General features: G+C 37.4%; 5 protein-coding genes and 1 long non-coding RNA gene across 13 annotated transcripts in view; 2 read left to right on the top strand and 4 right to left on the bottom strand.

The window, feature by feature from the left end:
• Positions 1–5061: 5061 nt before the first annotated feature.
• On the bottom strand, positions 5062–6093 carry LOC125139213. The gene is made up of 2 exons (XR_007138298.1): positions 5860–6093; positions 5062–5621 (listed from the first exon to the last, which is right to left on the bottom strand). It is a non-coding gene; the product is annotated as an uncharacterized LOC125139213 (long non-coding RNA).
• Positions 6094–9447: 3354 nt separating this feature from the next.
• smtnl1 (smoothelin-like 1) lies at positions 9448–13511 on the bottom strand. Its single transcript, XM_027154720.2, has 5 exons — positions 13321–13511; positions 12144–12751; positions 11595–11709; positions 10274–10425; positions 9448–9999 (listed from the first exon to the last, which is right to left on the bottom strand). The coding sequence occupies exons 1-5, from the start codon at positions 13366–13368 to the stop codon at positions 9615–9617; spliced, it is 1308 nt and encodes a 435-aa protein (XP_027010521.1). The 5' UTR covers positions 13369–13511; the 3' UTR covers positions 9448–9614.
• An 8948-nt stretch (positions 13512–22459) lies between these two features.
• On the top strand, positions 22460–34783 carry slc43a3b (solute carrier family 43 member 3b). 3 transcript variants are annotated; one of them, XM_027154669.2, is made up of 14 exons: positions 22460–22487; positions 25018–25288; positions 25615–25850; positions 25969–26098; positions 27876–27922; positions 28849–28925; positions 29791–29883; positions 30006–30145; positions 30563–30699; positions 30829–30972; positions 31127–31234; positions 32353–32539; positions 33578–33701; positions 33940–34783. In XM_027154669.2, exons 3-14 carry the CDS (start codon positions 25673–25675, stop codon positions 34051–34053), a joined length of 1479 nt encoding a protein of 492 aa, XP_027010470.1. In that variant the 5' UTR covers positions 22460–22487; positions 25018–25288; positions 25615–25672; the 3' UTR covers positions 34054–34783. The 3 variants fall into 3 exon arrangements, with proteins under 3 accessions (XP_027010470.1, XP_027010469.1, XP_027010471.1); XM_027154668.2 differs by lacking the exon at positions 22460–22487 and adding an exon at positions 23347–23433; XM_027154670.2 differs by lacking the exon at positions 22460–22487 and adding an exon at positions 23362–23433 and having other exon boundaries at positions 25098–25288.
• Positions 34533–38607, bottom strand: LOC113647755 (zinc finger protein 37 homolog). 2 transcript variants are annotated; one of them, XM_047802409.1, is made up of 4 exons: positions 38475–38607; positions 37623–37715; positions 37342–37511; positions 34533–36836 (listed from the first exon to the last, which is right to left on the bottom strand). In XM_047802409.1, exon 4 carries the CDS (start codon positions 36826–36828, stop codon positions 35134–35136), a length of 1695 nt encoding a protein of 564 aa, XP_047658365.1. In that variant the 5' UTR covers positions 36829–36836; positions 37342–37511; positions 37623–37715; positions 38475–38607; the 3' UTR covers positions 34533–35133. The 2 variants fall into 2 exon arrangements, with proteins under 2 accessions (XP_047658365.1, XP_047658366.1); XM_047802410.1 differs by having other exon boundaries at positions 37637–37715.
• An 8445-nt stretch (positions 38608–47052) lies between these two features.
• rtn4rl2b (reticulon 4 receptor-like 2b) lies at positions 47053–50399 on the top strand. Its single transcript, XM_027154540.2, has 3 exons — positions 47053–47305; positions 48178–48404; positions 48535–50399. The coding sequence occupies exons 1-3, from the start codon at positions 47248–47250 to the stop codon at positions 49630–49632; spliced, it is 1383 nt and encodes a 460-aa protein (XP_027010341.1). The 5' UTR covers positions 47053–47247; the 3' UTR covers positions 49633–50399.
• A 4721-nt stretch (positions 50400–55120) lies between these two features.
• jakmip1 (janus kinase and microtubule interacting protein 1) overlaps positions 55121–71518 on the bottom strand; it is a 23438-nt gene continuing 7040 nt past the window's right edge. For 3 of the 5 annotated variants that reach the window (XM_027154759.2, XM_047802405.1, XM_047802404.1), the window contains exons 3-21: positions 69826–70311; positions 69226–69405; positions 68946–69059; positions 67243–67389; positions 67004–67153; positions 65694–65753; positions 64142–64270; positions 62969–63094; positions 61453–61536; positions 60758–60820; positions 60569–60667; positions 58952–59083; positions 58691–58744; positions 58543–58608; positions 56938–57006; positions 56730–56807; positions 56438–56641; positions 55697–55762; positions 55126–55487 (exon numbers count right to left, since the gene is read on the bottom strand). In XM_027154759.2, the coding sequence (XP_027010560.1) occupies positions 55437–55487; positions 55697–55762; positions 56438–56641; positions 56730–56807; positions 56938–57006; positions 58543–58608; positions 58691–58744; positions 58952–59083; positions 60569–60667; positions 60758–60820; positions 61453–61536; positions 62969–63094; positions 64142–64270; positions 65694–65753; positions 67004–67153; positions 67243–67389; positions 68946–69059; positions 69226–69405; positions 69826–70311 (2358 nt within the window). In that variant the 3' untranslated portion in view covers positions 55126–55436. Of the gene's footprint in view, positions 55488–55696; positions 55763–56437; positions 56642–56729; positions 56808–56937; positions 57007–58542; positions 58609–58690; positions 58745–58951; positions 59084–60280; positions 60317–60485; positions 60668–60757; positions 60821–61452; positions 61537–62968; positions 63095–64141; positions 64271–65693; positions 65754–67003; positions 67154–67242; positions 67390–68945; positions 69060–69225; positions 69406–69825; positions 70312–71518 lie in introns of those variants that run through there. The other 2 variants (XM_047802406.1, XM_047802407.1) reach the window with 2 other exon arrangements.

Here is a 71518-nt window from a genome sequence, read left to right as displayed (position 1 = left end):
TGACGAGCAATTTAAAAGTAATTCGTGTTCCTGCAGCTCAGTTTGCTGAAATTTTAGATTCCTGGATTTAGATATTGATGAGGGTTTGATGATGAGCTGATGAACAGTATCGAGGTTTTGGGAATTAAGCTGTAACTAGACCACATCCAAGCACCTGTTTTGCTTAATTATCAAATTGAATTTCGTTTCCACTTTGTTTGTAGAATCGCCGAATGCACCTTTAATCTAATTAACCACAAAGTGCTCATGAAGGGTTTTTGATATAAATTAAAAAGATACCTTAGTTGTTAAAAAATATCGTTGCCATATTTTCTACCCAAGTTTTGTTTGTGTCAGTGTCGTGAATATTCAGTATTTAAGCTTCTGCCATTTCTCTTGGTCGTTGTTTAAATATTATCAATTTTTTTATGTTGATTGTGTTAACCTCATTGTACAAAAGGTTATTCTTTTTCTTGATTGTCATCTCTTCCATCAAAGCACTCTAATTGATATGATACAACATGGATGGTCAGGTTTTATACAAAACTGTGGAGTCCATAATGTCATAAATGCTAAAGTGGACATACCAATTAATAAAAAAAATATATATTTCTAATATTACTTTGACGTAAAGTATTGCTGATAATACCATTTGCAATTTAAATGAAAAACTAATGCATAGAAATATTTTCACTATAGTGATTCAGACTCACCATAGGTATTTTATTTTATAGGTATTACTTTGTTTAAAGGCGACTAAGACGGTACAGATGACACTTTCCTGTTTTATTTTGGCCAGTTCATTCAATTTAGGCTATGTTCCTTTATATGTAAGTGAATGAACGGGGCAGTAACAATAGTTGGTGTCAAACTAGAAATCTGTGCAACGCCTCTGCGATTTGTGTTGACAATCATGAGCTCATCAATTAAATGTAGTCAAGTCAACTAAGCAAAGCTACAAGAATAATGTGAATAATTTAGAGGAATAGTTTCTTCTATTCAACCAAAAAGCGGGTTAAAATTGTAAGTTAAAACAAAGAAAATAAGCAATAAGAAATACATCAAATAGAACAAATACATTAAAGGTTTAATACCAAATAGGTTGTTTTTTTATGCGCGTCACTCTGATTCTTTAAGTACTAACTAACTAAGCTCGTGGAAAAATAGGGAAATGTAGAGAAATGTTCCTTTTTATATTTGATTTTAAATGTATAGGCATTCAGTCAGTTTAAACATGATTTATGTGTACGTATATGGCCCTTTAACCCGCTTTAACTGATTGTTTGAGCTTAAATCTGAGAAGAAGAAAAAAACTGGTGCTTTTGAGGCTTTGCCCACTGTTTGTTTCTTTCTCTAAAGCCTTCTGTCGGAAATCGATTTCCCGCATGCCCATTCTTTTATTTCTGCGCGCTCTTGTCCCGATTTTCGTCCGTTTCGGCTCTTTCCATTCCCTGTTTGTTTAAAGCTCTTTATTTTCTGGGGTGCGATACAGCTGCACAGAGAATACTACAGTCCTCTTTTCCGACACCAAGCGCATTCCGCCTCTTTCTAAAGGTACAGCCTTTGATTTCTCTTGCCTTTGCGCTCTTGTCAGGCCGTAGCCGCTTTTGTTGGGTTCTGTGCCGAATAGACGGAAAGACCGGAGTGATGGATCCGTTTTTGAAAAAGGAAAAAAAAAGGTTAAGGGTGGAAAAAGTTAACTGGTTGCCATAGCATTTATTTCAGTTAAACGAAACGGCTTTAGACATTTAGTCTCTGATTAGTTGTTCGCCTGCCAAATAGCAACAGATAAAATGAATACGCAGCCTACCTAGGCCTATACGGCATTTTCTGTATATCGTATATTTGCACGTAATTTCTCTTTCCAATGATAGTCTTAAATTATGTCTAAAAATAAATTCGTTGTTTTAATTAATAAAAGTAACAATCGGGAAAAAAAGTTCAAAGTTAAGATTAGAACAGGTTAGGAATATTACAATATCTCCAAAATGACTTGACAAAAAATTTGCTGTGTTAATATGGTTAAAATATACAATTATATTTTTAAGCAGAAAATCATTGTTGATAATTTAATAAATTGATGTGAAGTCTAAAAGCCCGAGAGAAAAAACATCTCCAAGATCTGTCATTGCGTATGCACGTTACGCATGGCGTGCGTAATGGGAAATCATTCTTTACAGCAATTCAAACAATGCGTAAAACTGTAAATATGTAAAACTTGTTGGTTAATTTACGTTTTAAAATACTTTTTATATTTGTAGTAAAGTTTTGTTTACATATAAAGTATTGTTTCGCATTATTGTACATCCTTAAAAGCAAAAACAAAAACAAAAACAAACAAACAAAAAAAAACAACAACAACAAAAAAGCACCCGATGTTTCTTATTTACCTATAAAAGCGTTTAGAATTAAAAAGTGTTTTGGATGTAAAATTGGAGCATGCAATGTACTTTGATGTGTCGATCCCTCTGAGAATAGTGCCTTATTTAGAGCTGCTTCGCCACGTAGCCTTAATGATCACAGCAATGCAGCGAAAACGTGTTGGCAGAAGAAAAAACGCATCGCCCCACCAACACCAACCCTCAGATCAAAAACACTCAAGATTTTCAACCCACGAAAATAAACAATATGCAGGTTGCGCTAAAGGAAAAAAAAAGAAAGAAAAGAAATAGATGGACAAGAAACATTAGGATGGAGATGTTACTTACATAGTCTTCATCTTATTCCGTCTCCTAAGCTGTCATACGTCCTACAGTAGAGCTTACAGTACTGTTTGTCTCGCCTTTTTTCTGGCAGATTCACTTTAACAAGTGGAAACTTTGTGTCCTTCTGCGCCATTTTATACATGATGAGCCGTCAGTAATGGGATTATTAAACAAGGACGGTTTCAGGCGCTGGCGTTAACCTTTTTTTAATGCCTAATTAGGTTTTGCAAAGAAATAATTAGATTTTGCGTCGCGTACACATTGCCCGTATTTTTAACTGGCGCGGAAACACTTGCATCACGACAAGAGCTGCTTGTCGATCACCTAAAACAATATACATTCGGTGTCAGTGTACACAAGATGATTTTAAAATATGCTGTGATCAAATATTGTACATAAATTAATTAGGTTTCGCAGATGGCCGCAGCATCCGCGCTGCTGCAGTGAAGAGCGCGCCCCCTGGTGGCCAAGGTTAATCACAATTTACGCTACTAGGCCCAAAACATGGCGTAATGCAGTATTTTCCAGTCCAAGTCAAAAATCTTATAATTTAATATTTAATTGCTCCCATCACTACTGACTCGTCATCTAATTAACCAGACCATAATAAGTTAAGTCTTAATGAATCTGTTAGGACTGAGAATACCAAACTATGCAGCACATGAAACCTAGCTGCATTATTAGTTGTTGCTGGGGTGGTACTATCAGTGGGACATTTGGTACCTTTAAGTCTGTATTTGAACTGGAAATTTTTTAAAATGGGAATTTAAGAAACTTGGGCTTGAAGGAGCTCTACTGTAATTAAAGAAACACTTAATAGTTAAAAGACACAATTTAATGTACAAAAATGTAGTTAGAGGGTAACACTGCAAGGAAAAACATGGAAAAGTAGTCTTTATTTCTGGGAGTGCACAAGTGACTACAATGAGAACCAGAGATATTATGAATATGTCTTGTGAGTTTCAACTGTTAGTGTAGGCTGCAACCTGAAAAAACCATGTCTACAATTTTCATACAATGTGAACAAAGCAAGGTCTTGCAACTCAGATTATATACAGAGTAGATTTTTGTATTTAGTTCTGGCACGTTACTATTATATGCAGGACATTGGGAATTCAGGACAAGAATTGGGATCACTGGTGTAAAGTACATAAGCCCAATTAAATTATATTTACTCTATAAAACTGGTCAGGTATATTAGGTTATTGATAATCAGATGGATCAAGTGTTTTAGACCAAATAATCATTAAACTGTGCAGGTCGTTGGATGTCCATGACTGGAGAACGTGTTTTGGAGAGTCTACAACCGAATGGACCTTACAATTTATTTTAATGGATTGTTTGGAGTGGATATAAAATAGAAGTAAAATGAAACAGGATAAATTAGGCAATAAGCACTTTAGAATTTATCTTAACTCAAAATTTATTTACTAATCCTTCCCTTTGTCCGACTTTACAGAGTGGTAGTTTCTTACCTCTAGCTCCATCTAGTGGCATTTTACAATGAACGCTTGGTATAGCCTATCCAAATTGGAAAAAGGAGTCAGGGTGGTATAGATTTCTTTTTTGGATAGGTCTCTAGTCTCTGAAAAGTGAGAGCCAGATTCCCAAGAGGTGGTGGTTGCTACACTCTAGTCTTTACTCAACAGACTGTTATAATAAAATATAATTCCCTTTTCTTTCTTTCTTTCTTTCTTTCTTTCTTTCTTTCTTTCTTTCTTTCTTTCTTTCTTTCTTTCTTTCTTTCTTTCTTTCTTTCTTTCTTTCTTTCTTATTAATTAATTAAATTGTTTGTTTGTTTGTTTGTAGAAATATCTGGAACCAGCACACACACAAAAAAATGTAAGTATGCAATGCTCTAGTTTCAGAGACATCAGGCTCAACACCGTCCCCTCCATAAAACTAACCCAAAAATGTAGTGATATATACTACAATTAAATATAAGCATAAAATTCAAAGACACAACTGCTTTCATACTAATTTCTCACACTCATAACTCAACGTTTCCTATTAGTTTATACTATAGTTAGTAAATAATTCACATCAGTTATGCGGAATTATAATTCTTTAATATAATAACATAATAGGCTATTAGAGGCATATTATGTTATTATATTAAAGAATAACATAATAGGCTATTAGATGCATAACTGAATAATCAACTGTGACTTGAAAGGTATTAAACAAATGCTTATGGTGTACAGATGCATTCCATTTACAAGCAGGGATGAAAGTATACACCTTCTATACAAGCAACCAATTTAAAAAAATCTATTTTCAATGATATTTAACTTCAGGCATGTGCACACAACTGTTATGTTATATTCCTGTGTGGGTTTTTTATGTATTTCAAATTTGGATGACTAAGACCTACATCAACATGTCCTCCTTTATATTGTGAATTGTGACTCATAAAATCATGGCTTACATCAGTTTTTTGCTGTGATCTTCGTGTCTGGAGATGAAAATATGATATAGCCTTATAATCTGGTTTTCTTATGTAAATTCAAAACTGGTTCAGGTAGTGATAGTCTGATTGCTTTCCCTGGAATTCCCAAAAAGCTTATGTGTTTGGTGGGTCTGGTGGTGGCCATCGTTGATCAAACTTGCTGAAAAATTGTGGATCAGTGAAGGGCCCTCCATATACAATTGTCTGCAGCAAATAGACCAGTACCACCACCAGGCAGGAAATCAGGAAGAATGGCAGGAACGGACGGAAATGATTCCAGGCTTCTCCAAAGATGTAGCCCAGACCACCATTATTGTTGTAATGGGAGGTGCGGCGGGACGACGACAGAGCCAAACCAGATAGAGAACTATCTTGAGGTGTGGATGAAGAGACGGAGGATGAAACCACAGTATCCATGCAAGATATGTTTTAGAGAATAAAAAAAAATCAAACACAGTCTTTCCCAAGGTGATGCTCCAAAATACAATCTGTAAAAACGTAATAAAAAAAGTCCAAAAGTTGGTTTCAGCCTGAAGGAATTACATAGTTATGATATTTAATCTTTCAGCCATGTAACATCCATCACAAGTATGACATTTGTATTACAATTTGTAGATCTTATGTCCTTGAAAAAAAGCTTCTCTCTATAACTGTAGTTCATTCCAATTAATCATTGTTGTCTTGTAGTTCAATGTAAGAATCTTTCAAGTATAATTCATGGCCTACTTCAGCTCCACAGGTATGCTGTGTCCTTCTATGCTCACTTAGCAAAACTAATGACTATAATATTCTCTTTTTTCTATTATTCTTTACAGCTGCTTCCGTAGCTTCCAAAGTCTCTTCTTGAGTCCACAGCAGTGTTTAACAGCACTGATAGAGGTATAGTTTAGCCACACTCCTGCTATCCATGACTCATTGAAATTTGATACAGGACAGACGAAGAGAAAATAAGAGATACGGTCCCTAAATATATTTAGCTACAAATGACAGGAACATGTGGAGGAAAGCATGTGGCTAGAGACAAGGAGGAATGTGACACAGTAAATGTTCTTGCATTCACAGGGGTTAAATATCTTGTCGTCATTTACCCAGATATCAGATCTCTTACTTAAACCTCTCTCTCTGTATATACCCTATATACAGACAGAAAGGAGATCAATAGCAATCATGCGGTCAGCTGCGTAATTTTAGAGATTAGTGTGTGTTACATTAGGGCATGGTTGTGTATGTGCAAGACAGAGTGTCTGAGTGAGAGCGTGAGTCACACCCTGTCCTAGTATCCAATGTACTGTACATAGTATGACCGCAGCTCTTTTACACATCTTTACTTATGAAGTATCCACACACTTGTTATTACACAGGCTTCATGTTGCACCATGTCTTTTAAGACTCCATGAGGACCAAGCTGATGCCATTTACCTTTGGCTTGAGACATTTAACACTGCCTGTTAATGTATCTTCCAAACATGGTGTGCTTACATACAGATTAACTCCTGCATCTATGTACTGTAGCCTGCTCATAGAATTAAAAGAAGCTCATGCAGTGGAGAGTCAGTACATTAATGTGTGTGTGTGTGTGTGTGTGTGTGTGTGTGTGTGTGTGTGTGTGTAGGCTGCCTGCTGAATGCAAATGTATGATGTAATTGTTTATTTATTTTTTACGGCACCTTTTTGTGTGTGCATGCATGTGGGATATCAGCAGGCACATCATTCCAAATCAAGTTGCATAGCCATGGGACACAGAGATATTATTTCCTGTTAGAGAATGACTCAAAGCAATGCCGTGTAGCCAAGCACGTTTCACTTGGTTGTAATGATGTAGTGATACACACAGGAACAGAAACATATAATCAAATTAAACTTTAACTTTGCAGCAGCAGTATTAGCTACAAAGCCATTAACATTAGCCTACTTGCTGTTGCGGGTGCTGAATAAACTGAATAATGTACTCCATGGAGCTAGCAGTAGTTTCTGCTGAAGTGGCTCATTTGGTTTCAGCATTGTTGTTTGTTTCATCCATCTTTAATAACCTTTGTGTGGTTAGTGATTTTTTTTTTAAATATTGCTTGCTATTTTGTGCTTGCCAAATATGTGGGTGGCATTTCTGCTTCAAATCGTAAACTCCAGCAAACCGATTAGAGACCTAGCAGTTTAGAGATTTTATTACTGACACATGATCCAACTGATCAGTCCTAAGTCCTTAATAAAGTACTGTAGGTCAGGTGTCGAAAGAAATTCGAACTGTGAATAAAATAGATATTAATATAAAGTTTCAGTTTTGGGAAACAACATATTTTTGCTGTTAACACTTTTCAAATAATTCCAGATTATTTGCTTCAGCTGAGGAACTGGGTGAGGAACTTGGGCTAGAACTGATTTCTTTCAAGCCCAGACAGTAGCCCAGATTAATACGGTCAGAATCAGTGACATTTGTCCCTTCGATTTTTCAGCGTGCTTCCCTCATGCATTCCCTCATCTTTATATAGCTTATATTCTCTTTTACGATTATAAGATGTGTCTTTTTTCCCCAAACAAACAATTTGAAAGCACAGGGCAACCCAGAATCTCCATATACAAGAATATATATAGATATAGATATATATATATATAGATATAGATAGAGATAGAGATAGAGAGATATAGATATATATATATATATATAAAATTATAGAGTTAATAATTTACTACAATAAATTATACAAGAATATATATATATATATATATATATATATATATATATATATATATATATATATATACGTATATATATATATATATATATATATATATATATATATATATATATATATATATATATATATATATATATATATATAGTTAATAATGTATTCCTTATTATACACAGCAAGTGTACATACATGACACTCTTCATGAACATCCACTGATGAAGGCAAAACCAATATGGTGTGTGGCAATATGGCAATGTTTTGGTGAGAAATTTTTTTTTGACCATGTTTGTTATTCAGAAAAATATTGAAATGAATTTATTTGCAGACTTAAAATAAAAAAGCAATCATGCCTATTTGTCTTTAAGTGTGCATGTGTAATAGGTTGCCCCACATTATTCTTATTATGTTATTGATCACACCATGTGAACCAATGAATTGCTCAGTCTTAATAATTCCATTGTCGATTTTTGCTATTGATTTTATTTCTCATCCAATTTCAACCGACTGCCACTGTTGCTCATGGTTCTTCTTTTTATATTGACAAATTTTATTAAAAAAACAAAAATATAATAAAAGGTCATCCTGCAATTTTATTCAGATTTGTTTCTTTTTTGTCTTGATTCAAGTCTATCTGCTTAATCTACTGTCTGCTTTTTATCAGACCACTACATCAGACTGTGGTAATCATTTGACATTATGATAACATTTGTTTAGCTTTTTCTCTTCTGTGTACAAGATACAAGATTGATGCAGTCTTCCACCTTTCCATATAAAATCTAATGAAGAGTAAATTATATATATACACACACACATTACACTGCATTTTTCTTATGTGAAATGATACTTAGAAGCAATGATTTATAAATGATCTATAAATAACTGGTTGTTTGGCTCATGGAGAAATGCTAGACACTAAAATATAATAATTAACAATAACAACAATATAAAAAGAAATTTATTGGCAATTTAATTTAGTTGTAGGGCAAAATTTTTAGATACCTAGTGCACAAGATATACTTTTTGCTTGTGATGAAGCAATATTCATCCTAGTAAAGCAATGCTGATTAATGGTCCACATTGTAGCTCATTGCAGCTCTGACAGTCGCTCGGGCTCAAGGCAAATCACAGGTTTATATAATAATGTTTATACCAACATGTTAACATTTCTACAATAAATCATGCGGACATTACTAATAGCATCATCTAATCCACAAGTTGCAAAAAGTGTTGAGATATAATACTTATAAAGGGAGCCTCTAATGTCAGTGCTTTATGACAGTCAGTAACTAATTTACTGTCAGTGGTAACGTTATGTTGTCTGCCACAGGAAAGTCTTCAGGAGAGAGGAATTAGTTTTAGCTGATTTTTAGTAATCAGCTGGACTTTTTTGTCTTATGAACTTAAAGAGAGAAAAAAGAGGCTAGTAAAAGAACAACTGTTTAAAGCACCATTAATGTAAGTTATAACAGGACCTATCATATTACATGATATATTTTATACAATATTTAGACATTATATTTATCTATATTTTAAAAGGAACTCAAACTATGTGTACATTAATAGAAATATAGAAATTACAGGGAAAAAAACAATAAATGCAAATCTATTATAAAGAGTTTATTTACATTATATCATTAAAGGTCAGAATAACACATTTTACATAGAGTAGATAATACAGCTAAGCAGATTAAAACAGTCAGCACTCTTTGAAAAACATTCATAATCAAATGATTAATACTGTGAGAAAAATCGTATAGCAATCTTGTGAAGTGTATTTCTCTATTTACTTATTTACATCAAGCTCTCAGCTGCTGAGTCTGTGTTTGCCTCATCTTTAGTTTGATTTGTCTCCACCTGTGTGCTGCTTTCTTCCTCAGTGCCACCTTTTTCTTCATCTGCAGTCCCCTCTCCTTCTTGTTCATCTTCTTCCACAGTATTCTCTTGCTCCACATTTTCTTCTGTGCCCCCTGCTTCATCTCCTTGTTCGGCCTTGTTTTCAGCCTCACCCTGTTTCTTGCTTTCCTCTGCCTTCTTTTGCTCCCTTCTCTCTTGCTCAATTTTGGAGAGGTGCTGGCAGAGGGATTGGACGTAGGTGAATACGCTGAAAGGGTCTGGTTTTTTCCCCATTAGTACCATATCTGACACATCCAAAAGAGGGCAGCAGCCAGCAAGTGATCTGAAAAGAAGCAATAGAAAAATATAAGCTGTCTCAAACACTCTTAACACTAGGAAATTATAATTAATAAAAGCTATATGACTTCTATTATGATGTGCACATAGTTTAAATAAAATAATCTTTACAAATAATATAAAAAAAAAAACTTGCATTCACTGCATCAAGCTTGTTGCCAAGGCTGAGTATGTGGCAATTAAAAAGTTGTGCCTCAAGGATGGAAGTTTGTAATGGAATTAAATGTCATATACGTTATTTTTCATTTAAACACACATACTCTGCCATGCTGAAGGCCAGAGTGAAGTTCTTCTCTCTCTCGCTGGCTTTCAGAGACGAGAAGTCAAAGGCAGAGGGGAAGAAGCGGTGAACGAGTGCACAGAAGGCCAGGCCGTCGCTCCAGGACGAGGAAAAGTTCTCTATGGAAACACCCTGCAGATACACAAATAACACACCACAGTATGAAGTGTTTAAACCTATTTCTCTAAGAGGCAAAATAAAGTGGAATAATAAAACACTACTTCGAAACACAGCAGATCCCATTATGGTTTAATGGTAAACAGACATTTCTTAAAGCATGTCTGTATTCACTTTTCCTTCGGAATAACAGTAGACTTAAAGGAAACATTGAAAAGAGATGTAATTTTCATTCCTTCAAAAAACACCAAGAAGCAGTTGAATTGTTTATAAATGTTTAGATGACTTGCAAAGTTCAAAAAGTTCGATTTGATTTGATAGTAAACGAGATGAACTAGTTAGCTATGTGGCAGTTTTAAGATTACTAATCCATAACATCATAATCATAATAATAAAAGGATTGCTGTCATGTTTTTCAACAAACTTTTTACTTTATCTATAACATATAATGTATGTCCAGCTTCCTAGGAATATATTTATACTTTATTTAACTCAGTCAAATAAATAATTAGGTGAAACTCTTTTTTAGCATATGTTTGACGTTTTGAATTTGCTTTTTATATTCTTGTATTTTAAATGTGCCGACTCAATAGACTTGACAATAGACTTGACAAAACGTCTGATATGCTAGTAAACATATGTGTTCAAGGCCAAGATTGAAATAATCCTGAAATATTTGAATGTGGAGGTGATCTCTGAAATGCGATCTCTCAAACGATTTACAATCTACTGGACATATTCAGTCGTAGACATTACTATCTAATTTTGCCTAATAAATAAAATATCTGAAATACTGCAGGTGTCAGATGCTAGTGCTGCTTGTGAACAAATATGTTAAATGGAGGTTTTATGGTCTACGTGTGTTACATATTCAACAATTATAATCCGTATTTCTAAATTAGTATTCTCAGTAATTTCCTATTGTCTTCCATCTTAATGATCATTGCATAACTGTCCATTAAAATTACTATGGGAATAAAAGAAGTTTTATTTTCTTCAAAAGTTCAACTGCTATCCCTGGGATTTATGTGAGTTTTACGTATAACCCATTTCTCTTTTTTCATCATAGAACACAATAGTATTTTTACTCATGGTCATCATTTATGCTAAACCAATGAACCCAGGGATTAGGTTGAAACATTCCTGAGTAGTCCTGAAAATCTTATCCATGTCCACGTTCTCACCTCATAGCCCCGTGTTTTGCTGCTACACCAGTGGAGGATTTTCTGTTTGATTGATGTCCCAACAGACATGCCCGTAGATGTCTTCTGTACCTTAAAGTTGCGAACCGCTGGAGTCCTACAACAAGCCAAAATAACCTATATACTATATCCATTCAAGGAACACAGACATATGACACGAAAATCGCGGCAACACACAATGGACACACACAAGGTAAAAAAAAACAGACACATTATTAGTGTTATTAGTGTTATTTAACAATAATTTCAGTAAATCCACACTAGCATGCTTTTATGCTAGTGTGATTTTTTTTTTAAGATAATAAGAGATAGCAGCAACATCGGCTCATTTTGTTAAGTGTGGAAATGAGTTATGTGAATTTTAATATTGACCTCGACAAGCTTTTGTGGATTTTTAGTATATTTACAAAAATTGTGATTACTGTCAATGGAATGTGTAAACTAGTGTGACTGTTTTTGAAGATGATGATGATGATGATGATGATGATGATGATGATGATGATGATGATGATGATGATGATGGTGACTCACGAATCTTGTTGAAACTTTGCCATGGCGTCTCTTCTGGCTGAAGGCCTGGCACCGCGCTGGCGAGAAGACAACTGCATGGAAGTTCTGGGGACAGAGGAGGAAGGTGCAACTCCACTCTTTCCTTTAGCCTTCTCTTGTTTATCTCTGGTGCTTGCTTTCTTTACCTCAGCCTTTGCTTCATTTTTGACCTTGATTTCGGTCCCTGCTGCCTTTGGAGCCAGGTTTTCAGACTCGGCAATTTTCTCTTCCTCGTTTTTAACTTCTTTTATACACTTTTCATCAGGTTTCATTTCAGCTTCACTGCTCCCTTTTCCGTGTTCCTGTTCAATAACATTCTCTGTATTCTCACTGACGTCTTCTTCATTTCCTGTTTCATTTGTGTTTATTGCCTTCTCCTTTTTATCACTCTCTTTCTTTTCTGCTTGTGTCTCAATCTCTTTCACTCCATCTTCGTTCCCATTATCCTCACCTTCACTTTCTTTCTTGATGGCTTGTGGATTTGGCTCTTCTTCTCCGCTCTCCTCATTAGTCCTGCCTGCCGTGACATTCAAAGGCTCTGTGTCCTCCTCACTATGTTTGTCTTCCTCATGGGATTCTCCTGTGGCATCCTGTAAAAGGCCCCATCAAAAAAGTTGTTATACTTGGCAGAAGACAATACACCAGAGAAGTTTACATCAGACATGTACTACGTGATAGTTATGTTATACAGGATTTCATAGCAATTTTTATTTACTGTTTCCAGAACTACATGTATGTGATTGTTATGTGGGTTGAAATCTGCTCATAAGGAATCATTCTGTGTGTCAAATAAGGTCATGAACGGACATAAATGAACCATATACATTCCTGTAGATTGGTCATGCATAAATCAGTAAGTTAAATACAAAAATAGATTCCTGTAATTCTATTTGCTCAAGACAAAACACTTGAATTTGGAGGTCCTTGAATTATTCTTCAGATGACTTACAGTCTTCTGGATATCTTCCACGGGTGCCATTTCTCTTCAATCCTTATATGTAAATAAAATGTCTGAACTCCCTTTCCAACAATAAGATCAGCTTGTGCATGGCCTACTGTTAGTGTTATTGTTAGTCTCTAACAGAATGGAAGAAAAGAAGCTGTCTAAAAGACAAATTAAACATTATATAAGGGAACATTTTCAGATGAGTTCTCTCACCATGTTCTTTTGTCCATTCACCTCACTGGCCATTGCAGAACTGTCCATTTATTCTAAACTATTATAAGATCAGAACAAGTACTCCCCTGCCTTTCTTTTACTGCCTTCCCACTTTTGTACTCCGGCTTTCCTCGAACTGCTTCTATCTTTCTTTCTCTCTCTCTCTCTCTCTCTCTCTCTCTCTCTCTCTCTCTCTCTCTCTCTCTCTCTCTCTCTCTCTCTCTCTCTCTCTCTCTCTCTCTCTCTCTCTCTCTCTCTCTCTCTCTCTCTCTCTCTCTCTCTCTCTCTCTCTCTGACCTTTATAACAACACATGCTACAGAAATAGGCAGTGTAGTGTTGGTAATAGCGCTCACCCAAACCTCTGAACAGCTGCTGTTGGAAACCAAGACAACATTATACAGCACACACACACACACACACACACACACACACACACACACACACACACACACACACACACACACACACACACACACGCTCACGCTCACACTCACACACACACACACACACACACACACACACACACACACACACACACACACACACACACACACACACACACACACACACACACACACACAAATCTCTATCAACTCAGCATGCCAAAATATTCCTGTGCCTCTGCCAAGGATTGCATGTAATGACATATTTAATGACTGCATACGTTAAAGATCCATATGAATAGAAGCCATCGACATCCAAATCAATAGCTGATGTCATTGTCATGTTGGACACCTTTCATGGAAACGGTTTGTACAAACTTGGCTCTCAGTTGTGCCAGATGGCTTGAGAACAGGTTTTCCTAAGGTCTACTTTTGTGTGTCTATCTGTGTGATGAGTATATAAAAACTCACTGCACTGTGTTCATGTTTAGTGTTTGTCCATGCTTGCAAGCCTTTAAAAAAATAAATCCTGAATTTAATATCTGCTTTGAACCACAGATAGTATCTCTTTATGTGCACCCCTCTGGTTATTCCTCTAATGGTGCATCCTCTCCTTCAACACAAAGCAGATGGGATTAAAAATAAACTGATATCTCTCTGTCTCTTCTGCTCAACTTCCCATTATCAGTCCTCTTTAGCTTCAGCAATCTCTTAGGCCCTCTTTCTTGACCCTCATGCTTAAAATGTCAGAGGTATCTTGTGTTTGTGTCCATCTTTACTTTTCTTCTCTTTGGCAGATGGCCTGTTTATAACTAATTATCTACAGTATCTGGTTCCTGCTTGCAGACCTGTATATGAGGTTTTAGATTATCTGGCCATCAACATGGGAAGCTCTTAAAAGAGATGGTCAAAAAATTACAGTAGAAAGGAAAGACAAAATGTCTCAGAATCAGAATACTTTATTAATCCCCATGGGGAAATTTGGTAGAAATTGGGTATTGCAGTCCAATAAGCCTTAGGTATAAAGTCATGCTTTTAGGAAAAGATGGTTTTAAAAATGAAGCTAAACTCATTTAGCGTTAAAATGTATATAAATATAAAGCAATAAAAATCACTAAACTAAAAGAATGACAACCATTCACAACACTTCAGTAGTCAGAAGTCTCAAGTACAACTTGTGCAATTTTATAAGGAAACACTTAAATGCTCTTAGCATGTTGTAGAACCTGTTTCTTTGGGACACTTTGTTGTACTTGCTTCTGTTTTTACAAGAAAAGAATTTTTTTTCACATAACAAACACTTTTTTAGTTTCTTAGAAATGAACAAAATATACCAACATTTAACCAGTTGTACTTGCATCCAATGTTGTGGAAGTCTGTGTGACATTCTAACTTATATAACAGCTGATAACAGATCTTGTAAATAATACTGGTGGTGGAAATATTACTGTTACAAAGCATTAATAATAATAATAATAATAATAATAATAATAATAATAATAATAATAATAATAATAATAATAATAATAATAATAATAATAATAATAAACTCATTCCATATTTTTTTATAAACATGTCCTTACAGAAAGCTTCATCAAAAATTACAGGTTTTATAACATATTTTCAAATACAATTATTATTAGCTATAGATTATATCAATGGAAGAAAGTAGAAGCAATGGACGAATGCTGTTACTATAGAAGCTATAATTTATTTGTACTAAATATATGGAATTTTACCATATATGCACCAGTATTGTAACACTTCTATCAGATTCAAGAGTTCAACAGTACTTGTTTGATTTACAAAATTGTGTACATTTTATTTTAAGAAGTCAAACACAGATTTGGATGCAAGTGCACGGTTTCACTGAAAGAGAAATCAAATAGGAAAACAACCATAAAATATATAGACAGGATTGTGTAATCAATAGACAGACCTAACTAGACTAGGCATAACTCAATAAACAAAACAGACGGGGCCAGGTACCAAGATGCCAGGTGCACAAACATAAGACTCATCAACAGTAAATTCCAGGACATCTGCTGAAGAGCCGAGGTATTTATTGAGCTGATAGGGAACAGCTGGCTGTGATTAGAAGTCAGGACAGTGCTGTGTTCCTCTCAAATCACTGCACGGGCAATAATGTGTTATTAGTGAGATACTCTGACTGTAGCTATCATCAAATGTTCTTTTTCTATCAAATTAGGCTATTAGTCCTCTTCTATATTTTCTCAAAACTCCACAGAATGAGTTCAACATATACAGGTCCTTCTCAAAAAATTAGCATATTGTGATAAAAGTTCATTATTTTCCATAATGTAATGATAAAAATTAAACTTTCATATATTTTAGATTCATTGCACACCAACTGAAATATTTCAGGTCTTTTATTGTTTTAATACTGATGATTTTGGCATACAGCTCATGAAAACCCAAAATTCCTATCTCAAAAAATTAGCATATTTCGTCGACCAATAAAAGAAAAGTGTTTTTAATACAAAAAAAAGTCAACCTTCAAATAATTATGTTCAGTTATGCACTCAATACTTGGTCGGGAATCCTTTTGCAGAAATGACTGCTTCAATGCGGCGTGGCATGGAGGCAATCAGCCTGTGGCACTCCTGAGGTGTTATGGAGGCCCAGGATGCTTCGATAGCGGCCTTAAGCTCATCCAGAGTGTTGGGTCTTGCGTCTCTCAACTTTCTCTTCACAATATCCCACAGATTCTCTATGGGGTTCAGGTCAGGAGAGTTGGCAGGCCAATTGAGCACAGTAATACCATGGTCAGTAAACCATTTACCAGTGGTTTTGGCACTGTGAGCAGGTGCCAGGTTGTGCTGAAAAACGAAATCTTCATCTCCATAAAGCTTTTCAGCAGATGGAAGCATGAAGTGCTCCAAAATCTCCTGATAGCTAGCTGCATTGACCCTGCCCTTGATAAAACACAGTGGACCAACACCAGCAGCTGACATGGCACCCCAGACCATCACTGACTGTGTCATCACTTGACACTGGACTTCAGGCATTTTGGCATTTCCTTCTCCCCAGTCTTCCTCCAGACTGGCACCTTGATTTCCGAATGACAGGGCAAAATTGGGCTACAGGTGCCGCATTCCCCAGGTCAGGCGCTTCTGCCGCTGTTTCTGGTTCAAAAGTGGCTTGACCTGGGGAATGCGGCACCTGTAGCCCATTTCCTGCACACGCCTGTGCATGGTGGCTCTGGATGTTTCTACTCCAGACTCAGTCCACTGCTTCCGCAGGTCCCCCAAGGTCTGGAATCGGTCCTTCTCCACAATCTTCCTAAGGGTCCGGTCACCTCTTCTCGTTGTGCAGCGTTTTTTTACCACACTTTTTCCTTCCCACAGACTTCCCACTGAGGTGCCTTGATACAGCACTCTGGGAACAGCCTATTTGTTCAGAAATTTCTTTCTGTGTCTTTCAGGTCAGCAGTCTTACCCATGATTGCGGTTTTGAGTAATGAGCCAGGCTGGGAGTTTTTAAAAGCCTCAGGAATCTTTTGCAGGTGTTTAGAGTTAATTATAACTTGTTTAGAGAATCTTTTCATGATATGCTAATTTTTTGAGATAGGAATTTTGGGTTTTCATGAGCTGTATGCCAAAATCATCAGTATTAAAACAATAAAAGACCTGAAATATTTCAATTGGTGTGCAATGAATCTAAAATATATGAAAGTAAAATTTTTATCATTACATTATGGAAAATAATGAACTTTTATCACAATATGCTAATTTTTTGAGAAGGACCTGTATATACATATCAAATTATCAAATGAACCCTTCAGGAATCTGCAGGAACTTATCTGTAAAACAGCTAAGTGCTAATAGCTAAAGTGCAATGTCATAATTTTGCAAACTTATTTCAAAACAAAATATCATTATTTAAATGTCTAGTTATGTTAATTTTTCTAGATACAATTTCATTATTTAACATAACATTTGATTTGATTTGATTTTTGTATATATTTAATTATTTCAATAGCTTATCTCATTGTTTCAACGTGTAATCTTGATATCTTTACTTAATATTTAACCCACCACAAGAAAGCAATTAGGTCACTAGACAATGTATAAAACATTAGCATTTATAACCTACTATATAAAAGCAATATCTGACTCTCAATCATGCGGTTATACTGAATATGCTTTGATTACCTACTGATACATGTGCAAATTTTCAGTTTACTTAGCTTACTTTCAGCTTTCTTCTGTGCGCTATACTGTACATACTTGTACATTATTCTTGCTTTTAGTTTTGTGGAACCATTATGTATATTGTGTACATTGGTAAATGTGAATGAATTGATTGGAATTAACACAGTTAGCTATTGTACAGTCAAAAATGATGATGTATATTCAAAGCCCTAAAAGAATAGAAGAAAACTCTATGCACTATAAATGTCCTACTGTAATATTTAATCAAATAATATTTTATTTTCAATTCCAATTCAAATCAAATTTAATTTAATATACTCAGCCCCAACATACTCGTGTGGTATTGGATTGGCCGATGAAACCAACTCACTCATAATTCAACGTACTAAATTTACTTTTTTGTTTGCTTTAATTATATTTAGTGTAAGTAATAAAGTGATGTTTTGACCAGTAACACATAATTGGTAAACTACAGTACAAAGATATAAAAAGTATACACACTACTGTTAAAATAGCAGTTGAATGCATGTCATTTTAGGGAAAACCAGGAAAAATACAGTATGGTCCTCAAAAAGCATGCAGGGTAGCTCACTTACATTTATGGCATTAGGCGGACACCCTTATCCAGAGTGACTTACATTTTAATCTCATTTTATACAACTGTGGGTTAAGGGCCTTGCACAGGGGCCCAGCAGTGGCAGCTTGGTGAACCTGGGATTTGAAGTCACATCCTTTCAATCAGTAGGCCAACACCTTAACCAGGAAGCTTCCACATCCATACCACAACAGCTGTACAAAATAATTTCCAGCACCACAATGACAAGAAGAAGCTGTACCTCCAAAATATAGAAAAGTACAATACAAAACAAACTAAGGAGGCTGCCAAGCAACTAATAACAACATTAAAGAAGCTCCAGGAATGTCTGTACCCTTAGGGGAAATTCATTCCACCACCTTGGTGCCAGAACAGAGCAGAGTCTTGTACTTACCTCTTACCCTGAGAGATGGTGAGACCAGTTGAGCACTGCTGGTAGATCTGAGGGTGCAGTGCGAGGAGAGATGCAGTGCCAGGAGTGATGAGGTCTTTAAGATAAGAGGGAGCTGGTCCATTTTTTGACTTTGTAGGCAAGTATCAGTGTATTGCATCTGGTTCGTTCAGCTAAGGGAAGCCAGTGGAGTGATTGCATCAGCGGGGTGGTATGTGGGAACTTAGACAGGTTGAAAACAAGCCATGCAGCTGCATTTTGCCATATGAGCAACCTGTGTGGACAAAAATGCCGGAATCCTATTAATGTTGTAGAGAAGGAACCGACATGAGCGTGTCACATTAGCAACATGAGAGGAAAAGAACAGTTGATTGTCCATGGTTACCCCAAGGTTGAGAGCTGTGACTGAAGGTGAGATCAGATCGTTATGCAGGGATATTGCAAGATCATGACCTGTGGATGAATCACCTGGGATTATCAGCAGTTCAGTTTTGCTAGGATTGAGCTTTACCTGATGAGCCGTCATCCATGATAATATTTCTGCCAGACATGCTGAGATTCGATCAGAAGTTGTGGTATCTGTGGGTGGGAAAGAGAAAATAATTTGTGTAACATTAGAATAGCAGTGGTAAGAGAACCCATGTACCCATATGTGTATGCATAGAGAACTCTTTGCACATATGCATTGGCAACACATATGCATGTGACATATTCTTTACATGTCTGATGGGGATGGGTTGCTGTGTGGAAGTCCTTTCCTACAAATAAAAAAAAATAATCACCCCAAAGCATGTAACCATGTATTAGTCTAACGTGAAAATTTTCAAAATGTAGATAAAACTGGGGCTTTTTTAAAGGTGGGAAAAAAATCTGAAATGATATCTCTTGGTGTGGTTATTTAACTTGTAAAAATCCTGCCATTTAACAGGGGGACACTCCATCAGTCCAATTTCACATAGCACCATGTAGCCAAATTATATGTACAATATGGGTCATAGACACACCTCCAAACATACCTGGAGCATATGAGAAAAATGTGGAAGGGAAGCCAAAGTTGAGAACTCAAGCCAAAGTTGAGAACTCAAGAACTAACTAAAATGTATCATCTATTAAAAGTAATAACACCCAACAGACTGTTAGTGAGATCAGGCACTGTTGTTGTGTGAAGAAGACAGAGGTGCAGTCTGTCTCCCAGTTCATCCCAAAGGTGTTCAGTGTTGAGGGTTGAGGTCAGGGCTCTGTGCAAGCCACTCAAGTTCTTTCACTCCATTCACTGCAAACCATGTTTTTCTGGAGCTAATATTGTGCACACAATATTGTGCACCAGCCTTTGATACCTGGTGTCCAGAAGGGACACTTTTTCTTTGTCCAGAGCCATTGGTTGCACATTGGTGAACACCAAGCTTCAGATTGGTGTTGATGACTTAAAATTAAAACTGGACTTTTACTTTTTAGTATTTGAAAAAGTATTAAAGCAAATATTTATTTGAGGGCTGATGGTATTTGCTGAGAAAAAAATCATAGTGTTTGATTCCTTTTACAGTATTTGAGTATAGTATAATGATAATGTTACATCTCTCCCCTCACACTTCCTTATTGCGCTAATGGACTGTATACACAAATGGATGTTATTGCACTAATGGACTATTACACAAACTATGCTCACTTGCACACTTGCTCTCTTTTTTGCATTGCTTCACACCGTTGCCTAATTGTATATATCCACCTGATTTCTGTTTATAGTAACAGCAATATATTATACTAATAGCCATATATTTTGTTTATAGCACATACCATTCTGTAAATGTCAGTTTATACTAATAGCCATCTGCATATTATATTCTTAGTACATATATATATTCATCTGTATATTATGTTCATAGCACATATATATTCACCTGTATATTATATTCATAGTACATACACATCTGTAAATTACTGTTTATAGCAATAGCCATATTTTGTTACATCCTTCTGTAAATTTCAGTTATAATTATAGCCATCTGTATATTATGTTCATAATACACACAAAGTCGAGTTATGTAACATGTGTAATGACAGACTGCCCTTGTTTTGAGGAACAAAGTCAAATATCTTAATCTTATCTTAATCAAATCTTATGATCTTCAAAGTTTAGTGACAAAATAAGATGTAAAATTTCAGGCAAGTCGAATTTGGCTGCTGGCACCCCATGACTGAGACTTGACTGCGTTAAGACATGCTACAATAGATTCAATATACAGATAAATCTGATATCAAATAATTGCATCTTGGGTGTTCCTTTGACCAGATCATTTTATACTCTTAAGGATATTTGTGCCTTGAAAAGTCATGTGAAATGCCTTGAGGGTTTCTGTGCATGGTATGTGTTTGTTTGCATGCTTATGTTCTTCCATGCATGTTTTTGAATGTACTTAAGGGGAAATATCTCAACTGTCATGTGATGGGTAGTGTGAAAGCTCATAAATTTGATCCTATTTCTGGCAGAGTTGACGCACCAGAAACAAGTGAGTTAATGAGGAACTTAGTCTTGTGCTTTCCGAAAGGGCATGATTTGCATAAAGGTTCATATCTACTAGCCCTTTATGAATTTTACATAGGAATGCTGCTGCTTAATCACTTACACGGTATATAAGCAAAAAGGTCAGTAGTCTTTATCTCTTTCCCAATTAAAAAAAAGCAGATGGGTTAATTAGTCTGGAATGAGTGAAAGTTAATTGAACTTGAACTTGAAATATTAACCAAACCCCTAGAAGCCACGGCATCTTTTCAGCCAAAGAAAATAAATACGCCTACAACCAGGGTTACAAGCTCATCCTGAGGCATCCAGCAATTGTACCAGCTCCAGTTGTATTCTGTGTCATGAAGATTTTGGACCCTCATTGAGATTAGGCCATCCCTGTGAGGATCCTGTGGCATCAAAAGATGTACCAGCTCCAGATGGATTTCACGTCATGAAGTATTCGGACGTTCTAAGAGGAGATGCCAACTATATGTGGTATTTCAGGACAACAACCCCAATCAATACACAATTGCCAGACTGTATTTATAATCACACTCTCCAGTGTCACCCAAATGAGGGTGAGGTTGGCTTTTGAGTCTGGTTCCTCTCAAGGTTTCTTCCTCTTCCATCTAAGGGAGTTTTTCCTCTCTACAGTAGCCTAAGATAAATACAAACACATTTAAATATAAGTCTAATAATCTTGAATTTTTGTGTTATATTAATCTTTGTACAATATCAATTTTTGTATTATGTTTCTTATGTTCTGTAAAGCTGCTTTGAGACAATGTCCATTGTTAAAATTGCTATATAAATAAATTTGAATTGAACTGAATTGAATTGAAAGAGGTGTTAAATCTGACAATGTATACATAGTCTTAAGGGTAATAATAATAATTAGTGTTTGTTTAAGTTATGACAAGGTGAAAGAAATGTTTATATGCATATTTTTTCAATGACAGTGGTAAAGTTTAAGTGAGATGAGTAACCGCTACTTAAATTAATTGTTATATGAACTCATAATTAGTTACATTAGCAGAATCAGAATCAGAATCAGGTTTATTGGCCAAGTGTGTTGACATACACAAGGAATTTGGTTCCAGCTGTTGGTGATTCTCAAAAGTATGGTATATATATTTATACATAATGAATTTAAACAAATGAACCAGTTAAAAAGTTTACACGTTTTAAACAGGATGATTGTTGTAAATTGTTTAAAAAATGTTATGTACTAGGAAACATTTAAACTCCACAAAACATCTGATGATTTATCAAATGAACTGTAGTGTCACACATGCTATAAAGAAATTAATAATATTTGAGGAAAACTTAAAATTCTATGCAAAAGTGTTAGGGACCCAGAATATACTGCATAATTTTGAATATTACATATTACCATTTATTTGTTTTAAATATTTCAAAAGGCAAACCTTTTCATTTCCAAAAATTTTTTTTATAAAATTCAGAGGGATCTCAGATTTTTGTCTGCTTAATGTGATATATCGTTAATGGTCTATTACATATAGATTCTGTAGCTTATTTCTTCTTGCATATCGGATAATTATTGATCTTGCCATGTGCTGCGCAGACTGTGGTGCTCATTTATCAGAGCTGAACCTGTTTGAGTGTTCAAGTTTGTGTTTGAAGGTCATTGGAACTGTGACCATGCAATAATATATCAGTCATATAGTGGATATTCTATCAGTTTTTCAGAAATTGAGAAGATTGCTTACTATTCTCTTTATTTTTGTATTGTTTTACAATGATTATTTAATTGTTTTATACCAATGTCACAAAAAATGCTTAATTATAATGCCGTATTTTTTTTTTATTCTGGAGACAACAGTAAAACATGGTGGTGGTAGTCAGAGCCGATCGGCCCTATACGCTCACTACGCAAGTTGCGTAGGGCCCCGCAAATTACGCAAGGCCCCGCCTCCCCTGACTCATTTTACAGCACGTGTTAATGTTTACTGTTTAGATGACAATGTGAAGCGGAGCTAGCCATCTGGCCATGAAAAGAGAAAAAAGAAACAAAATGAGACTGAAATGCGAGGACAGCAATCAGGTAAATTGTGTTCTCTACAAGTTTGATTTCAGCAAGAGCAAATAACAGTAAAGTTAAGTTGACCTGATTCTGTCTGTAGTCTCTATCTGACTAGCTAAATTAGCTGTGCAGTGCTGCCAGTGCATCTCTTGGTCTGTCTGTTTGTCTGTCTGTCACACAGCAATTTATTGCGTGAATAATCGCCGCGCGTAAACATGCGTTCATATGCGCGTGCAATCGTGCACGAAATGACACTCGCGCTTTCCAGCAGCAACATCTGTGTGGGGACCAGTACAAAAAGTAGCGTGATAGCACTCCTAAATGACAATGTTTATAGTCTCTCAATCAAGGTTACAACGACGTTAATGCAATATGGAAACCAATGGATTTACATTGGAGTGGGCATAATGCCAGGTCAATATGAATGCACATCCCTCAGTAAATAATAACCATCAGGGATCAAGTATTGCTCTCATGCATAATATAAAACACATGTGATAAGGCATGGCAAGCTATTTTAGCTTTTATACATTCACATGATATGGATTTTTGATATCAAGAATTCAGTTTTCAATACTTAAATATTAAGTGTGATTTCTACCATATTTTTGATATCAGGAATTACATTTTACGCTGATATCTGCTATTGCATAATATTCACTATTTGAATATTCCAAGAGCCAAGTCATATTATAAATAGTATTGTATATTTGAAAATGGATTGCTGTGTTATATATATGTTATATTTTATTGTTTTCTGTTAATATTATTAATGTGAAAATTCACTTTAAATTCAATTGCTAATATTCAACTTAAAATTCTATTTTTCTGTTCAATAAAGATTTGTTTATTCCTTATTCAATTCTGTATTGTTTTACTCTTTGACTGAGCGATGGAGCAAACTTTCTTTAAAAGGAGGGAGGTTTGTACTGGGAGCAGTGGGGTGTCAAGTGTGAATGTGTGGCAAATGGGTCATGGGTCAGGTATGAGGGCCCCTTAGCAGAATTTTGCTTAGGGCCCCAGGGAGGTCAGGATCGGCTCTGGTGGTAGTGTAAGACTTGTGATAAATGGAAGCATGAATTCTGCTGTTTACCAAAAAATCCTGAAGGACAATGTGTGGCCATCTGTTCATGACCTCAAGCTGAAGCAAACTTAGGTTCTGCAGCAGAACAATGATCCAAAACATACCAACAAGTCCATCTCTGAATGGCTGAAGAAAAACAAAATGAAAACTTTTTGGAGACAAAATGAAAACAAAGTCCTGACCTAATGACGATATAAAGATAAAGCAGTTAAAACATGACAACTATTGGGGAGAAATCAGAGATGTCCTTCCTCACATTGTTGACCTGATCAGAAACAGAATGCTTTAAAATGAGAGTTGAACGCACAAAGAAGTTTTGTGTTTGTAGTTGTAATTGCACATTAGGCACTTGCCTGCCTCTGGTGTGTATAGTGTGTGGGATGCATTTGTTCAAACCCTGTTTCACAATGTCCTGTTCTGTGTGTATTTATGCACAGCATGCTCCATTTAAAGTCACTTTATGTACTTTATGTACCTCAGAGATAAGAAAATACTTTTCATTTTTCTCTCCACATGTGCAGGTACTCACATGAAGATTAAAAACGTAACTCCCTTCAAAATGTTTTTTTTTTCCCCAAATCTGATGTGAAAACATGCAAAGGGGAAGAGGAGGATCTAGAGAAAGAGAGGAAATGAGGGAGAGAGAGTTTATATAAATGAAGACGACGAGAGCCAAGACCACAATAGCAGAGTGAATCAACAGGTTATATAAACGAAGATGAGGAAAGCCAAGACCATAGTAGCAGAGTGAATCGACGGGTTATATGTTCAGCAGTGCAGACAGTACGATAGGTAAAGTACAGCTTTATAATTGAATCAGAATCAAAATTATCTTTATAAGACATGACACATATACTTTATAATAAAGGCAGTTGTATGTACAGTGGAAAAATTAAAGGCAGTTACATGTACATTGGATAAAGGCAGTTGTATGTACAATGAAAAAAATGTGCAAATTTAAATATAACTGCAAATTGAAATATAAATTCATATAATTGTTTTTCTTAAATATGGCTTAATATATTTTATATTATTATACGTGTTATTGTAATGTATAAGTATTATTATAAAATTTTTAAAAAAAATTGATTTTACTATTGTGTTTTTACTTCTCATAGGAGTACACAGTAAGAGAGGAAGGAAAAGGGAAACTTGCGTGATTGAAAGTGTGTCAGGATGGTCGCCACAGGAACAAAAGTGTGTTATTGGCTCACACTGGTCTCAGGCCTGGTCGAGTGTTTGTGCTTCGCTGGCATTCTTTTTGGATGGGCCTCGCTGGTATTTGTGCTCAAAAGTGATGGCTACTTCAGCTACTTGTGTGTGAACAGCACAGTAAACGAGAACATTACCAAAGGTACAACACACACACACACACATACACACACACACACACACACACACACACACTTAGTACTGCCATGCAAGTACACTAATATCCAGCATGACCTATTGTGTCCTGTGTATTTTCTTAGAATGTGCTAAACAGGATGAGCAGCTCTCCGTTATCTTCACTGTCGCCTCATTCATGAACAACTTCTTGACTCTACCCAATGGTTTCGTATTTGACTATTTTGGCACCATGGTAACCAGACTTCTAGGAATGTGAGTCCTACTTTAAAACGCAATCAGTGGTTTTTGTGAAATGTAAAAATGAAATAAAATGTATAACATAAAATATTGTTCAGTAAATTCTGATCATTTTAGGCTTAGTACTGCAATGTTGTTTTAAAATCATTAAAAAAAACACCTGAATCTCAATAATGCAACAATTGTAGGACATAACATGTCAAATGGATTTTTTTGAATAATACATTTTTTTTAATAATTTTAAAGATTTTTTTTTTATTAATAACCAATTTCACAATAAAACCTTGAGCCAGTATTAAAAGTAATGTTGATGAAATACAATGTTTATTCATAAGAATCATTGACAGACCACCACACTGGAACTTAATGCTACATTATAACAAATGGATTTGTTATAATTTGTCTTACACCATTTTAAAACGTCAGATTTCACATATTTGTACACACATTTTACATGCTATATAGAGCAAAACTAAAGTGACAGGTTTTCTTTTGCAATAATAAAGGGCTGTCATGTAGGTTTGGGTTCTCATTCCAATAAAGGTCTACACCCAAACCGGCCCTTTTAAGAATAAAAATGTATGTTGGCTTGGTGGTTAGCACCTCCTTTCTGTCTGCACAGAGCTTGCCTCTTGTTTATAGGGTTCCTCCTCCAGTCTAAAGACATGCCTGTAGTGTGTGAATGATTATGTATGTGTCCTCAATTGACTGGCACCCTATCCAGTGTTTCCCCCGTTTTGTGCACCAAGAACAGTGGGGTAGGCTTCAGGTTCCTTGCGACCATGTTTAGGATAAGCAGTACAGAAAATAGATGGATAGATGAATCATGTTTCATATGCTTTTAACAATCACACAAACAAAGAGAAATATTAAGTTGCATGTTCAAAGGCAGTCCCATCTGGTATTTCAAGCTATCTTGACAGACATTTGTGACACAATGAATGTTACCACCAAGAATGGGGGCTAATTGGTATTTTATGCTTGAACCGTGACCAAATGCACATGCGTAAAATTCTTTACACTTTATTTCAACCATTTGAAAATAGCGAAAAAAGGGATCATTTAAAACATTTTACAAATGACATTTCATTCATAAGATTGGTCTCAGTTAGTCTGCTCATGGAGTTCATTCTGATTATGGTTCATGGAGTTCTTTCTAGATTGCAAGGTGCTAAATCTCTGCCAGAAATCAGAAATGTAATTTATAACAAGAGACATGAGGAGAGATTTAGAAATTGTTTGAATTCTTTTCTTGGGAGTGAAGGTGCAAGCAGAGGAGAGAAATGATTAGTACATTTTGTTTGCCTTGGATTAACCAGAGGGAGCAAAAAAAAAAGTATTGATTAACGGTATTATGTACACTGATTTAGTAACCTAATAGCAGTTATGTATGCTGTGTTTGTGCACTTAGGGTTCAATGTTTTATTTGCCCTGTGTAAAGAAATATGCATGCAGTGAAGTGTGTGTGTTTAGACCAATGCAAGCTGGGTAACTGGATCAGCCATATAATGTACAGTAGCTGGAGCCATGTAGCTCAGAGGAGAGATACAGTACGCGTAGCTCAAGAAACACTAAGAGACTGAGAGTTTTTTTTTAACAAAGTTGTGGCACTAATGGAGTATAATTTGAGGGTTCAGAAAATGACAAGAAAATGAGTAATTACTTTAATTACTGGAATTTATGTAATTATACTAATACACTAATAGTAGGCAGTGCCCCTTATTCTTACCACCTCACTCTAATCTAAATGCACTGCATGTTTCTTTTTCTTATTGTGCTTTCTCTACTTTAGATCTATCTACACGACCGGGACCTTGATGATAGCCTTCTCAAATGCTGGTGAGGCTTCGCTTTTCAGATTTTATAGGATTTAACTTATTCCTGGGATGCTCATTGACAAATAACATTCAGTTCCAAGAGAAATCTCAATATTTGTAAGAGAAATACTGTACATGTAACAGTTAAAACAGAATGAGCACAATTGGCAAAGCCCTTGCTGGAGAACCAAAGTTCAGTCAGGACCACTTCGTAAGTGAAGGTTAGTGAGCATACAGTTAGTGTTGGCGGAATGGATCTGTTCTGGGAGAATTTTCCCACGCGCCTGTCCGGACGGGGCGGGGAGGCAGAGCTGGGGAATGAATAGACCCCCTCATTACAGCTCAGAATCAGAACCGAAATGTGCGGGAGGTGCGAATTTTTTACGTATAGAATTTAATCGGCGCTGGCGACAGGTTCTTTCTGGAGGAGTCGAGGATGGAGGAGGGTGTTGGATCGCAGCAGCGGTGATGCGTAGGTGCGCTCAAAGGCGAGGATTTAAAGGAGGGAAATTACGGAAGTCGTGCTGGATTGGTGCGCCTTGTGGACAGCTGATTAGCAGCTGATGCAGCTTACTGCGTGGCCTGCCTGAACTAACGCGATGCTTGATGTCCATGGAGTCGATCATTTGGAACTGACCCAAAGGCTTGAATAACATTAATCCACACAACACTGTACAACATATAACCTGTGTGCTTGTGCAATAGATAAAAAAAGTCTACACACCCATCATTATAAATCATGTCAGAACCTTTTATCATTCCAGGGAATGATAAAAACCTTTAATCATTCTAGGGAAAAAAATAAAAATGGATAATATCCTCATAGAGTAAGTGTACACATCCTTTTCTAATTTTAACATGGATGTGTAGATTTGTTTTATGTTTACTGGAAATCACAGACTTTGTGTATTGAGAATTGTGAGCAGTAAAATCTCTCCTCTCTTTCAGCACTGTCAGTCATTCTCTACCCTGCTCTGGCTCTTATTGCTGTTGGAGGAATTCTTTTCTTAATCACTAATATGCAGGTATTACTTTTATCATACTTTTATTAATTTTAATTCCCCAAAAAAGTTAGATTATCTGAATCAATCGTTCTTAATAATTTTTTTCTCAGCGTTCAGAACATTTATTTGTGCCATACAATACCTAGTTTATATAGTAATAGCTTATATAAACCTCCCTTAGTTAAAACAGTAACATTAGATAGATAGATAGATAGATAGATAGATAGATAGATAGATAGATAGATAGATAGATAGATAGATAGATAGATAGATAGATATTTAATCAATTTTATTAATTTTCTCAATTTGTAGCTAACAAATAAAGGCATGTCAACTCATTCATTTTGGTAGCTCAAAATTGTCCTCATTAGGTTTTGTCTATAAAACTTCCAAACACTTTTCTCATTTATTTGTTCGTACTTGTGAGCAGGCTAGTTTTTGTCTTTTGCTAGCTCTGGATTCTATTACATCAGATGGAGTTACAATTTTTTGCCATTTGATTACAAAATAATGAAATCCTTGAGATCAGCTAAATTTTTCCATTTTAATCTCCCTTCTTACAATCAATGAGCTCCTGTCGTAGACCTTTTGTCAGCAGGTATTCTAGTTTATTCTATTTCATTTTATTTTTATGACACGGACAATCAAACATAATCATTTAACCCTATAAAGTACTGTATGATGGGGTATGTGACCAAAATAAAAATTAGATTTTAGTATATCATTTGAATGAGCAGTGCTTTAATAGTGTTGTTGAAGAAAGAATAAGTCCAAAAGGTCACACACCATTTCATACAGTGCTTGGGTCCTATAAGATCATGATGATTAGCTGTTCTCTCTTAGCACAATCACACTCCCATACACACAATTTAAACTTGCTCTCCAGGTGGGAAATCTCTTCGGATCCCATCGGTCCACTGTCATCACTCTATATAATGGAGCCTTTGACTCTTCCTCAGCTGTCTTCCTTATTGTCAAGGTACAAAATATATACATATACAGTACATGATGAAATTGTGTGATGTAAAATGTTGTGATAATCTGATATCACATGATACTGTGAAAATGAAGATGATGATGTGGGCTTTTTTTCCCCCTTAGCTTCTTTATGAAGATGGAGTGTCCCTCCGTTACTCGCTTATCTTCTTGTCCTGTTGCAGTGTCATTCATATTATTCGCACCTTCCTACTGATGCCTCGCAGCCACATACCCTTCCCTCTCCCTGAGAATTACACCTATGGGTAAACCACAAATGCCAAAAAAAGTTTTGATTGATCATGTCTTGAAGCTCTTGTTTCTAAGGTGTATCTCTCAATATATCGCCCACTTTCTAAAAAAATATTTAGCCAATTACAGCTTCCATTTGATCCTGCAATTATTTTTGTTTGTACACACCTGTAATAATTACGAAGTAATTTTTTAAAAAACATTTGTTATTTAATACTGCATCAAATTGTTTCACAAATGCAGCCTGATCTGGCCAGAATTTCTGTGTTAATAAATGTGACCTGCTCCTGAACACTTGATACACACCTTTAAACACACCTTATATTTGTAAAGCATCGTGTTGATATAAGTTTTATTTCTATTAGGAAGTTTTCTATAAAATGCTAGATTGCATAATATAATCAATTTCAGTGTTTCGTTTTATATTGCAGGCTGAGATGTGGGAATGCTCAGACTTCTAGTGAGTCAGAAAAAGTAAGTGGCAAGGACAACATCAAGAATTATGAGGCTACAGAGACTCCAGCTAACACAGACAAATCTACCAACACCAACAATCCAGTCACTTCAGGTGAAGAGAGACTCAATAATACTTCTTAAGTTATCTATTGAAGAATGCCTCTATAATTAGGAAATGTCTAAGCATTGTCTCATGTTCAAAAACAAAATTAATGATGTTCAATTCAATTGTGTCTTTCAGAGCGAAGTTTCAAAAGCTGCATCTTATCTTGGTTCTTCTTATGGCATCTTCTGTGGTTGTCAATCATGCAGCTTAGACACTACTTGTTCATTGGGACTCTTAACCCCTTTCTCAACCACTTAACAGCTGGTGTCCCCAGCCTCGGTACACGTACACACACACACACACACACACACACACACACACACACACACACACACACACACACACACACACACACACACACAAACACACACACACGAACGCTCACGTCAACAAATATTCTAACTGTTTAATTCTGTTGAACCTTTTTCCTTAGTGAGCACATACACAAATGCATTTGCCTTCACCCAGCTGTGTGGGATATTGTGTGCCCCCTGGAATGGGCTCATTATGGACCGGAATAAAAACAAACCCAGGGAAAAAGGTCAGGATTGTTCACTTACAGTTCACTTATACGCGCTTTCTTAATTAAAAACCCTGCCACTTTAACCACCATTGGCGTTAGAGCATTTAGTCGCACCACTCCTCGTCTCTGAAATTCACTCACAGAAAAGATCAGGCTCTCTCACCACATACAAAACATGACTCAAACCTTATTTATTCAGAAGTGCTTATTCCATATGATATTAGGCAGCACTTAAATCTCCTTAAAGGTGGGGTCTCCGTTGTTTGAGAATGCGTCAGAAAACTGAGTCAGGACGCCAAACAAAACAAAAACAAAACTTACGTGTAGCCAATGAGCAGAAAGAGGCGTGTCTTGTCAATATGGGCTGATAGAGTGTTCAGTGCGCATGTGTGACATTAGCAGAAAGTGTTTTAACATTGACATGGAGGATAAAAACAAAGAAAAAAAGCGAAGAAAGGCTTACGATAAGGCAAGAAGAAGGACGTGTTAATATAGGATCAGCTTTCCAGTGCTGGAGAGAACTGAACGTCTAACGTGTGAAACAGTGATAAACCTTTCACGGTACAACAGACAGTACTACAAAAACACATTTGTATTACCCTAGTATAACTCATTGAGTTCATTTATTGATAAAAAATATACCCTCGGTCAGCTGCCCCAACAGGTTCCACCATAATACTTGTCTGGGTTATCCTTGGGTTATACTTGTCTGGTGTATGTGTGGGGCGGAGCTATCAAAACAGGGGTGGGACCCATTTGGGTTAGGGGGATTTCAAATGTCAGCATTGGCTTTTAAACAAGGAGACCCCACCTTTAAGTGTTAGATAACTGTTTTTTTAATTTATTATTATTATTATTATTATTATTATTACTACGTAATAATCATATTATCGTTATAAACTTTCACATAAAAGTATTCAGTCAGGTTTAATACTTACCAATTTGCTTGCTAAAATATTTTATCAGTGTATTAGTGTATTCATTATTGTAAAATCTTAAAATAAAATAACTTTATTTTGTATACTGTGTTAGCAGCTTTTTAAATATTTTTTTTAAAATATAACACTAGCACACGTATATTTTATAGACACCAATGAATTAATACACTTTCTCCTCTTTCTGTGTTTGTGTTGCAGGTCAGAGTGAAAGTGAAGCAGACCTAAATGCAGCAATATTGTCTCTGTTTGTGACAGTGGTGCAGTGTGTGTTCTTCTCCCTGTGTGCTGCCATTCCTGTACTACCCCTCCAGTACCTCACCTTTGTACTACAGGTTCTCAATAGATCCTTCCTGTATGGAGGGAACGCAGCATTCATCAGTGTGGCGTAAGTCCAGATTTACACACTGAGCATGTGCGCTATTTCTATCAGATTATAAATACAGTGTATTAAAGGACACGTACAGTAGGTACGATTAGTTGGGGTTTTTTTTTTGGTTTTTTTTTGAGTCTCTTTTGGTTGTGTTTGACATTTGAATTGATTTAGTCCTTGTGCCATTTTAAACATAAACACACAGTAAGCTATTAAACAGTTAATCTGAAGACAGAAGAAAGAAGTTTTCCTCTTAATGTTGAAATGCTCAAATCCATTCAAATTTCTTCCTATTGTTCATCGTCCCATGATCTCCTCAAGCCCAGTGTACTTTTCTCAGACACTGTGATATCACTAATCTACTAGTGAAGATTATTGTTTGGTATTATACAGTAAATTTCCTGCATTGACTGTATTTATGTGCAAACTTGAGCCCGATTCAGCTCAGAGCCTCCACAAAGTATATGTTGTTGGTACATAGTTTTTTTTTTTGAAAAGGTTTATGCTTTTAAACAAGCTAATATTAAACGCACAACTAACAGTAAAATCTAAAGTTTCTTGGAAAATATTATAAAAAAAAAAAAAACAACTTGAATTTTCGCCTTAACCTAAAATGATCTAACAAAAAGTCTTCTTATTACACAATAATTGTACTGAATATAGCAGCAGTGTAAAGATGTACAGGTCTCATGGGAGCTTAATACACACACAAACAACAAAGACAGAAGCTCTGCTTAAAAACTGAATACTTGTGTGTATGAATTAGACACTTAATACTGCATCTTAGTAGATCCCACACACTCTGGACCTCATCTGTTCTTCCCTCTACAGTCTGGAAGGAGATACAGAGTAATAGCATATAAAAAGTACAGTAATAATGTGCAATAATGTTTTACATACTACACTACTGCCGCATTTCATTATGTCGGTTTATTTATATATTTACATTATATATCTTTGCTTGTTTATATTGTATACTTGTCCTGTCAGTTTGTGGAATGAAACTCAAACTTTTTTTTTGTACTTCACCTGTAACCCACTGCGTCTGTAAAGGTTCCCTCCTGCACATTTTGGAAAGCTGTATGGAACATTCATGGCACTCTCAGCAGTGGTGTCACTCCTACAGTATCCCTGCTTCGAAATCATCAATGGACCTCTGAATGGAGACCCATTTGCTGTGAGTCACACATTTCCCTTTCACTTGCACACTTCTTCATGTTCACACGCTTGGCTGGAGCAGACTACATGAACACATCTCATAATAAATAGAAAACAATCCAAAACATCAATTTAATTCTAATTTGGAATAAGCAAAATAAGAATTAAAGTGCCTTCGATGAAAAGGACACAGTTTTCATGTTTGTGTGTTGAAATGATCTGAAGAGTTCATGTTGATGTGTTGTCCTCTACCACAGGTGAATGTAGCTCTGACCATCCTGAGTTGCCTGGCCTTTATCCATCCTATCTATGTTTACATGCACTGCCGGCGTCAAGCAGCTCAGCGGGCCAAAGCTGAAAACACCTCTTAAGTAGGATTGGTGCATCGAATATATAATATAAATACAAATGTAACATAAATGCATGCACATAAAGGGAATACGATTAACCTCTGTTCTGTTATTGACAAATAAATGCTAACCTAAAGTGTACTGATTAGAATGGAGTACTGTGGGGGTATAAAGAATCAGCTATTTTCATGTGTATGCCAATGAACTGTCTTGTGTTTATGAATGTTTTGGACAAAATGATTATTATTCGTTAATATCTATCTCCGAATATGACTCGTCATTATTATACTGAGTTTAAATCTTGTCTAGGATTTAAAAGAGACGACTAACATGCTGAATCCACAGAACGGTCTAGTCTTTGGGTCTTTACAACATAGAGTGCGGAAAAGGTGGTGTATATGAAAACATACAACATTTGTATGACTTCACATAGAGAAATGCATTTGTGTCATTATGCTGCTCTCTGCAGGACAAAAAGTATGCTAAAAGAAATTGTGCTGTACAGTTGTATACAATGACTTTATTATAAAAAAATAAATGACAAAGAGAATGTATAAGCCTTATCTGTACTGGATACTATATATATCCAGCTCATACGCATGGGGCATAACCAAACACTTTCAAAATTGGGGGGAAAAAGGAAGAAAAAATTGGTTTTGTCCACCTCTGCAATACCTAACAACTCCTTACTGCTGTAATAGACCATCACTTCTATACTTACTGTAATAAACTATCATACTGTATATTCTAATTGGTTTTTCATCTGTTTGTTGTAAACTGATTTTTTTTTCTTTAAATAAATACAGTTTTTCACAAAAATAATGTAAAGTAAATGACTAAACACAGGAGCTCAAGTCACTACGAGGCCGTGCTGGTACCGGCAAGTTCTAACCTTTGCCTAAAACTGGCTACTTTGTAATGGAAAGGATAAAAAGTATTTGCACCTTTCCAATTTTCACATACATTAAATCCCTATGAATAAGTATATACTGTACCTGCCTTGTCACTTTCTCTAGGGTTGTTTTGAGTCTGTAAATGTGGATTCACGTAATCTTTTCAAATTGTCGAGCATTCGCAAGGCAGACCATACTGTAAAAACAGTCAGGAACTTTGTGCATCACCAGCTCCAGTGTGCATCCTTTCTTTGTGCTTTCGCAGGTAGCTTTTTCGCGTGAATTTCAGCTCACAGAGGTTACATGCATGTGGCTTCTCACTGGAGTGTGTGAACATGTGGGAATACAGGTGACTTGACTGTTTGAACTGGCGAGAGCATACAATACATGTATACGGCTTGGCCCCTGTGTGTACGCGTTTGTGTGTTTCCAGCGAAGTGTGGCTGCCAAGGGATTTATTACATGTCTCACACTTGTAAAGTTTTTCTGCCTTTGCCTTGGGTGTGTTACTGTCGATCAGGTGGACATTGCGCAGGTGTAGATTCAGGTAGTCTGTACGGTTGAAGCTCATGCCACACTTGTCACAGACATGCGGCATTTGCCTAGTGTGAACCATTATGTGACGCAAAAGGTGGTATTTTTGGATAAAGCCTTTGCCGCAGTGTTCACAAATGTGCATCTTCTTCCCCGAGTGCCTCAACAGGTGTCTTTTCAGATATGGCAAGTGAGTGAACTTCTGGCCACACTCGTTACAAACGTAGTCCATCTTGCCGCTGTGGCTGAGCTGGTGGATGCGCAGGTTGGAGCTGCTGGTGTAGTGCTTGCCGCATTCATCACATTCAAACGGCTTCTCTCCTGTGTGTGTGAGCATGTGCCTCTCTAATATGGCTTTGCACCGGATGCTGCGGCCGCATATTTCACACTCAATAGGAACAGCTTTACGAGAGCCCTGTCCCTCTATTTTCTTAAGCCGAGGTTTACTTGATGAGCCTTCAGTGGGCTGCTCCACGAGATCAGACTTTCCAACTAACATTTTTAAACCTTGATCCTTCTGCTTCGGAGTTACTCTGACACGCCGCATTTTTGGCTTCTCCTCCATGTCATCATCTTCAGTGTCAGAGGATTCAGAATCTGAATGTCTGTGCTTGATTCTTCGATGGAATTCTCCGGCGCTGTTTTTGGCTTGGTGCTCTCCATCGTGTCTAGCGTCTTCATCCTCAGACATTCTAAAACTCCTTACTCTGTTGCTCTCCAAGTCAGATGATATGCATTCTACTCTCTCAGCTTTCTCGGTAGACACTCTACACTTTCCTTGTGACTTTCTAGACATGGGTGCAATCTTTGTCAACTTATCAGAGAACGTTTCAGAATCATTGTCTGTTGAAACATTTCTACTGGCATGTCGCTTTCTAGATTTTGCCTTCTCATTAATACCATTTTTGGCTACCTGGTCTGAACCCTTTGGTGACTTCATAATTTCCTTTCTTGCCTGACCCTTTTTCATCTGTGACACTTCTGAAATGTACTCATCCGGCTCAGAATCACTCTTGGGTGGACTGAGATCACTACAGTTCTGTGTCTTTTTGATGCTTCCTCTTCTTTTAGGCTTTTCTTTGTGCGAACTCTTCATAGACTGACTCTTGCCCTGTTTAGCATGATGTCTTCTCTGTGACTTTTGAGGAATGTCATCTGCATCACTGCTAATTGGGCTCATATAGCTATACGTCCTTCTCTGACCATCTGCCTGCTCTGTTGGTGACTCCTTTCCATCTGATGTATTGTCAGTCTCCTGACAGTGTTCATTTTGGGGCCAGATTTCAGGTAATCTATGTTTCTTCTTCGTTGTCTTCCCTGAAGTGGGTGGAGTCAGAGAGAAGTCATCACCTGAATCACCACTAGCCATCAGGGGAGCTAAAATGTCATGAAAAGATAAAGGAGATAAAGGAATTTTACTACAAATGAACAGCTGATTTTGTTACCCTGAACTGCATCTTAATTTCATTAATTAAGCTTGATTTCACATATATAAGCAACATGAAATTAAAAATACTTCATTAAAGCTGTATAATATGGAGGCAGTACATAATCAACCACTGGAAGGCTTAGCTAAAGGAAATTACATTAACCTGCCAAGAACAAAATTAAACCTAAAAACTTTGCCTTTGATAGTAACATTTGTAAATAGACTAATGCTGCATATGGCATACAACAAATATATGTAAATGTAAACACAAAACAATACGATTAGGTATATGTCTAAATTTTGCATGTGTAATTATACAGTTTTCATCACTAACTACTCTTCTACATCTCTGGAAAAAAGGTAGAACATTCTTATACTAACTTTTTTGTTATTTGTTCTCTGCATGTAATCACACCTTGAATTTTCATTTAAGTGAAATCTGTCTAGACCTACAGTAAATAGTACAGTGAAGCAGATGAGAAGCGATGAATTGTCCAGTCTACTGTCAGGATTCAGACACAGACTGTGCTCTGTCCAGTTCATATCCAGTGAAGCGATTAACACAATCCACTTGCTCAAAGATGTAGTTCTCTCTTGTCTTTCAATGATAGTTCCAGCTATATCTGCATTTTGAGAGAGGTCAAACTTTAAAGCTATTGGTTTGTGCATGATTCAACAAAACTTTGAAACATTCATAAACTTCTGCCGGCATTGTTTTAAAGTCCCGTTATTACCTTGGTGAACTTACTAAAATGATCATGGAGGTAACCATTTCATCCAGGTGTTTTTCGGAAATAATTGTGAAAACTTCTTCGTTTTTCTGCATTCTAGATAGAAATAATAGAATTCTGTTAAACATGCGAAGTAATTTCTTTACACAATTTTCTGTTCAACCATATAGTAAATATTATTGTATGCTTTCTGAATATCTTCCTTCATGTAACATGATCATGACCAAGAAACAGTGTAGTCTGGAGACTTTTTTTTAGCAAGCATTACAAAGTAGCAGACCCAGGAAAAGAGCTGTCAACACTGCAATAAACATCTTACCGAAAAAATGGCCGGTTAACCGATTTAGCTTACTGTCTATGCTCAATACCACCATCAGTGAATCGAGTGAATCGGGTGAATCAGGTGAGTCAGCTGATTAGGGAGAATCAGCTGAGTCAACTGGTTCAGGAGAATCAACTGGTTCAGGAGAATCAACTGGTTCAGGAGAATCAACTGGTTCAGGAGAATCAACTGGTTCAGGAGAATCAACTCAGTCAAAAATCGGTGAGTCAACCGGTGAATCGAACCCTGACTGGTTCCCACATGGGCACACAGTGCAATACACATGCATGCAGACATGTACACACTTGTTGACTGATTTTTTGCTCTTGAAATTAAAATTATATCGACACGATTGAGTTCATTAGTTAATACAAATTTGATTTGAACTTTCTGAACTCGGATAAAACCCTAATCCCACCACCTGCAGACCAGCACAGTAATAGTTAGGTAAAGCAGCTATTTTTTTACATCTGTAGTAATACGAACCACACAGTAAATTTAATTAAAGTTTACCAGGTGCTCGAAACTCACACATTTTGTGCATCATTATTTTCCCGGAGACGGAATTAATCGATGAAGTCAGTTTTAAATTCCTGCTGAAATAAAACGCTAACACATAAAGCGATACCACGATACCAGCATGTACTTCCGCTTCCTTTTAATGTTTGTTTTGTTTGGCTTCCACGTCTGTGAGAGACTGCAGACACAGACAGACTAGCGCCCCCAGTGGCGTGAAGGGAAATTTCCTGAACAGGAACAGCAGTTGTATACAGGTAATAAAACTTCAAAAATAGAACACACACACACGTGAGAGAGAGAGAGAGAGAGAGAGAGAGAGAGAGAGAGAGAGAGAGAGAGAGAGCACACACGAGAGAGAGAGGGAGAGAGAGAGAGAGAGCACACACACGTGAGAGAGAGAGAGAGCACACACACGAGAGAGAGGGAGAGAGAGAGAGAGAGAGAGAGAGCACACGTGAGAGAGAGAGAGAGCACACACGTGAGAGAGAGAGAGCACACACACGTGAGAGTGAGAGAGAGAGAGCACACACACAAGAGAGAGAGGGAGAGACAGAGAGAGAGAGAGCGCACACACGTGAGAGAGAGAGAGCACACACACGTGAGAGTGAGAGAGAGAGCACACACGAGAGAGTGGGAGAGACAGAGAGAGAGAGAGCGCACACACGTGAGAGAGAGAGAGAGCACACACGTGAGAGAGAGAGAGAGCACACACACGTGAGAGAGAGAGAGAGAGAGAGAGAGCACACACACGTGAGAGAGAGAGAGAGAGAGAGCACACACATGAGAGAGAGAGAGAGGGAGAGAGAGAGCACACACACGAGAGAGGGGGAGAGAGAGAGAGAGAGAGAGAGAGAGAGAGCACACAAATGAGAGAGAGAGAGAGCACACACGTGAGAGAGAGAGGGAGCGAAAGAGAGAGCAGACACGTGAGAGAGAGAGAGAAAGAGAGAGCACACACAAGAGAGAGGGAGAGAGAGAGAGAGAGAGAGAGAGAGAGAGAGAGAGAGAGAGAGCACACACGTGAGAGAGAGAGAGAGCACACACATGAGAGAGAGAGGGAGCGAAAGAGAGAGCACACACACGTGAGAGAGAGAAAGAGAGAGCACACACAAGAGAGAGAGGGAGAGAGAGAGCACATATGTGAGAGAGAAAGAGAGAGCACAGAGAGAGAGAGAGAGAGAGAGAGAGAGAGAGAGAGTGCACAGGTGAGAGAGAGAGAGAGAGCACACTTGAGAGGTTGAGAGAGCACACACACACGTGTGTGTGTGTGTGTGTGTGTGTGTGTGTGTGTGAAAGAGAGAGAGAGGGAGAGAGAGAGAGAGAGAGTAAGAGCACACATGCACACATTTCACAAAAACCACTGATTGCGTTTTAAAGTAGGACTCACATTCCTAGAAGTCTGGTTACCATGGTGCCAAAATAGTCAAATACGAAACCATTGGGTAGAGTCAAGAAGTTGTTCATGAATGAGGCGACAGTGAAGATAACGGAGAGCTGCTCATCCTGTTTAGCACATTCTAAGAAAATACACAGGACACAATAGGTCATGCTGGATATTAGTGTACTTGCATGGCAGTACTAAGTGTGTGTGTGTGTGTGTGTGTGTGTGTGTGTGTGTGTGTGTGTGTGTGTGTGTGTGTGGTCCTGGATCCACCTCAACCCTGGTGAGTGGGAGCAGAAACACTGAATTTGAGGAGGGAATACACCCAGGAAGAGATTCCCGTCCACACAGTGTATCATTCCGGTACTAATTCCCACCTACATGCAGTTTAGTGTAGCCAGTTCACCTACATGCATTTTTGTTAGGTGGGAGGACAAGAGAGCCTGGGGAAACCCATATAGACATGTGGACATGTACAAAAACCTGTCCTGATTTAAAGGACTAAAAGCAAAATTAAATGAAAACACTTTGATATATTTGTATACACTTCTTTAGTTTTAGAAGATTTTGAGTAAATTCTTTATTATGAGTCATTAGAGACTAAAATGAGACAATTAGATTAGATTAGATTAGATTAAACTTTATTGTCATTACACATGTACAAGTACAAGGCAACAAAATGCAGTTTAGGTCTAACCAGAGTACAATAGCAGCAAGTGCAGGATATACAGTTTTTACAAGATTTAAATGAGTTAAATAAAATGGTAATATAGAAGTAATTTACAGATGTGTGTATTATGAACATAATATACAGATGGCTATAATTATAACTGAAATATACAGAAGGATGTAACAAAATATATGGCTATTACAATAAACAGAAATTTCCAGAGGTGTTGTACTATGAATATAATATACAGATGAATATATATGTACTATGAATATAATATGCAGATGGCTATTAGTATAAACGGAAATTTACAGAATGGTATGTGCTATAAACAAAATATATGGCTATTAATATAATATATTGCTGTTACTATAAACAGAAATCAGGTGGATATATATAATGGTAAGGCAATACAATCGAGCATTTTTGTAGAAGTGAGCATAATGGCACAGTGGGTAGCACTGTCACCTCACAGCTACAGGGTTCCTGATTCAAACCCAAGCTTGGGTTGCAGTCAGCGTGGCATTCCTCTCAGTTCCCTAGTTTTATCTTCAGAAACAGTAGGTGGACTAGCTACAGTCAGTTCCTGATAGGTGTGAATGAGGGTGTGAGCATGTTCACAAAGACAAGTGTGTCTTGCCTACAGTCAAGCATGATGGTGGGAGTGTCATGGGCTGGGACTGCATGACTGCTGCCGGCACTGGGGAGATACAGTTCATTGAGGGAACCATGAATGCCAACATGAACTGTGACATACTGAAGCAGACTGGGCCACAGGGCAGTATTCCAACATGATAACGGCCCCAAACACACCTCCAAGAAGAACACTGCCTTGCTAAAGAAGCTGATTGTAAAGGTGGTGGACTGGCCGAGCGTGTCTCCAGATCTAAACCCTTATTGAGCATCTGTGGGGCATCCTGAAATGGAAGGTGGAGGAGCACAAGGTCTCTAACATCCACCAGCACTGTGATGTCATCATGGAGGAGTGAAGAGGACTCCACTGGAGACCTGTGATTCTCTGGTGAACTTTATGCCCGAGAGGGTTTAGGCAGTGCTGGAAAATAATGGTAGCCACACAAAATATTGACACTTTGGGCCCAATCTGGACATTTTCACTTAGGGGTGTACTCAGCGGGACATACTCACTTAGTTGTGGCCAGCAGTTTAGACATTAATGGCTGTGTGTTGAACTCTTTTGAGGGGACAGCAAATTTACATTGTTATACAAGCTGTACACTCACTTACTTTACATCGTAGCAAAGTGCCATTTCTTCAGTGTTGTCACATGAAAAGATATAATAAAATATTTGCAAGAATGTGAGGGGTGTACTTACTTCTGTCAGATACTGTATATGCATGGTGCCTTGCAGTGGACTGGTTTACCATTCAGGGTATATTCTTAGGGTATCAAGGATCCACTACAAACCCTGGCCAGGATGAAGCAGTTACTGTACATTTACAGCATTTAGCAGATACCCTTATCCAGAGCGACTTACATTTTATCTCATTTTTATACAACTGAGCAATTGAGGGTTAAGGGCCTTGCTCAGGGGCCCAGCAGTAGCATCTTGGTGGACGTAGGAATCGAACTCACAACCTTCCGATTGGTAGCCCAACACCTTAACCACTAGGCTACCACATCCCATTACTGAAGAGTGGATGAATGAATGAATACCACTGGGGATAGAAACCTTTAATCCCTCTAAATAAAATATCATTTCACAGTTACAAACCCCTGTGCTTAACTGTATGTTGGATTTAGTTTATAATCTTGATAAATTTGGAAACTGTTGTCTAAATATTTAGTAGTTTAATTTTCCCAAGTAATTTTGGCCATACAATTTATACCAGATTTTCTAAACATCATATGATGATTGAGCTCAAGTAAACTAAATGCATGAAAAGATTTTGGAAAACTGAAAAATAAAATCTAAATAAATAAAAAAGCAACCAATGTAATATACTTTACTGCCTTCTCTCTTTCTGTGCCTCTCTCTCTCTCTCTCTCTCTCTCTCTCTCTCTCTCTCTCTCTCTCTGCCTCATCCCATCTGCTTCAAAAAGGCTCAGAATATGACACAAATCTCCACCATTTAAAAATAGAGGCAAATGAATAAACGAATGTCAGGAATAGGTGAGGGACGCAATGAGGCACGCAAGAAAACCTAAAATAGTTTGAATTAGACAGAGATGACAGGCCTGTGTTTAGTTCTGCGTAGATAGATGCGGGAGTAGAGGAATGACTGACAGCATATTCATCAGCCAAGTACAATGTGTTGGGAAAAGAGGAAAAGAATGAAGACGTGAGAGGCGTTTGAACGTGGAAGACAAAACTGCACCATACACGCACACATTAATATCACATCCAGACACTTTTCTTTGTCATCCAAATAGTAAATTATAGGAATAGCAAAAAACAGATTGTGGTATATACGTAATAATCCTTTTTTGGTAAGGAGAATGATTTTAAGCACACGCAAACTCCTCCATACCTCCTTCATTCTTACAAGTTTCTCTCTACTCCTCCATCTTTTTCCACTCGGGCTCTCTCTGTCTCCCTCCTCACTTCCGACGGATAGTGACTGGCATGAATGAGTTTGTCTTTCTCCACCCCTGCCCACAAACATGAAAAGGAGGGGAAAAGATGAGTAGAGAATGTAGAGGACAGATAAGGAAAAAGGAGTGGACAGTATTTGCTCCATATATGGCACACACTTGTTTTCCATAGCAAATACTATAAATGCATTTAAAATACATTTTAGATACAAGAATTTGTACTGCATATATTATAAATGTATGTATATAAAATGTATAATTCTCAGAAATGTAAAAAACCTTTTAAAAAAAAGCCTTTCCATGCTCAGAGATTTTCCTTTATTATTCATTATTGTAGTGTTTCTAGTGATGCCACACCGTGTAACATCTTTAGGAACCAAAAGGGGACCGACTGTGCAAACAAGATGCCTTTAATTTGCTATACTAATGAAATAGAGGGATTAACAATTGACTCAAAAAAACGGACCATTGTCCGCATTCAGAAAGCTCCTAACTACGTCATGAACACTATTTCAGGTCAACATACTAGCTAACTAGCTTTCTATCATTATTGTTATGTCAATTAATCTTAACTACTATGTCAAATCAGTTGTTTTCTAAACCATCTTCACCATGTACTTTATTTATACATTTAAATCTTATTAAACCACACGCAGAGAGGTTACTGCTAACTCTGAGAAAATATTGATAAGTCTATTAAAATTTTAGATAGCTAGCTGATATTAAATGACCCGCCTTAAATGGCACTGCTTTATTATCTTTGTTAATGTCTATTCTCTTCAAAAGTAAGGTGACAAATTTTGTTTTTAACCTCTAGGTATGTTTACACCGATTCAATTGTTCATAAAAGCCAGAAATTAAATGACTGAAATGTTAAGACACCTAGCTAGTGATATGAATGTGCCTGGGACTATATGATTTCAAAAGTATATGATTTTAATATACAACACTACTTCTTTTGAAATACTGCTGATAGATAGATAGATAGATAGATAGATAGATAGATAGATAGATAGATAGATAGATAGATAGATAGATAGATAGATAGATAGATAGATAGATAGATAGTTTATTGATCCTGGATGATCAATAAACTATCTATCTATCTATCAGCAGTATTTCAAAAGAAGTAGTGTTTCTTTGCCACCTAAATACCTATTTACGTATGCATGTACTCTTACACCAGTAAAAGTCGGAGTTGCATGGTTCATAACTCAAAGGCCATGCACATGTGTAAGCATGTACATCAACATGTGCCGACACACAAACATACACAGCGACTGCCCACTCCCCATTCTGCCATCTGTTGCTCTATAATGAGTGTGTCAGTGTCCCGAGTGGTGAGGAGGAGTGTGGTCATCTGTCTGATCCCACTGCCTCATGTGTGTCAGTGTGTGCTTGTGTTTGCGTGTGCCTAACTTACCCCACGGGTGTGTGCTTAGCCTGTGCCCCCCTGTAGCGCACTGAATCTTCAGATTACTGAGCCAGTGGGTTGAAATGATGAGGCAAAAGCAAACTATATGACAGAAGTCAAATCAGAACATACATGTCGGCATGGGTGTATATATTCTGTGTGTGTGTCTTATTACGGTCTGTCTCCCCGTAGTGATTTGAATTTTCAACATTGACTGGACTGGTGGGCGCATAGAACATTGTGTGTACTGTAGGTGTACGTACAAGCCCACAACTCTCTCTCTCTCTCTCTCTCTCTCTGTGTGTGTGTGTGTGTGTGTGTGTGTGTGTGTGTGTGTGTGTGTGTGTGTGTGTGTGTGTGTGTGTGTGTGTGTGTGTGCTCGTGTGTGTGCGTGTGTTTGTGTGTGTGCATGCAGATTGGACATTTGATAAGAACCAAATGTCCAATCATTTGTTATACATGACAGTTTTGTCCTTGTCTTGTCAGTTGTTCCCAAAACATGCGTGTGTTTTTTAGAGCATCTATACTATAGTATGTGCTAGAACCTTCTTCAATTAAATAACCACAAAACATCTATAACTTTATCTGCTCTAGCATTGGATGAAATCCTAGTACTTAGTAATTATATGTCAGAGTTTAGATTCATGTCTGCATAACTTTCTACCATCTTAAAAGTGTACTGAAGTTATACATAATGAATCTGGTTTGGTTTCTTCTCACGGTTTAGTGTCACAGTTATAAATCCATACGGAATAAAGCTTTCAGCATATATTTTTGAGATTTCTGATTTTCCTTCTGGAGATTTTCATTTGAAAATAGCATCTACACAATTGTGAGTGATGATGTTAGGTATGAGTTTAAGTTTGAAACTGTGTTAAGGAGTAAAACACGGTATGTGGGTATAGTGTATTTCTTTACAAAGATAAGCTTCACCAAACCAAGTACAGAGTACACAATTTTCTTCTTTTTTTGTTTATTTGTTAAATCTGTTTATTAAATCTAGATTATGTATAACTCAGAAAGAGCACATTAATACACACCAGAAATATCCCATGCAGCCAGCATTATGACCAGAGCCAGTTGTGAATGAATCAGCAAATTCTGATTCAAGAATTTAACAGCACTGTGGAATAATTTGAATATATATATATATATATATATATATATATATATATATATATATATATATATATATATATATATATATATATATATTCAAATTATTCCACAGTGCTGTTAAATTCTTGAATCAGAATTTGCTGATTCATATATATATATATATATATATATATATATATATATATATATATATATATATATATATATATATATATATATATATATATTTTACTTCACACAGATGTACGAACAAAAAGCCCGCAGTGAAATGATCTGCAACCTGAGATGTTCACATTATTCATGGAACACAACAAAAAGCTCATTAGTACTGTATATGCACTTGCACATGGCTGCAATAGTACAGTATTTGTACCTGTACCTGTAACCATGTACTCATGACATTTACAAAACATTTACGTCATTTAAATGAACAGATGCTAGTAATCGAATTATTGACTCTAATATGCTCATTTATTGTCCACATTTGTAATATGCAATATTATATTTATGTATTTTTGTTGCACAGATTTAGGCATGTCATTTTTCAGTAGCTCACAAAGATGGTAAAACCAACATAGATGTGATGTGTGTGTGTGTTTGTGCATGTGCAGATGGAGTGCATCTTGAGAACATTCAATGACCTTAGTCATATTCAGGACAGAACAGGTCAGAGCTGACTCTGACTCAGTGCGTCCCACACACACTCACACACACACACACACACACACACACACACACACACACACACACACACACACACACACACACACACACACACACACACACACACACACAAGACACTCCCATAAATTAATGCAAATGTATAGGCTTTATTACACCTTTCATGTCTTAAGACAAGTGTAAATGAAGTCAAAGCTAACTCTTTCCTATTATAACTACAGAAATTGTTGTTGTTTTTATGATAAAATAGATTATTATAATCAATAATCCGGTCAATTATTTAAAAAAAGTAAGTGGTCTAAAAATTATTGTAGTAGCATAGTCCCTGTTGATGATGATGATGATGATGATGATGATGATGATGATGATGATGATGATGTTGACGATTATTATTATTATTATTATTATTATTATTATTATTATTATTATTATTATTATTATAAAGTATCATTATTCGGACTTCCGGTCGTTTTTCTTTTTTAAGAAAATCCCGAAAGTTGAAAGTTTTTTGCTTGAGATATTTCCTCTTGAAATGCCTACTTCCTGACAAAGTTTAATCGTCTCATTCTAATTGCACTCACGGGAGAATGACGGTCCATTGTGCGCGAAAACACAAGCAAGTTCGGTCTCCCTCCCTCCCTCTCTCACACACACACACACACACACACACACACACACACACACACACACACACACACACACACACACACACACACACACACACACACACACACACACACACACACACACACAACTTCCTCCTCTGTTCATTGCGCCCTCGCGCGCATTACGTATGAGAGATCCCGGAGCCGCGCACTCCCGCCCCCACGCGCTCCCGCTATAAAGCGCACCGGTGCTGGTGCTGTTCCTCAGTCGCTGCGGCCCGATCTCGAGTTCCAGAGCTGACCAGAAGCAGAGATAGCAGGCTTTATTCGCTCAGGCTAACTCGCTCACGGCTTTGGTTCAGGATGGAATCTCGTAGTGCCGCGCGTCGTCACCGCATCTCTCGTGCGCTCAGCTTCAAAAGTGAGTATCGATTTGACTTTTATATTTGTTTACTCATGTTAATAATTATGCATCTAAATAACTCTGTTGCTTCTTATTGAAATTATGGTTGTGTCGTTAATGCACCTTAAATGGTCCATTGGTGATGCGCTATGAAGAACTGTTAAAGGAAACTTTTTTTCTAGTAACCTAAAGCGTCTAAATTATTTCACCCGCATGGTCTATCATTTCCAATTCGTTGGGGTTAGGAGGCAGAGTTAGCCTGTGTATCATTTTTATGACTTTATTTATTTGAACTTGAAATCATCACCATTGATCATTCAGAGACATTTGGTAGGACAGCACAGACATCTGATACACTTTCTTTTGCAGTGAGTCGCACACTGTTTTTAACGCGACGTGCCTTCTTGCGCAATGGACACTGTGTTTATCCGCCGAACCGTGCAGCACCCGGGTCACGCCATACGCAATTGGAAAATTTTGCGCACAGAAGATGAATGCGCAAGGCATGAATAATTCACGCACTGTGCTGTTTTAAGCGGCACGTTATTGTGCGGTGTCACCGGAGCCCACAGAGCCGCGCGCTTAAACTTTAATACCAGTCGCTCGTCTTTCACACACGTGACGCAAATCCGACCTTGTTGTTTCACACATCTTTAGACACAGTTCAGGATACTTGCTGGGAAGTCTCTTATCGTCGTGCGAGGTATCTGTGAGGTGCGCGGGAAACCAAAACAAGTATCAAGTCTCCAGCATCAGTTAGCATAGTGTTGTTTAAGGCAGGTTTTATGTTGACATAAAATCACTGTCTGTGCCATGTGTGTTTCTCCTGAAGATCAAGCAGTGGTTTTACATTGTCTGTTTTGTTGTCCTGCCTTTCTCTCACTCTCCAGGTGGTCTATCTCTATGGCTGGTGCTATGGCTGTTGGCAAGTCACTGTGCCCCAGGGAAAGCATGTCCAAGACTGTGTGTGTGCTACCACATGCCCATGACTGTCAGCTGCCAATCTCAGAACTTCTCCTCTGTCCCTGCTGGTGTGCCCTATGAATCCCAGCGTGTTTTCTTGCAGAACAACCGCATCACCGAGCTCAGGGCTGACTCATTTGGCTTTGAGACACAGGCAAGTCTGACATTTCCTGTGGCATTCAAGTTTAACTACTGCTATGTCAGTAGAAATATACTGTAGTTTTCGTATGCTAATTTAATTCCTTTCATTTCATTTAATTTCATTTAATTTCTATCCGCTTTAGGTCCTTTGGCTATATTCAAACAACATTTCATGGATTGAGGCCGGTGCCTTCAGTAATCTGCGTGTGCTAGAAGAGCTTGATCTTGGGGACAACCCGTCCTTACGGCAAGTGGATGGTGGTGCGTTCCGGGGCCTTGAAAGGCTACAAAGCCTGCACATGCACCGGTGTGGTCTGACCGAGTTGCCTGCAGATGTGTTCCGCAAGCTTTATAGCCTGCAATTCCTATATCTGCAGGAGAACCAGCTGAACCACCTGCCTGATGGTGTGTTCTCTGACCTGGTCAACCTCACGCACCTGTTTCTGCATGGCAACCGTCTTCGCATTGTCTCTGAGAACGCCTTTCGTGGTCTTGTCAACCTTGACCGACTGCTTCTGCATGAAAACCGCATCCGACAAGTGCACCGCCGTGCCTTCCGTGACCTGGGCCGCCTCACCATCCTCTACCTTTTCAACAATGCACTGCGTGAATTGCCTGGCCAGACGATGAAAGACACAACAGGCCTGCAGTTCTTGCGTCTCAATGACAACCCATGGGCATGTGGCTGTGAAGCACGCTCTCTCTGGCAGTGGTTCCGTGATGCACGTGTGTCCAGCTCTGAGCTGATCTGCACCTCGCCTTCAGCTCGCCAGGGCCAAGATCTGCGCTTCCTGCGTGAGCTCGACTTTGCCACCTGCCCACTGCCTGATCCAGGCTCTCTGACTGGCACCACCACCACCACCTTTAGCACCAAGACACGCTGGTGGTTCTCCAAGAACAAACCAGTTGCCTCTGCCAAGGGTGCTTACCAGAAGACTGCTGAGCTCCCTAAGGCCTTCCCCTTCTCCTCAGTGAAGAACGCCCATTCTGCAGCAGTAGCAGCAGCTGCAGCTTCGGCATCTAAGTACGAGTTGACGCCGGAGGAGGCTGCCTTGCCGAAACTTGAGCCCGAAGAGTACTGGGCCAATTACGGCAACGAAGATGCAACCTCAGTCCGATGCTATGAGCTCGATTGCGACGACTCACAGATCCTCCCTTCCTCTTCTTCTGCCTCGCCCTCGTTTTTGTATCTCCTCTCTATCTCTGTTCTGGCTTTTTCACTTCACTTGCTGTTTGGCTGAGTAGTGTTCCAATCCCTTCTCTTTTCTTCTTTTGCTCTTTTTTCTGTATTTGGCCCCTGACGACATGATGGGGTCTGATGCGAGGCGCACAACAGCAGCCACAAAGACCACAGGAATGGCAAATATGGCACAAACACACACACATGTGCACAAGCACAGACATAGTTGTTCACATTCATATGTGTGAATGCAGATAAACACTTTTAGAATTACCTTTGGTGCTGCCTAGTGTCATTTATGAGGCAGAGTTAGGAGTGTTGCCTTGACTGCAACTCTCAGGAGACCTTGCAGTGCTACACTGGGCACTCTACTTCTGCAGTCAGTGTCACAAAAGCAGACAGTGAGATAGATAGAGCTAGACAGAAAGTAAATGAAAGTAAAGTGTGCTGAGGGGTCAAACAAAACATAACTCTGCAGCCTTTTCAGAGATGTGCTATAAAACCTTCATACAGCTGTAAATACGCACTTCCGCCTTGTTACATGAACTCACTCATAAACAACAGGAACCGGAATGATTGTGCACACAGTTTTCTCTTCTTCTTGTCTGTGTACTGCAGTGAGTTTTGCATATAAACAGAGTTTATAATTTATGTGTGAGGTTAGTTTTGGCCTTTCACTGTGTTTTTTGTTTCAGAGATTTGGAACTTAATTAAAATTATAAGGAGACATTTCACTGTACACAAAACTGTGCTGTGCATCATGTCATTGCTGACTTGTCACATTGCTGTAAATAAAAGATCTAATAAACTTTTTTTGTAAAAATGAAACGTCTTTTAGTGTTTCACTTGTTCTCTTTATACTCCAATAAAACAAATAAATTCAATAAAAATTAGCTATATTATACCGAGACACACATACTTGTGGGTGAAAAGGTAAAAATAGTGCTTTGATTATGCCCCGTTTGATTGTAGAGATCATTGTAAAACAGACATTTGTATCATTATAGGATGACCCTGCCTCTATCCACAGTGTATCTTAAATTATTTTATATGAAAAATTATATAAAGCTGATGCTACGGCATTCACAGTTACCACCACCCAACCTAATAGTCATGTTGGACTGAGGCTTTCCACCAAAACCAAACTTCAAACAAAACACAAGTTGAGAGATTTTATTTTTTTTGGAAGAATGGTGTTAATTTTTTCTTACAGTTGGAAACTTGAATCTAGGATCTTATAGAAGATGAATTGAAGCTGTTCTGGTGGCTTGTTACTAAAACTGAGTTAATACACTATCTTGGAATGCTTTAAAGCAGCCATGTGTTCATGTTCTCATGTTTGTGTCTGATTTGACATGTGTGTGTGTGTGTGTGTATGTGTGTGTGTGTGTGTGTGTGTGTGTGTTGTGGTTGGCAGACGGGTACAAAACTTGAGTCACTGTATGAGAGTCATATATGTTCACACATCTCTTAATGAACACGCCTCCTCAACACTCACACATACACGTAAGCATTTATAAATAACAGCCGGAAGTGTTTCCTTCAGACATATAAGTACTCAGCATGCTCTCTCCCTCGGTGCTTTTCTTCCCTCCTACACTTCTGCATCACTTCTGTGTTTCATCTTTTATGTTTCTTTGCATGTTTGTTCTCTGCTGTCAAGGACTCAAATACAGTTGCCTTTTTATCTCATCAACATCTAATCATCGTTTTCTCTCTCTCTCTCTCTCTCTCTCTCTCTCTCTCTCTCTCTCTCTCTCTCTCTCTCTCTCTCTCTCTCTCTCTCTCTCTCTCTCTCTCTCTCTCTGACTTTCCTTCTAGCCACAGATGGTAATGTTTGATTATGTTGGCGTGATAGTGACGTTCATGTTCATTCATGAAGGCTTTTTAGAGATAAATGTGCGTTTGCATCCATGTGAGCGAGAGAGGGGGGGGGGAGTCAATAGAGTCAGTCAATTTTCAGTGAGAAATCAGGGTTTTATGGAGGAGTTGATCATGTTGAGAAAAGAAGAAGCATGAAAGCTCTTCAACAGTCAGACATGAGTGAACTTCTCTGTATGATATACTGCAAATAAGAGGTGGTATATAATAAAATATGTAATGCAATGCAAGTACTGTATCTTTACATGTATTCAGATTTAAACTGAAAGTGGTCTTTTATCCAATTATTGTTTTTTTTGTTTGTTTGTGTGTGTGTGTGTGTGTGTGTGTGTGTGTGTGTGTGTGTGTGTGTGTGTGTGTGTGTCTGTCTGTCTGTCTGTCTGTCTGTCTGTGTGTGTGTGTGTATGAAAAGAAAGATTCTGGGGAAAAAGGAAAAGAAAAAATAACAGCAATTTTAAGATCATAACTTTACTCAGCTCATGAATTTCAACACTTCTCAGGCTACTTCACTTAATTTTATAAATGTTCTCAACCAGATAGTCTGTGTAAGTTTCTGGCAATTTTCTAACAGTTTTAGAATGAGGTGTTTGAAGCACATTTCCATTATAATCTCTGTATGCTATTCAGAAAAACTGTGATTTTTTTTAATTTATTTTGGAGTTAAGTAAGACAGTGTAGGTCATGTTACTGTAGCAAACAACTGATGATAGACGAATAAAAAAGTTCTAAAGAAAACTAATCTCTTTCATTAGTATCGTTCAACCTTCTATTAGCCTTACCTCCTGTAAGTGAGCTCAAGTTTGAACATAAATATGCAGAGATTGCTATAACTGTTGCTATAAGTAAAATATGATGATCTTGAGTCTTTGTATGGAAATGATTTTGGTTGAGAAAGACTTCCTTTATTTGTTAACTACTGTTAACTAGATTTGTAAAGTTCGTCGCGACAAACTTTGATGTTGGCTTTGACAATGCGAGTATTCACAAAGGCCGGTGCTTTTTGGAGGCGAGTGAACATAAGGGTCAGTGTTACTTTTGGAAGCAAGTAGACAGAAAGCTAGGGTGCCAAAAAATTTGGAGGTAAGTGGTGAAGAGCATGTGATGTCATCCGAATACTCTTGAGGAAGTTCCCCACATTGGGCTTAGTGTTTTGATATGTCACATGTCCATGTTCACTCACTCACACTCATTTTTTACCGCTTTATCCGAACTTCTCGGGTCACCTATCTCATGCGTCATCGGGCATCAAGGCAGGATACACCCTGGACGGAGTGCCAACCCATCGCAGGGCACACACACACACTCTCATTCACTCACACACTATGGACATTTTTCCAGTGTGACGAACATGCTAACCACTAAGCCACCATGACCCCTCATGTCCATGTTGCGCTAATTATTTTTTTCATGTAACGTCACGTCATGTGAACAGAATACACGTGAGGCAGTTCTCATTGTGCTGAGTGTTTTGATATGTCACATGTCCATGTTGTAAAAAGTTTTTTGATTTTGCATATTTTGGGGGCGGGGTTGTGGGACAACTGAAAGACAAGTCGGTACACCAATTTAAATGTTCAATCGGTACACCAATTTAAATGCTCAGAGTATCACCCTAAAGGAGCTGGCCAGGTTTGGTGTAGATAGTTAGAAAGCTTGACGAGTTATAAACCTCCAAAGTTTATAATGGGAGTCTATGGGAAAAAAGGCCAGTTTGAGACCCAGTACCGGAAATACCGGTACTCCGGTACTCGGATCGCTTAGAAAAGTAACAGCAACAAACTTTAGACCAGGTTCTACGACATATCCGAATTTGGTGCATGTGGCTCGAAAGCCCTAGGAGGAGTTACTCTTTATAAATTTTTGTCTAAGCTTAAATAGGAAAACAGAATGTTGGCTACTACAAAGCCAACAAAATTAGTCTCAAAATCTAATAGTGCAAAAATAAAGCAGCAAATATCACACATAAAATGTCTATAATTGGATAACTGCAAATTGGATTTTACCATTATTTAAATATAATGTAGGAAACATTCAACCATATTGAAAATAGACCAATATGTCAATGAAAGAAGTTTAAAGATAAAATGTCAGCTCAGAATTTCATTACAAAACAAAACTTTTATTAACGTTTATTATAAAGATTTAAATCATACAAAGTCTTTAAGGGTGGAATTTTACATGACATATACAGTGAATATACAGTAGGATATGGAATACTGATTTATTTGTTTCACATTTGTTGAAAATTAAGCTTACCAACATTAAGCCCTCAGCTCAGTCGCACACTTGGACAGTGCTCTCATTATCACGCCGCATATCAGCCAACCAGGGCCGTGTGACAGGGTTTGTGCGTGGCGTGGCCTCTTCACTTTGGCAGATTGCTGGTAGTGTTGTGTGAGAAGACGCCTACTGAATTGAGAACTGGTTGTGACTACACTGGCAAAAAAATCACACAGCTAAATAAAGATGTGAAATTGGGAGAACAGAAAAGGAGGGCTTAAGACTCAGTGATAAATTATGCATGCAAGAATCTGAGGTGATTATTAAGATTTGGCATCACCAGTGATGGGGCCTGCACCCCCCCACTGAGCTTCTGCTCCTAGCTAAGAATACACATGACAGATGGCTGCAGTGTGCAGCTCACATGCGTTTTCAAGTTTGTAACTGGATTTAGAAGTTCATGTGTTTTTAGTAAGTTTTTTGCACATTTATCCTCCTAGAAATCCTATTTTGGCACTGTAGTGTTGTTGGAATTGTCCAAAATCTCTCTGTCTCCGTCTACTGTCTCACTCTCTGTGTGTGTTGTCTGTATTTAATCATGTGGATTAAAATAAATCTCTCCATTCTGTCCACCATTCTATTTCTATCTGCTTTGTTTTTCCAGGCTGTGCTTGAGATAATTTTTTTTTTTGAAAACTAACAAAAAAAGAAAATGCCCCCACCCCCCGATCCCCAAAGCTAACAACCTGCAGATATTCAAATCCATGAACATTTGGTCTCCACAAGATATAAAAACAAGCCCACTTCCACTCTGTGTGTGTTGATGAGTAAGAGCACATTCAGAGGTCTCACTCCCACTGGTGTTTCTCTACTTTCTTGGCTGCGCTACCACCGTATTTTACAATCCTAAACGGAACTAACCATCTTAAGTTGTGTTTTTTACAGTTCGTGTTCACTTTTTTTTTAACCACAGCACTCTTTACTTTTGAGGTAATAATTTTATAAACTACTCTAATACATATGTGTGATTACCAGAAAAAGGAAAAAGAAAGTAAACATAAGCAACACTGTTGTACACTGAATAAATGACCTTTGTTTACACCAATTATAAAGACCTTTACTAATACAATTTAATCTATTAAGAGTGGTTGTATTTTGAAGGTACAACTGTTACCATGCAGGTGAATTAAACTGATCCAATTATGTTCATTTGTTTCGGTAGAGAGTTGAGAACAGAGTGTAAATGAACCTTTGTTTACAACCGTGTTAAACAGAAAAGCATCTCAGCATAACTCGCTCTAACTCTGAATGATTTGGCAGGCATAAAAAGGCATAGTGTACTATTTTCAACAGGCTTATGATGAAATAACTGACAGCCAACATGAAGAAAATACAACTTTATTTATTGAAACTAAAAGCAGATATTTTGACATGTGTTGATGTGTGATTTAAATACTTATTATAACAAATATTTCAGTTAAAATTATATTTATTTATATATTTTAATCTACTTACTAGAGACTGAGTGGAGCAGCATTACCTGGATGTGGGTTGTTGTCATTGTTATTGTTGACTCATTAGAAATGCATAAAAATATTAAAAAGATAATAAAATAACTGAGGAATGTTGACCAGAGTTAGATACGGAAAAATAAGTCCATTACTTCCATTCAGATACTGCACCTGTGTGTGTGTGTGTGTGTGTGTGTGTGTGTGTGTGTGTGTGTGTGTGTGTGTGTGTGTATGTGTGTGTGTGTGTGTGTTTTTAAGGCCAAAGAATAAAAGCTAGAGAGAAAAACAGGAACAGAAATAAAAACTGTAAATCATAATAAATATAAAGGGATATTGAAAAAGAGAGAGGGGAAAGGAAGAAGAAATTGATTTTAGAGACACACGAACACTGTTCAGAAACTCATACAAACATTCTGTAAGAGATTTGTAAAAAGCATGCAATTTTCCATTATATCTAATTTCAATACTACTACCAAATAAATACAAGCACCATGTTACTGCAGCCATACACACCTTCTCTTCGATCTCTTTGATTTGTCGTCTCTGCGCATCGATCTTGTCTTCCAACTCTCTGATCCTCTTTGATACAAAGAAAGGATTTTGAAATGGACATGAGTGATTCATTTTATGATAAAAAAAAGACAGCTCGGGTAAAAATAAAAATAAAAAAACTGTATTAAACAATTATAACATACACAAATAATTAAAATATTTTAAGTAAGATATGCTTCTTGTATATAGAAAGAATAAAACACCATGTGGCGTGAAATGAATAGCAAAGCAAACACTATCATTACTGTTAGCACACTGAAAGTGGTTATTTTCCATTACACAACAGTTAGTAATTTACTCCTCTTGTCTGAGTTAACCACATTAAATTCCACTTCCTAATTCAAAAAGGTTCCTACAGTCATGTTAGGGAGCTCAGTAGAAATGGCGAATGATGAATGATACTCTTCAGGAATACAGCTTTTTACTTTAAATATGCAAGCTTCTCATATGGAAATAAAAAGGATGAAAAGACACAATATGATCAAAATCAACCGATTTAATGAGAGCGATGTTAAAAACTGATTAAGATGATGATCCATTTAAGCATTCAGTAGGAACTAGAGCTTATAGTGTAGATGTAGGGGTTATTACAGACCACTGTGTTATAAACACAGGTACAAAAGTGTTAACACTATGTGTATTTATGCATGAACTTACTAGTATAACACACACGCACGCACGCACACACACATACACACACACCTGTTGTGCCGACTGCAGGAGCTCCATGCGCTGCTGTAAGATCAGCGTGTCAGCATGACGGCTCTGTCTGAGGATCTGCCTCCGCACCGCTTCCATAGACTCCGCTAGCTCCGCCCTCTGCCTCTCGCTCAAACTCTCACCCAACCGGCCATTCGGATCCTGCTGCAGCACAGCATACAGCGTGGCCTCCAGCTCCTGCACTCTCTGAATTATAGATAACATCAACATACATTTTAAATGAACATCAATTCACATGTAAGATTTGACAAAATACCAAACAAAATGTCCTTACTAGATTGGCGTGGTCTAAGGCCTGCTTTCTGTAGTCTAGCTCCTCCTCCAGGAAGCCCTTCTGCTTACTAAACAGCTCCTGAAGATGAAGGAAATAAGATGAAATGTCTCACTTGATCTTTATTCTTAAAATAAAATGTGAGGGGACAGTAAGGTTCGGTTATATTGGATAAATCAATATGTCAGCACCTTTCTAAAGAGTGCCTCACCTTTTCGTTCTCAAGATCAATCATCTTCTGTGCAAGTGCTGCCTCGGTGCTGTCTATCTGTTTCAGCCACTATGGGAAGACATAGAGAGAGAGAGAGAGAGAGAGAGAGAGAGAGAGAGAGAGAGAGAGAGAGAGAGAGAGATATTTAGCAGCTGCATAATAATAATCCATCATAAAACACTATCTTATTTTTAACTTTCATGTTTCTTAACACATTCTTTCTCTTTAGATTTTTCAGCACTGCAAACGTTATTTTATAATATACCGTACAATGGACATTCCTCTTATTATTAGCACAATAAACAATCATTTTGTGTGATGACATATTGAGGAAAGCAGGACTATGTCTTCTCAAGATAAAAAATATTCGAATGACATGCAAATGTTTTTATTTAGGCTAATTTTTAAATGGCATCTCCCTGTAATTATTACTTTTCTTACTGTTTATGGAGCTATTTTAACAAACGCAGTCGTGAAAATGGTCTGACTAATGACATCTAAAACCTGACATCTAAAACTAGTAAAAAGTGTGATTTTTCCCAACACAACATCATCATCATCATCATCATCATCATCATCATCATCATCAAAAACAGAGAAAAGATTTTCAAACGCTTTATACAGACATCACGAGGCACAGTTTTTCCTAATAAAGCAGCATTCATAAAAAGGCATTCATAGAGTGTCTTTCCATGCACTTAAATATTTAAATGGATTTTTTCACTTCTGGGGCTCAATTGCCCTAATCTTACCTGTACCGAACTAAGGGAGATAAAATGCAAACTGAAAAGATATTTTAGCTCAGGAATATCTATAGATTTATAAAACTACAGTAGAAGAAATTGTCAATATTTCACCATGTACAGTAAAGCGTTTTCTGAAGGTGCTAAACAAAAGGGCATGAAACAATATATATGTTTTTCTACATGCGTTTCCATATTGTAAAGATATTAGAGAAACTGGAGCGCTTGAGACATTCAGAGTGGGAATTAAAAGTTAAAAGTTAAAGCGCCCTTCAAAAGGAAAGCAGAGATCGGAAACTTTCCGGTTTACAGTCATGAACTCAGAATAGCCTCTGACCCATGTGAACCCAGTCACTGGGTCTTTCACACTGCTGCTCTTGTAATGTAATAGAGAAGCTCAGCATGCTTGGAAGAGCACATTAATTGTTAACAGTGAAGGAAGGAAGGTCATTCATCCTACCCAGAGAGTAATGATGGCTATAAATGGCTCTAAAATTTTTTGACCAATGCATTTTTTTTTATTTTTTTATTTTTACATATTTTTATTTCGCACAGTTATAAATATGACTAAAATTAACGTGATTTATAGGCACCACTTTAGCTACAAAATATAAATGTAAACATCTTAAAATTCTGGGATAAAGGGTCACATAGCCAAAATTTGGTATGTCATTAGTTACTTACCAAATTCAAAAGAAATTTTGATTAAATAAATAAACAAACAAACAAACAAATAGATAGATAGATAAATAGCTAAATAGCTAAATAAATAAATAAATAAATAAATAAATAAATGTCAGTGTAGGGCCAGAGATGTCAGATAGAGGGTGCCATAGTGTGTGTGACACAACTGGTGTGATACCTTCTCACAGCGAGACAGCACGGTGCTTGCCTGGATCACGGTGACCTGCTCTTCATTCCGCAAGTTCTGAGAGAAAACAAGGAAACAAAATGATTTGAAAGCAACAGTAGTGTGTATTAACCTGGACACAACAGACAAACAGTCTTACCCCATTGTCACCCAGGATGTCCAGCTTTTTCATGAGCTCAGGAATAATGACATCCTATGAAACAGAACATTAAAATTTGAACACTCTGCTTTGAACTGCACAATAAGTTGATCATGGCTCATTGTAATACTGTGTATAATCGGATACTATATACAGCCTATATATAGTGACAGATTATACTACTTACCTCAATTAACACTTCATGATATTATCTATAACACATCTATAACACTATATATAGCAGCTGCTTTGGCTGTGTACCTGCATGTGTATGCAGCTGAATGTAGGTGTGTGCACCTTGATACCCTCCCGCTGGCAGTGAAGCTGCAGGCTGCTGCTGTTTTCCGTGGCAGAGATGTGCAAGTTATAGGCAGGAGAACGTCGTTCCCTCTCCTGGTGGTCAAACACAAAACTGGTCTAGACATGATGGACGTTTACTCTTCAATATTCTACTCTACATGTATCATTACAAGTGTATATGATATATATATAATGATACATGTAGAGTATCATTATCATGTGTATTATGTACATGATACATAAACCCATTTACTCAGGACTCAAACATTCAAGAATTCATTTATAGATATATAATTTGTAAACTATGAGGCAAGTAATATACAATAATATATGATATATCATATTACTTTAGTTTCATATAAGCTATTATAAACATATACCACAGCGCTTTTAAAATGTGTTGATTTATTTCATATTTAACAGCAGCTGTTTTAGTAAACCGAGCTGTAATTCAAATTAGTCTTAATATTAATGCCTTCATTCCAAGATGGTCCATGATCCATGATCAGTTTTAGAGTATCAGCTCATTTACAAGGACTGGTATGAAAGTTGCTCATAAATGTATTAATTACACTATTTCTTGTTCTTGAAATGATGACTTCTAGTAATTTTTACTAGACACATTTGAGCGATCTCACACACAAACATACTTGGCATGCACAAACAAAATAAATGAGTGGATGGATACCTGGCATGTGCTGATAATCAGTAATATTTAGTATTAATATTGATATTTACTATGTAATGTATATAATGTAATGGTGAACAATCTGGAAATTTCAGGAGCAACTTAAAAAGTGTCTTACTGTAGGTTGTGTCTATTCTTCTAAAATAGTCTCTCACATATAAAAAACCAAGCAGTATCTTAGTCTATATGCCAAATGTTATGTGAACCCGTGACAACCACACTCATACTGTACAGTATATGGGCCCTCTCTAAATTGTTTCTAAATATGTGAATTCTGCATTAAGATTTCACAGAAGACACCTAAATATGTTCCAGCAGGAAAATACCCTTTTGCACTAAAAGCCAATGAAGATGGGTTTGTGAATAAAAGGGAGTATCGGCACATGCCTCATTTAGGGATGAAAATATAAAAATATATTATAAATATTTTTACAAAACAAAATAAAACCGTTTGCCTCATGAGTCAAGAGTTTGCAATGTCGAGATGATTTGAAAATCCATCTCACTCTGAAGGTAGACACACAAGCACATCACAACCACACATGCATACACAACACACAGACATAACATGCGGGAAGTGGAGTCAAAAGATTTTGAGGAGCTTGAGTCAAATAAATTTTATTCCATCTTCTATTCAACTGAAGAAAAAAAAGAAATGTACATCATTTAAACAGAATAACAAAATGACTGGGATGAACATTTAACATAAAAACGATGCCGTGCATGTGTGTGTGTGTGTGTGTGTGTGTGTGTGTGTGTGTGTGTGTGTGTGTGTGTGTGTGTGTGCATGGAAATGACAATGTGTACCCATCTACATGCTTGGCTCATGCGGACAGCAGTGGGGGTCGGATACCCCTGGTTGTTGCCGTGGGAACATGGGATTCTCTTACTTCCAGTTCGAGTATGCGGAACTCCAGCAGCTCATTTTGGTCTTGTGTGTCTCTCACTTCAGATTGCAAACGCAGCTCAGACTGCTCCAGTAACTCTATCTATCACACACACAATCAGACAAAAGGAAGACAGTTCCATTGCATGTATTATTAAGAAATGTGTTATGTGGGTGTTAGAAGAGGAAATACCTTTTCTCTTAGTTCCTGATGGATCCTAATGAGATTCTGCTTCTCTTCCACCCACTTTGAGTCCTGCATCACACACACATACACACAAGCATGCACTATTCATCTGTGCTCATAAGGAAACATGAAAACATCAAAATGACCAGTGCTCAAATACACACTCAGTGTAAATAAAGCAGCTAAAGGTAGTGCAGTGGCCAGATATTATTATAAAGCATGCACAAGCGCATGACCTTGTATTATAATAATAATAATAATAATAATAATAATAATAATAATAATAATAATAATAATAACAACAACAAACATAAAACACCGGCTAACCAATCAGAAAGCATCAGAATGTGGCTAAATGTGAAAAAAAAACAACAACAAAAAAAACACACAATCGCGGACGGAGTCAAATGTTTTCTCTAATTATTTTCAATTTTTATTTTTTTTTATCTATAACAATTTAGTAGCAGTTTATGTGTTGATATGAGATTAGATGGAATAAATAATGAGTAATAGTCACTCTCTCTGGGCCTCAGTGATAAGTTCGACGTGCACGCAATATTACATGATTCCGCACCAGACTGTCTGTGCATGGCGCCAGCACACAAACGCCGCTGCCAGACATACAAGCAACAAAGCCAATGAGAACAGAGCCATGTGCAAAATGCCAGGTGCCTCTTCTCCCCATTCATTTTCTCCTTTACCTGCCCCTTCTCTGCCAGGCTCCTCTCCAAGTCAGCGTTCCTCGCCTGGCAGGCGTTCAGTTCCGCCTGCAGCTGCTCCCGCGTCTGACGGACAGATCACATAGCCAATCAGAGAGCTAACCTATGGTAGACTGAAGACATACAGCTTCATTTGGGTCGAGTGTTAGAGCTCAAGTGTGTGGTAAAACAGGATGCTATTTAAAGGTACTTTTAAAAGCAACAGGGATAGTTTGGGTGTGCTGCGGAATACTTGCTTTGACAATTTTAGCAAAAACACTGTTCAGGTTCGCATAAAACCTTCACATACACAAAGACAGATAAGAACAACAGATTTTTTTTAGCTCAAGAATTTTAAGTCTGTAATAATGCAGTCTTTTATAACCAATTACATTGATTATTACATTTTGTTTTCTATGGAAACGCTTAGATATCTGTAGATATCACTGAATCTACTCTGTTACAACACAAATTGATTCAGTAGCTGATTTAGTAATGGATTAATTACTCAATATGTGGCTAACTTTTGGGCATGGCTTGCCATTACAATGTGAATGATGTAGAGAAAGATTGTTTTAAGTATCAGATTTAAGGACAAATAATATTTGAATAAAATCGAATCAATAATATTCAATTTACGAAAATGATGCATGGAAACCTCTAGTAAGCCCTATAAATAAAATAATTTATAGGTTTAAATCACACAAAACACAAGGCTTAATAATTTCCTTCTTTGTTTAAATTAGACGATTTAGTATATTCCCTTCAAGTTTCTTCAAAGTCTTTCTAAAAAATAAATCCCACCTAGTTATATGGATGTTTCAGCAGCGCAATCTTAAATAAACCAGACTCAAAGAACACAAAATTTAGTGGGAATATAATTCTCTGTACATACTTGACAGTACTGTCAGTGATGGGCTGCATAAATCTACAGTCTGACTCAGAAAGAAATCAGCCCCAGCCTATATCCCTATACTACGGCATGATTAGTATATGATTTTTTTTCAATATGACCCTCATGAGTTTAATTTTAATTCAGGAACTGTAACTGTGGCGGCATTTATTCGATCAAAAAAAATTTTTTTTAAAACAAAGCAACCATATTTGTTCAAGGATATACTCTCACTGCAGTTCTGAATACTTTAATGTGCTCTAGAGTGATGCAAAATAATACCTCTTAAGGTACATAGAGCCATCTGGTAATAAAAAGTGTGCTTGAGAATGAGAGGTTCTCAATGCATATATAGATTTCACTTCCAATGCACCACCGGGCTACGATTATGGTACGATATCATGGATGGCAACAGAAAACACCTAAAGCAGTGTATTATTATTGCTTATCTGAACAGCTGGTGACTTGATTTAACCTTGAACAAATAAAAGAAAAACACAGCGAAATAAAAGAAGACATGCTTATGCGTGCAACATGGGGATTGCTGGTCGTTACTGTCTTGGGTACGAGTGGCCGTGTAGGCAGTGCAAGGCAGGGAGAGAGTGCCTCTGTGTAAAAAGTTCATACCCTGCACTGTCTCTCTGGGTCAAGAGGGCCTGTGGTCTCCTGCAGAAGAGCATATGCTCGCTGAAGTGCCTGGTACTCTCGTGTTAGCTGCCGGAAACGAAGCTCTGCCTCCTCTCTGGAGAAGGCCTGACCAATCACAAGGGGAAAAAAGACAGCGTTTACATATATTTGTAGAAGTGGGATAAGACATGTTTTAAAAAATTGCCATCCAAGTTCTGGCTGAAAAAAGGGGTTTCTAATGTATCGTCTCTGAGCCTAGGAAAACCCATTTTCTCCCAATTTGGTAATTTTGCTAATTCCCACCTACTACATAGCTTTCCCCTTTCACACAACAGCAACCTACGAGCGAGGGCGAAGGCTAACACATGGTTTCTCTGAGACAAGTGAAGCCACTGCATCTGATGTTTATGCTGCATCACTGGACAACTGAACATTCAGTGGAAAAATCAATCTTCCTCAGTCATAAGTTCACAGATGCTCATGATTGGCAAGTGTTGCGTTCATTGACAGGGATACCAGGCATATGTATGGGTGTAGCATCATCGGAATTTGATGTGATCCCACTGGTGCCTATTTTGACTCGATACAAAATTCAAGCCTGGAACATCTGGTACTTTAAAACAGTAGCCACTCAAAACCCTTCACATTGTGAATGTTTGGCATTTTCTACTTTATATTTTATGAAAACTCTAGACTTTCCTATAGTTCTATATTCACACGCAAATCATATTTACCTCAGAAGTGAAAATGGTTAAAACTGCATTTAAATGTTTCATTCTGACTGTGGTGCAGGAGCATCAGAGATATTTTTAGCTAATTTTTAGATGCCTGTATCTGATTACAAACCAAACATTATCTCTATTTGCTACAGCTAGCCAAGAAAAATCGTGACTTTTGATATGTAAGATTTGATATGTAAGAAAAGCACTCCAAAATTGCAATGTTTTAGATATCAACAAAGTCGTTATGAATACAATTATTTATGTTTTTTTAAAACAGAGGTGTCACAGTATATTATTGGCAGAAAACAATTTGGGCCCAAACCTAATTTTTTTTGTCTGTTTGGCCAGAATTCAGCCATAGCCAAATTCGATGGATTTTCCCAGAATAATACAAATCTTAGCTTGGAATGCTATATCTAAGGTATACACAATCAAATGTGAGTTTACTTACCTCCTCTAGCTCCTCCTCTGGGGTGGCCGGTGTATGGTCTGTGCGGTCTGTGTTGTATGATGTCAGAGACGATGTTTCTGAATCTATAGACTCCTCATCAAATCCAAAATATGTCTCCACAACATGCCTCTGAAAGAGGGAGAAAGAGGAAACCAGTCAGTTATTAACGTGATTGAGGAGAATACAGATCAGCCGTACATCATGTTCCACTATGTTTAGGTGGCTGAATATTTTCCGAACATCGTCACATTCTGTCTGCTGCTGCAACACTGTAGGAACATTAGCACAAACAACACTGCGTAATAGGCTTTCTGTTATATATTTAATTTTGTAACATTAAAGGTGGTCCATGGAATCTGACCTATATTGTTATCTGGGTTCTTCTCATTTGATATAGGTCTGGCACTATAACAAACACTAAACAAAATCAATCCACACACAATGCTCTAAAACTAGTGCTTCTGTCTAGAGATTTTGAGACACTGATACACTTTGCACTCTTACCATCATGTTTGTAGGTCATCTCCTGACAGCCAGAGAAATACAGGCACACCAGTGCACACAGACAGATGAAGGACGACAGGTAAAGAACCAGCAAGACAATATCAGGCATGTTGCCTTTTTGTGCGTGTGTGTTTGTGTTCAGTCCAGAATTATATATAATAGTCACTTCAGAAATCCAGTCAAGCCAAGAAACATGACATGATCTTTGTAGAAATTGCCTTCATCGTCTCTCCTCAAATAATGTGTGTTCCTCTTCACAGATGTGCTGGTGGTTTGTGTGTGTGTATGCGCAAATGGGGACTGGGATTATAAAATCTGATGTTTGAGTTTACAGTCCTCTGACTCCACCTGCTTAGCAACAGCCAAGGATGAACAAGCAAACCCCACCCAACATGCCTCTCTCTCTCTCTCTCTCTCTCTCTCACACACACACACACACACACACACACACACACACACACACACACACACACACACACACAAACAAACAAACATAGCTGTCATCCATACTCCCATACTCGTAGACTTTGGTTAGGATATTTGGTAATATTTGGTATGGGTTCTCATTGTGTCTCAGCACGGATGGTACTTATCATTGCACTTGACTAAACCAACAAGAAAGAAAGAATGAATCTAACAAGAAAGAAAGAATGAGAAAGAATTAAATATTGTGAGTCAAAGAAAGAGTGACTAATTTGACTTTGAGTTCCTAAGAATGTAAACATCACCTCGCCTTTCCTTATTCTCACCATCTCCCTCTCCCCATCACACACACACACACACACACACACACACACACACACACACACACACACACACACACACACACACACACACACATATACACACACACACACACACACACACACACACACACACACACACACTCACACACACTCACACACATACACACACACAGTTTCCTCGGAGGAGGCAGTTGCTAAGTGACTGAGCACACATTGTTTGAACACACAAATACACCCCGGAGTGCAAACCTCAGTACTTCAGTAAATGTATGTGTGGAAACTGAATGATTAGATTTACTCACCTTTGGCAATTTGATATTTTTCCTCTTGTTCTGTTTGCTAAATATCAGTCGATCCCGCTCCTGAAACCAACGAGAAGCATCCGTTTTACAAAGTAATTACTACAATTAATTTAGATTAAGACAGTATTGATAATTATGTGTTCATTATCATCCTTTAAGCAATTAATCTTTTCTAGCTCATCAAGTAAAATTTCACCATGAGGTTGTAATTTCCAATTCATGAACTTAACAAACATGTAAGACACGTTCCTATTTACAAAATGGTTATGTGGGAAATTAAACAAACATAATGGTTTGTTTTGTCTCAAATTCTCTCGATCAGTCAAAACATGTTACAGGTTTGATTGTTTAGTTTTTAAATGAAAATCTGGAATTTTTTTCTTTAAAAAAGTAAAGCAAAAATCTTGACTTTTCTTGTAAAGATTAATATTCTACACTATTTCTATGTCTCTATTTAAAAAATGTGTGATTTTGACCTTAACTGCTTTGGTCACTTTCATCATGCCTAATTTGTCCAATGAGGCATGTTTAATTGACACTCTAAAGGACTGGTGTAGAATGAATTATAAGGTTTTACACAAAACGTTGCTTTTACAAACAAATTCATCTGTTTTTATCCTGGTTGAAAATTGAACACATTCTCAAGTCAAAATGCAAATCACATGACAAGCTGGCATTTAGTCTGGCTAATGCTAGACACAGCTTTTCTGTGCTTGCTCAGTTCAGAAGAGACATAGCACAATTACAGATGTAAAAGAACCTTGCAATCATATTCCTTATGGTGTTGCATATCCGATTGTCACAATATACTGTACGGATTTGGCTTAAAAAGTATAGCTGTGAACTGTGCGGATGTACGGACTGTAGAAAGGAGAAGGGAGGCGAAGTGAAATCCTTGAGTATGTAAGCCTTGCTAATCAGATAAGCATCCTTATTAACAAACAGCGCTGATTACTGCACAGTTATAATCACAGTATGAGACCAATTAACATGCACTCACACACTCACACCGAGCAAAATGACCTAGTAGTGACCTTTATATATATATATACAACAAATTACTGTTTGGTCGTTAAATAGATCAAAACCAATCCACAAATAATGAGTCATACAGGCAAAGTTCAAGTGTTTTCAAATGACTCAAACACGTCTCTTCTCTCTGTGTATGTGAGTGTGTGTGTGTGTGTGCGTGTGTGTGTGTGTGAGAGAGAGAGAGAGAGAGAGAGAGAGAGAGAGAGAGAGAGAGAGAGAGAGAGAGAAAACACATGGTAGAAAGAAGAGTAGTAGTAGTAATAATAGTAGTAGTTGACCTGAGTAAGCTCCTCAATGACATTTCTCTGTTCATTGACTTGTAGCCGCAGAAACTCGACCTCCTGCTCCTCGTGGGCATGGCTTAGGTCTGTCAGAGAGCTGGTCCTTTTCAACACTGTTTGCTGGGGGTCCAAGATTGCTTTCTCTTTCTGAGACAATACCAGAGAATCAGCGATTTATAATGTACCCATGTGAATTGAGAGTGTGTTTACACGCTTGTGTGTTTTTTGTCACCTACTAATTCAGCGTTCTCACGGCTGAGGGATTTCAGTTTGTCCTCCATGCGCTGCAGGGTCTGCAGAAGCTCTTCATTCTTTTTACTCATCCGTCTGTTCTTTTCCAACAGTGGTTTCATTTGTCCATCTGTCTCTCGCACACGCTTTAACTGGGAGAGGGAGAGCGGGTGAGACAGAGAGACTGTTATGATCTTCATTCGAATTTCCAGTGTTACGGTCAACTATATGTCTGTGCATTAGGAAATTAATTTCACAGATTTAATTCCGTTTTTAATTCAGACAACAAAAACGGATTAAAATAAAATATGTGTTAAACTTTCACCTCATGATGATTGTAGGATAATTTATGTCACCCAACTGTTGACTTTTTCCCCATATTTAGTCTTGATAAGCTGAACAGCCAGCTCTCTATTTAATGTGAGCTACAAAACAGATAATGGTTTGTATCTGATTATGTGACAGCTACAAAACAGGTGAAGCAGGCCAACTGCATTCTTCTGTTCATCAGCCATCCACTCTCTTTTTTCATCTCCTTTTTGATTAATTACTCCTTTTTGACTCATTGCACTTCTATCTCTCTGTACTGCTATAGGTGAATTTCCCTCTGGAAATAAGTAAGCAATCTATCTGGCTTAAAACGGCCGTAAAAGTAATTTTACCTACAAATCAACTGTCAGTTTTCAACAGGTTCTTGCCAGAGTCACTCTTTTTCTGTGCCTGATTCTCATGTATCATCTTCTGGGACTATGAGCAAGAAATGCTGTATCCTGTCACATCACAGTGTTGTTCAACTCTCAAATCTGATTGCCGAGGAGGTGCTGGTTAATTTTTATAACAGCAGTTCTGACAATAAGGCCAGCTGTAATACAGGTCACAGACTTGTATTGTTTATATAACAAAATGTGTTCGTCCTACTATGACATTATTTCTATGGTAACGGATAATTCACAGGGAGTCGTCGGGCAGACTAGACACACAATCCAAGTTTATTTAATAATAAACAAATTTAAAAGCAAGTAATTTATCAGAGGAAAAAAATAAAATTGTTAAAAAAATTTTTTAACTCTTCCATCATGTGTTTATAAAGGGTAGATTTCAAGTATGGTTAAAAATCTATATATATATATATATATATATATATATATATATATATATATGTATATATATATATATATATATATATATATATATATATATATATGTGTGTGTGTGTGTGTGTGTGTGTGTGTGTGTGTGTGTGTGTGTGTGTGTGTGTGTGTATATATATACATTCCTCTGATTCTGCAAATATTATAAGAAACGGATAAAAAAGGCCTGATGTGCTGTTTTTGATAAATTATTATTTTCTGATAGCAGCATGCCTTGTTGTGTTTTGTTGCCTATAGAAATCAACAGGACCAGAAAACTGTACTGTACAATAAAAAGCTAAAAATGAAAATAAAATGGAAAAAAGAAATATTAAACTGCCTCATGATAGGTTTAAGTAAGCGACACAACATCCCTGGTTTATGCATCATGAACACATGGTGTTGCAGTGAAGCTAATTTACACTTTGAGGCAATATAAAATTATAGCATATACATTAACAGAACTAAATTATTAAACCTTCTCAGTAATACAGGTGTGAATGTAATGTTAAAGATTGCATTATCCCTAGTGTACATAGGTGTGTAAGTGTGCATATGGAAAATCTGCATCTGTGTACCAGTTCAGTCCTCTCATCTGACAGAAGCATGTTTCTGTCCTCCAGTTTCCTAATGACAGCCTGCAGCTCAGCGATCTTAAGCTGGAATCTGCGCGTGTCCCTCTCATCTACTTCCTACACACATCCACAAACACGAATCCACACATTACACATACACCCACAGATACAGTAGAGGAAGTTTAGACAGAAATCATACTTCAGAACATTATAATGTGAATCCTGGCATTTTAGATATAAATCAATCATTCTATACAGAGGTGTATGTTTGTTTGTATGTAACCTGGTTAATGACAGTATCAGTGTTCTCTCCGAGGGCAGGAGCCACCTCTCTCTTAGGGCTGCCATAGTGCCGCTCAGCCTCCTCTTTCTGCAGCAGTAGGCGCTGAGTCTGACCCGCCTGCACACCCAGCTCCTTTTCCAAAGTCTGCACAACACGGTCCCTCCCCCGCAGCTCCTCCATCTAACACACATGTATACAAGCACACACATACACACATACACGAATAAACATGTTGTAGGAAGGTACGAATCTGACCATGTAGAAATCCTCTAGAATAAATACTTATAATGTTCAATTCTCATTAGTTACCATACCTGAGCACTATTATCATAAAATTATTTTTGATAATAATTATAAATAATAATATTTTTTAATCATTTTTTTTAATATATGCAACCTGGTAACATATAGTTAGAAAGTGTCCAGGGAATTTTCAGAGTTTTTTCATGCACTGCTTATTGTTTTTCTAACCAGGATTCTAAAGGACCAGGATTCCACAAATGTCTACGCTGAGAAACTAAACCTCTCGTTAGGGGAAAATTTGGGAAATTAATTTTTGTTCCTGAACCATTCCTTTGGTAGTTCATTTTCCCGGCTCACCAGTCTGCGGACTTCCTTCTGGCTGTCACGTTTGATCCTCTGGATCTCCTCCTGATGAGCCTGATGTGCTGCTCTGAGATCAGCTGCTTTGGCTTTATCAGCCTGCACAGCATTGGTCAATGCTTCCTCAGCCTGTCTGCGTGCTGCTTTGGCCTCTTGCAGCTCCTGAGACAGTTTAAGTCTCTCAGACTCATAGCTTCTGCGTGCCTCCTCACGTGCCTCTTCCCTCAACTCGGCAGCACCGTTGCCATTGCGCAGCGCATTCACCAGGCCCTGCAGGCGCCCGAGCTCAGACTGGCGCAAGCGGGCAGCACGGGCTAACTCTGTCTCATGCTGCCGGCTCAGAGAGTCACGTACAGTTGCCACCTCACGCTGCTTCTCCTCTCGTAGCTTCACCCGCAGCTCGGTCTGTGCAACTGCATGCTTGTGCTGTTCAGCCTCCCGCTGCGCCCGCAGCTCCTGCAGCCGCTCACGCAGCTTACAAACCTACATAGAGGGGTATATATATTTGTAGGAATTCCAAAAAATGCTATAAATCATAACCTTTAAGATTGGTACACCCCTTTTAAAACTGTTTGATCAGCTTAATACATCATGCTATTAACTAATTTCATAATATTTTACGAAAATGACTAATGAACAACACAGGACAGGATTTTACCCCAAAACATGCTAATCTGGAAAAACAGAGATTACAAGACAATAAAAACCATGTCAACTATCATCATCTCTCATTTATATTTGGTGAAAACACAATAGGCCATCAAAGAGGACCACAAGTGTGTATGTTCATGTTAGTTAAAGTTGACTGATTCAAACTTTATTCAGTATTTGGAGTAGAAATGCTTAATAAATGAAAACTATGTAACAATAATATGTCCTAATACATAACATGTTATGCATGTAATTAAAACACAGTTTATTATTCTGTTAAATGAAAATGATCAGACACTTTGCTTTGTTTTAATTTGTGAAAAAAAAAAATACTTTTCATACATTTTCACTTACATTCAAACAGCTAGTTAAAATCAATTTGCTCATAGGAGAGGAAAAATATAGCTTGTTACCAAGAAACTAGATCTTTGTCCTGAACATTTTCTTGTTCCACTTTACCTCTAACTGATAAAGTGCAGACACTAGAGACTCCTTCCATGAATCTTCTCACAGAGTTTTTTTCTTTGTTAAATAACATTTTTATTCCAAATTGTGAATTAGCTATGATTACAGAAACAATAACATATTACAACAAGGCAATTAATATTAACCTGTTGTTTTATTACACCTAGCACTACATGCAAAGCTGCAAAATCTTCCAGTCAATAAAATTTGAGAATTCAACAGCACTATGGTATAGTTATGATTATCACACACACTTACAGATATCCATCCATCTCCAGAACTCCAGAACTATTTAACTTCATTTACATTTTGACAGGCTCATATCTAGAGCGAATTATCTCATTTACACAGATGTCCAGAAGAGGGTTAAGAGTCTTTTGCAAGAGCCCAGTAGTGGTAGCTTGGTGGTCCTGGGATTCGAACTCACAACCACTAAGCTATCACTTTCTTGTCAGAGATAAATATAAATACATACATTTTCTGACCTTACGTATAAATTTATATATAAACAAGTGGGAGAAGGATTTTTTTTCAATTATATTCTCCAAGTGTTGTTCAGTAATTTAAAACTTTT

This window comes from Tachysurus fulvidraco, chromosome 17 (assembly GCF_022655615.1).
Source record: "Tachysurus fulvidraco isolate hzauxx_2018 chromosome 17, HZAU_PFXX_2.0, whole genome shotgun sequence".
Taxonomy (NCBI): Eukaryota; Metazoa; Chordata; class Actinopteri; order Siluriformes; family Bagridae; genus Tachysurus; species Tachysurus fulvidraco.
This window is presented reverse-complemented; position numbering and strand designations above follow the sequence as displayed.

Excerpts from the sequence above, each read along its gene's own strand:
- LOC113647755 (XM_047802409.1), bottom strand. The coding sequence starts at position 36,828 with ATGGCTAGTGGTGATTCAGGTGATGACTTCTCTCTGACTCCACCCACT.
- rtn4rl2b (XM_027154540.2), top strand. The coding sequence starts at position 47,248 with ATGGAATCTCGTAGTGCCGCGCGTCGTCACCGCATCTCTCGTGCGCTC. Across the intron at positions 47,306-48,177 it reads TCGTGCGCTCAGCTTCAAAA|GTGGTCTATCTCTATGGCTG; the intron begins GTGAGTATCGAT and ends CTCACTCTCCAG. Across the intron at positions 48,405-48,534 it reads CATTTGGCTTTGAGACACAG|GTCCTTTGGCTATATTCAAA; the intron begins GCAAGTCTGACA and ends TATCCGCTTTAG.
- slc43a3b (XM_027154669.2), top strand. The coding sequence starts at position 25,673 with ATGGTCGCCACAGGAACAAAAGTGTGTTATTGGCTCACACTGGTCTCA. Across the intron at positions 30,146-30,562 it reads CCTGAGAATTACACCTATGG|GCTGAGATGTGGGAATGCTC; the intron begins GTAAACCACAAA and ends TTTATATTGCAG. Across the intron at positions 30,700-30,828 it reads CAACAATCCAGTCACTTCAG|AGCGAAGTTTCAAAAGCTGC; the intron begins GTGAAGAGAGAC and ends TGTGTCTTTCAG.
- smtnl1 (XM_027154720.2), bottom strand. The coding sequence starts at position 13,368 with ATGGACAGTTCTGCAATGGCCAGTGAGGTGAATGGACAAAAGAACATG. Across the intron at positions 11,710-12,143 it reads GCAAAGTTTCAACAAGATTC|GACTCCAGCGGTTCGCAACT; the intron begins GTGAGTCACCAT and ends GGCTTGTTGTAG. Across the intron at positions 10,000-10,273 it reads CTGGCCTTCAGCATGGCAGA|ATCACTTGCTGGCTGCTGCC; the intron begins GTATGTGTGTTT and ends GCTTCTTTTCAG.